This window comes from Phragmites australis, chromosome 22 (assembly GCF_958298935.1).
Source record: "Phragmites australis chromosome 22, lpPhrAust1.1, whole genome shotgun sequence".
NCBI classification, from domain to species: domain Eukaryota; kingdom Viridiplantae; phylum Streptophyta; class Magnoliopsida; order Poales; family Poaceae; genus Phragmites; species Phragmites australis.
In genome coordinates, this window is record NC_084942.1 from 18,089,008 (window position 1) to 18,160,415 (window position 71,408).

At 43.6% G+C, this 71,408-nt stretch overlaps 4 protein-coding genes, 1 long non-coding RNA gene and 1 other non-coding gene across 9 annotated transcripts; 2 read left to right on the top strand and 4 right to left on the bottom strand.

The window, feature by feature from the left end:
- Positions 1–3,027: 3,027 nt before the first annotated feature.
- TRNAP-AGG (transfer RNA proline (anticodon AGG)) lies at positions 3,028–3,099 on the top strand. Its single transcript has one exon. It is a non-coding gene; the product is annotated as a tRNA-Pro (tRNA).
- Positions 3,100–3,217: 118 nt separating this feature from the next.
- Positions 3,218–8,345, bottom strand: LOC133904972 (bifunctional 3-dehydroquinate dehydratase/shikimate dehydrogenase, chloroplastic-like). 4 transcript variants are annotated; one of them, XR_009907540.1, is made up of 11 exons: positions 7,977–8,248; positions 7,617–7,722; positions 7,009–7,227; positions 5,863–6,218; positions 5,678–5,741; positions 5,475–5,580; positions 5,255–5,395; positions 4,603–4,751; positions 4,350–4,512; positions 4,154–4,258; positions 3,218–3,787 (listed from the first exon to the last, which is right to left on the bottom strand). XR_009907540.1 is itself a non-coding variant. In XM_062346646.1 (11 exons), the coding sequence occupies exons 1-10, from the start codon at positions 8,210–8,212 to the stop codon at positions 4,215–4,217; spliced, it is 1,575 nt and encodes a 524-aa protein (XP_062202630.1). In that variant the 5' UTR covers positions 8,213–8,248; the 3' UTR covers positions 3,218–3,787; positions 4,211–4,214. The 4 variants fall into 4 exon arrangements, 3 of the variants coding, with proteins under 3 accessions (XP_062202630.1, XP_062202629.1, XP_062202631.1); XM_062346646.1 differs by having other exon boundaries at positions 4,211–4,258; positions 5,863–6,209; XM_062346645.1 differs by having other exon boundaries at positions 4,211–4,258.
- Positions 8,346–31,595: 23,250 nt separating this feature from the next.
- On the bottom strand, positions 31,596–34,618 carry LOC133905033 (acyl carrier protein 1, chloroplastic-like). Its single transcript, XM_062346724.1, has 4 exons — positions 34,366–34,618; positions 32,610–32,720; positions 32,098–32,220; positions 31,596–32,021 (listed from the first exon to the last, which is right to left on the bottom strand). The coding sequence occupies exons 1-4, from the start codon at positions 34,435–34,437 to the stop codon at positions 31,893–31,895; spliced, it is 435 nt and encodes a 144-aa protein (XP_062202708.1). The 5' UTR covers positions 34,438–34,618; the 3' UTR covers positions 31,596–31,892.
- On the bottom strand, positions 32,992–34,359 carry LOC133905035 (uncharacterized). The gene is made up of 2 exons (XR_009907547.1): positions 34,212–34,359; positions 32,992–34,131 (listed from the first exon to the last, which is right to left on the bottom strand). It is a non-coding gene; the product is annotated as an uncharacterized LOC133905035 (long non-coding RNA).
- A 2,763-nt stretch (positions 34,619–37,381) lies between the features above and the next one.
- On the top strand, positions 37,382–39,883 carry LOC133904889 (protein RTF1 homolog). Its single transcript, XM_062346528.1, has 2 exons — positions 37,382–37,542; positions 37,685–39,883. Exon 2 carries the CDS (start codon positions 37,709–37,711, stop codon positions 39,689–39,691), a length of 1,983 nt encoding a protein of 660 aa, XP_062202512.1. The 5' UTR covers positions 37,382–37,542; positions 37,685–37,708; the 3' UTR covers positions 39,692–39,883.
- Positions 39,884–45,792: 5,909 nt separating this feature from the next.
- On the bottom strand, positions 45,793–48,385 carry LOC133904738 (uncharacterized). Its single transcript, XM_062346253.1, has 5 exons — positions 47,993–48,385; positions 47,330–47,475; positions 46,971–47,247; positions 46,462–46,734; positions 45,793–46,381 (listed from the first exon to the last, which is right to left on the bottom strand). The coding sequence occupies exons 1-5, from the start codon at positions 48,305–48,307 to the stop codon at positions 45,902–45,904; spliced, it is 1,491 nt and encodes a 496-aa protein (XP_062202237.1). The 5' UTR covers positions 48,308–48,385; the 3' UTR covers positions 45,793–45,901.
- Positions 48,386–71,408: the final 23,023 nt, after the last annotated feature.

Here is a 71,408-nt window from a genome sequence, read left to right on the forward strand (position 1 = left end):
CCACGCGCATAAATCGGATAACGAAGTAATGCAGTAGGATGAATTGACATAACTGAAGTATACTTCATCATGAAATTGGCTGGCTTACACATGGCAAATAATCTGAAGTACATCAGCATGCCAACACTCTTAGAGCCTGTTTGGTTAAGCTGCGGCTTTTAGTTGAAAATTTACTTTTCTGTGTTTTGTCTTCTAATTATTTGCTTTTTACTATTAGTTTTTGCTACAAATTTTTAACTTCTTAACATATCAAATGTCAGAAAAACTCCTCTCAACCAGCTTCTCAGTTTTTATTTTATTTTCTTGAAAACCAACTTTTCAAAAACCAATTCAATAGCTAGGTTATTTGGTTCGGCTTTTAGCTTCCGAGAAACAAAAATCAGAATAAATCGAACCAAACACAGCCTTATCACGTTCACAACTTTTTTTGTGTCACTGCAACAACATCGTCTTTCGCTGCAAAGTTCAAACCATGGCATCCGTAGTGCGGCTGCGACGGATAAGTGGTTTTGTAAAACTGCATGATTGTTGACAGGAGGCAGGCAAAGTTAAGCATATCCTTTTTTTTGGGCTATATAGTTTCTTTTCATTCTTGCAGATATCTTGAGATCAAATTCTTATCACTAGATTAACTTTTGCTTAGTTAATACATAAATCTTGTAAATCATTTCAGAATTCAAAAAGATCCATCTTGAATAAAAAATGATAAGTCAGTACACGGCAAAAATAAATGATAATAAGGCAACGATTTTTGGCAAGGTACATTTGCAATGGCCTTCTAGTTATATAATGGTTTTCTTTCTTTCTTCTCATTCTCGATATACAAGCCTACTACTAAATGATGATTAATCATTATTCTTGGTAAATAAAATTAGTAGGAATATCAAAGTATTTGAGTAGACGATGGACACCTAGCTGTCATTGTTTGAGTACCAAACATGGAGTGTTAAATCGGCATGCTATTACACAGATATAACATTAATTGTAAAAAGAACATGTCATCGTTTACAAAGATGTAACAGTTTGTATAAAAATAACCAATTTGAAGACTAAATATGGAAAGAGCTAAATTTAAGAGGAGGCCATTTGCATTGATCAAGCCATAGACCTTGCCAAATCCTTCTTGTGATATGATATTTGAGTCCCTCACAATGTGAGGGAACACAATATCTTGTGAATTACTCTAATCAATGTCTTTCTGTTAAGGTTGTTATCATCTGAATAAGGCTGAAAGTGATACTAATGTAATAAGCCTTCGAAATAATAAATTATTGATTGGTCAAATGAAAAGCAGGGGCATCAGCCCCCGTTACTCAGCTTATCTTGTTGACAACGTCTATATCAGTATTTTTTTTTTCTAAAGTTGTACATAGATAGTATGAAATAGTAAATAATTGGAGGTTGGAGCAATTAGAAATGTCACACCACATATAAACTTTAGATTTTTTTTTCATATAGTGTTATGTCTCTTTCATACTTTTGAACCTGGAACCCACAACTGATAGAAATTACTTGATCTCCCCCCTTCTCGTCCCTTCTCACTTGTCCCTTTTATTTCAACACATATTATCCTTTATAAATGCTCTTTAATCTACATTCAACTATATAGACTTCCCTTGTACTTGCCGGTTGACTCTGTGTCTCCTGGACGAGCGAAAAAAGGAGAGGGAGGAGGAAGAAGAAGTTGAATCCCTTCTAGAATTTGTCTCTGGATTCATCACTGTATCTTAGATGTCTATTTTTTTGCTGCCTTGCTGGTCACCACTTCGGAATAGAAATTCTTACCTTACTTAATCATCCAGTCTCTAGGCATGTCTCACTACGTCAATCAGATCATGAGAGGCAATTACGGTTTCAATTTCTTCCCTGCATGTAGATTCTTCTTCAGAACTCCACGTGCTTGATGGTGACCTCCTCGCCGGTGCGGGGTGCGCCGTGGCAGCAGGGGCGTTGACCTCTCGGCTGTGGATGTCTCATTGCTCGTCCCGGCGGGGTGCGCCGTGGCAGCAGGGGCGTTGACCTCTCGGCTGTGGATGTCTCGTTGCTCGTCGATGCAGCTGTTTAAATCCTTTATCGCAAGATAACTATGTGCGGATTGACTCGTGGAAGAAGATGAATTATCATATGAAAGAATCGTCTAATATAGAAGACAAATAATAGATGATTGATGGTATTTTTGAAAAGAAAACGGGATCTAACTTTGTACGGTGACTATTTAATTAATTCGAATAAATAGTAGAGATTATTCAGATCAGCTATAATTGGTGAATTATATAGGAGTATAGATATTTCTATTTCTTTCTCAATTCTTCTCTCACATAAATGTCTATAGTAGAATGCAATTAATCGTAATTACGGTGACATAAAAGCCCATACGTACAGCAACCCTGGTGAATTATATAGGTCCCATAAGTATATCTTCTCTGTCCTATCTCAGAATTAGGCAGATGATAAATCTGCTTAGATGCTCGACGAGGCCTTCGTCATGATAGTCTCTAACTTAGCATCTGAAATTGCCTGATGTGCTGCATTTTCCATATATTTTCTGCCTGTAGCAGAGAGCACCGTGCCGCGCGTGCTCGTCGCGAGCGCCGACGCCGGCGTCAGCAAGCAAGACGGTGGGGGTCCGCCGCCTCCCTCAGCACGGAGCCCATCGTCGACGTCGAGGGCGTCACGTCTCCCTCCCCAAGGACACACTCGAGTCGCTCTGAAAAAAAAACACACACACACACACACACACACACACACACACACACTCGAGTCCACTACGCAGCAGGTCCATTCGACATGTTCCTCTGCGTTGGAATAATTGATGCCTTTTCCCAGAATCTTTCTTCTTTTCCAAGATTTTCAAAGGACGTGATTCGAGTGGTAGGGAGGAAGAAAAAGACCGGGACTTTGAACCAAGGAAGAGACAACTTTTGTAAGAATACGATTTGAACAAAAAAAAATTCTGAAAATTATGTTATAGTCTAGTGCCCAGCAAGAACTATAGTTACATTGTACATTTTAAAATATGGCAACCAAGGGCATTTGGTCTAGTGGTATGATTCTCGCTTAGGGTGCGAGAGGTCCCGAGTTCAATTCTCGGAATGCCCCTTTTTTTCCATGCTCTTTTTTTTTCTCACAGAAAGTTCTACACTTGGCTCCTCAGCATCAGTTAATGCTTAATTGTCATCTCGGTTTCCATTTTTTCCCAGAGAAAGAGAGGATCCAATTTGACCATCGCTGCAAAGTGTATGTAAACTGATACCTGCATTACAAATTCCTATGATAAATTCTTGAACTGTTCCAAATTGTACAACGTTACAACTGTTCCAATTGCAATTCTTGTGGAAAAAAAGTTGTTCTATCTGAAGAAAACTACAAATTTCATTGAACTGATGCTGAGGTTCCTGCATTTACTTCTGGCGCCACAACATTTCACTCGGATAAATGAGAATAGAACATCTCGTCTGAGATTCTGATGGGACAGTGGAGCATACCACGCTTGATTCCCAGAAACTGGATATTTTCTACTACAAAATCCCATGCAACCTTTCCTTACTGTTCTTTGATGTACACATTTGGGAGAAGAAAATTTTGGGCTGATACAATTAACACACTAAAATGTTTCAGTCAACACCATCTCATTTATAACAGCTGAATGGCAAACTGACCGCTGAATCCAAATCTGAACCAGAAAAAAGGGAAAGCCGCAGGCCTGGATGAATCGCTCACAGACGAGGTTTCATGCTGTCAGGGTTGTCCAACGAATTTGCGATTCCTCGGAATTTGTCATCATCCACTGAAAATAAGGAAACTTGTTCAATTGCTGCCAATGGGGATCAGTATGTACATATTATGACCAAACGAATTTCATATAAACCTATATGGAGTTCAAACTCTAAAAGTAACATCTCTCGCACCCATCCAAAGATTAAACGGGTTCTTCAACCTTGATGACAGGGAAAAAACTCATTGCAATATTGAGCCATAACGGATTCTAAAATTCGTTACTGAACAATAGGCAAATCGGAAATCTAGGAAAAATGCAACTACAGTGAATCTTGGCAAACAATAGAAGAAAAGTAATGAGATGAACCTATATTTGCACCCATGTTCAAGAGAGCGGTTTCTAAAAGTTGAGGAAGAAGCTGGAAGGAGGACATACAACTGGAATCAATTTTGCAGAAATTATGATGGAAGCGAAGGTTGTCTTTGGACGAACCTTACTACGTCCTTGTAAGAACAATATCACGCATCAACCTATCTGGAGCTGTACGGCGAGTCATTGAAGAAATGATGTAATGAGTGCTAATGACTATTGCTTTAGTAACGGAATAAGAAAATGACAATCAAAGTACTACCTGGCATGCCCGTGAAATGCTCAAATTGACCCATTGCTTGTCTTATAAACATCTCCAGACCACTAACAACTGTAGCTCCACATTCTGCAGCTTCTCGGAGAAGTCTAGTCTCTTTTGGTGTGTAGACCGCATCAAAGACAACAGCATAGGATTTAAGTGCTTGCTGCAAGATTATATCTGTCATTAGACAAAACTGCGAAGGAAGAGTAGATTGATTATAATTGGCAGTAAACCAGACAAGCAAGTTTAAGACCTTAGATAAAGGAGTTTCATTAACATTTGGATGCATTCCAATGGCTGTTGTATTTGCAAGAATCATCCCTTCCTCCGGATGGTAGTTTTCCAACTCCGCCAGAGTCAAAGCAGGCCCCGCAATTAAGTTGGCAAGTTCTTGGGCACGTGCTGGAAAATTGAAGAAACTTTTACTTCTAAACTTCTCCAACAAGTCTTTTTTTATCATAACAGCACAATCAGTAGCCAAAAAAGTTTCTGAACAAAGACATTCTATTACAAGAAGTCTAGAACCCGATTCAAAATTTCGAAACCCAATGAGTGACATGTTAAATAAGCATGTAGTAGTCGATAAGCTGGGAGAGATTGCTAAGTTTGGAACCAGAAAGGTTAAAGGCTGAGAGGTTTGACCTACAAGACATAACTCCTCTATTTATTTGTTAAAAAAATGCTGTCATGAAGGAGCTCCAAAAGTGAATGCTGATTTTTGGCATACAAGACAACATACTTTAAATGATTCCAATGCAACAGCACACTGTATATTTTCTTAAAAGGATAAAAAAATGTAAATATTCACAGTGATAACTTAATCGTTTTCTAGCATGTGTAGCATGTAATCTGTGCATGTTAATGGTAAAATCTGTGGAGCAGAAGGGTCCAGAAGAAGTGCATACCAAAAGTACGGTTTGCAATTACAACTCTTGCTCCCTTCTCTTTTGCACCATATGCTAGTGCTTTCCCTGCACCACCAGCCCCAATAACAACGAAAAGCCTTCCAGCCAGTGGGGATGTGGTTGGATCTGTTGGTTGTGATGCTGCAAATTGTTAAAACAGGCAATTAGATTTTAATATTGATCAGCAATAATATATTATAAAGTAGTGGGATGTAGAAACCTCTTATTCCATCCTCAATAGCAGAAATAGCACCAACATAGTCAGTATTGTAGCCTACAAGTTTTCCATCAGGTCTTCTAACGATTGTATTAACAGCTCCAATGTCCTGAAGAAAACATCGTGATTCCAAATGTTACTCTGGGTGCGCTAAAGGGTTCAGCAATCTAATAAATGACAGGCAAAAGAAATGGGAATTAAATTACCCTGGCAATAGGATCGACTTCATCACAGCACCTAACTGCTGCTTCCTTATGGGGAATTGTGCAACTGCAGTCCAATTAATTGGATGGAAAGAATAAAAGTCCGGTCAGATATGGAGGAATAGACAATATAACTGAATAACATCATTGCAACAGATTATTTGGCTCACTACACTAAGATTAACTACCTGAAGCCAGCAAAGTCTAGTGAAGAGTAGGTACTAAGAAATTGAACCAAGTCATCCACCAAAAACGGCACATACACAGCGTTGAAACCCACTGATCTGAAAGCTTCATTATGCAAAATTGGGCTTTTACTGTGTCCAACTGGCTTTCCAATAATACCGAAGACCTTAGTATCTGGGCCTATCTGCCTAATATTGTACAGATTTATTAAGTCTGCAGCTGTTGGCTGTGCAGGAGCAGATTTTTTTCCTTTCTCCAGAGACCCAAAAGTAAGGTATCCACCATATTTTGGGCAAAGAATCCGAGAAATAAAACCTCTGTCATTCATCACCAGCCCAATGATTGGCACCTGCTTTTCCTAATTCATTATTCAAAAACATTACAATGTGATCTAGGAATCATATTAAAGCAACTGAGAATGAAGCATGGACATCAACACATAGCCCTAAATCCTAACAAAGAAATTTTGGATCAACTTGTGTGGTTGTGTTACAGGTTACAAAATCACAGATAATATTACTTATAAGATATATATATATATATATATATATATATATATATATATATTTGGATCCATTTACACCAGAAAGAAAGGACCACACAAACAATCTTGAATTTTAGGTACAATAAATCAGAGCTTTCATACTACAGTGTGGATACTTAACAATTGACCAGAGCAAATCTAAAGCGTGTAATGAAAATCAAGCTATCCAACTATAAATTCCATGTTTAGTCACCAGCAGTACAGTAGTTCTATCCTAGTACAACTTACTTGCCACAGATTGGGAACTTACCCACTTGTTTTCTGATTAGCAAAGTACTAAGAGGGCCATGAATCTTTTGAAAACCAACATTAGAATATGAAGAAAAGGTAACGTCAGCTGCGGATTGCACGCTACGACACAATAAACAACAGTGAGATGAACAAAACTCTTGTGCAGAATTATTTTTTGCGAATTAACTAACTAACTAACTATATATATATATATATATATATATATATATATATGTATGTATGTATGTATGTATGTATGTATGTATATGTGCATGTGTATATGTATATGTATATGTATATGTGCATGTGTATATATATGTATATGTGTATATATGTGTGTGTGTGTGTGTGTATAATCAGACGTTAAACTCACCTGACAATGAACAAGTATTTGAAACATTCTTGCCACATCAACAATTTCAGTAGCAGTTGTTGCAATTTTCACTATGTCAGCCCCTGTTGCTTGTATCTGAGCCACCAAATTTCCAAGCTCCTCTGCTGATGGAGTGTTCTCGAAATTATGGGACGAAACGATGAGCTTACAATTTTCAGGTTTCTTCCCAGAGACAAGTTTCATAAATTTATCAACAACCTGTACAACAACATGATCATAATAACCAACTGCCAACAGATTCACTGGTTCAGAAGACATATTTAATTAACATTACCAACACATGACAATCATTAATCAAGTTATTGATGAATCAACATTAAACAGGGTTTATCTTTGTGGCTGTCACTTAAGTCCGAGAAATCATAGCACGAGAATAAATTGCATCGAACTGTAGTCCAAGTCACAGATATCTAATTCTTCACTTGTATTGCACCACACAGGTACACAAACTTTTATTTGTCATTTCACCAATCATAAAGAAACAAACTGAAATCAAAGAAAGAAAACCGTTTTGCCAAACATTACTGCAAGCAGCGTAGTCTTGTGATTCACTTCCTCAAACGAAAAGAAATGCGGGTAGAACTAACCTTGAGCTCGATATCAACGTACTCGGCTCCCAGCTCCATTGCCAACAGGAGCGCCTCAAACCGTGGCTCATCTTCGCCTTCGTACTCGCCTCCTTCCCACTTCGGTCTGTGCAACCAACATCAAGCAATATACGTAGCTTAGGACGGCCGCAAACATCCTGAAACTTTCATACAAAATTGAACAGACAAATACGAATTTCTGCTCTGATGATACAATACACTCTAAAATAAAAACCCCCATTTTCCCCCTACACAATTGTTCTCTCGGAATGCGCCAAGAAGCTCTCGCACACGAGAATGAAGAACCTAATCCCCGCCCCACCAACCGGGGCGGGGCAGCCAGGCCCAGACGGGACCCACCTGTAGGTGACGAGAGCCGGGAGCGGGCGGGGCTCAGCGAGGAGGACGGGCAGGTCCCTGCGCGGCGCGAAGCCGGCGAGGCAGTCGAGCCGGAGCTCCGCCACGTCGGCGCCGAGAGCGGCGGCGGCGCCCAGCTCCGCCGCCATCTCCCGGGGCGCCCGCGCTGTCGCCGGCACGCAGACAAGCGTCCGCGAAGGCCGCGCCACCGCCGCCGGGACCACCGCCGACACCGACATCGCCGTCGCAGGCGGGGGGGGGGGGGGGTCTACTGCGCTTTTGGTTGGTGGTTGCGTAGTTCGTGCGCTGCTATGTTTGTTCCCTCCGGGCAGCTGGTGGAGTCTGACGTGGCGCGTCGCGATTGGATTGGATCGTGGCCCTCGTGGGTGTATGCAAACGCATGGACACGCCATAGAATAGAAATGCTGAAATCTACTTACTTAAAAAAAAACTCTAAACCATGTATTGTCAGCCTCTTCGTCTACTCACCCACCTCTTTCATCTACCTGCATGCGTTCCGCTCCCGATCCCCACTCAGAGCCTCTCTCCGCTACTACAAAACTGTCATTCGCAAAACCATCACATAAATGGTGCCCCATCCATCCGCCCACACCGACTCATGGGTCACGATCTGTGCGTGCGTTGTCTCCCCCAACTTGCCTCCCCTCCCCTCCCCTCCCTATCCCATCCCAATGTCTTCTTAGTTCGTTCTGATCCCCTCTAGAGCAGCAAGGCGTCGTCACGAGCCCTTTTTGTCATCGTCGAGTCGCCCTGATCACTTCTAGATCCGCACTCGCTTTCGCGCGGCAGCCCACGCCACACCTTCCCGCCGCCGTTCACACAATGCATCGGTGTTGCCCTCACGGCAGGGGCCTTCATCTGCTAATGCTAGAGGAAGATGGGGAGGTTTGGAGGAGGGATGGCAGCACGGATGCCTCCCTTACGATGGATGGAGGGGTAGGCAAAGTCAGGCTTCATCCTCACACTGGAGGTCATGTCGGTATGCTCCTCTCCGTCCTCCTATCGTTTCCAATCCTAATATCCTCGCTGATGTCACTTCCTCATGCCTCCACGGACGCAACCTCCTCACTTCTGTCCCTGACGTCCTCACCGGCTCATCGCAATCGTTGCTGCCAGTGGCCTCTCTTGACCAAGCAGCACCTGCCTGTGTGCACAACAACGCACAATGGCAGCGGTGGAAGGAGATTCCGTCGAGGACGACTCAATGGCGGGGAACTGACGAGGGAGGAGGGTGCCCCTGATGGAGAGGTTCCCTGGTGGTGTGGGCTGCGTAGGTGGTCAACGGCAGTGGAGTAGAGTAGCGTTGTAGATGCAGGGCCAACCTTGAGGGGGGTCGAGCGGGGTGGCCGTCCTAGGCCTCCAAAACCTAGGCCCCTCTTCATGTACCTATGTATAATATACATGTCTACTAATTCGTATGATAACATATAGAATTAGGTTTAAAATAGCAGGTAGGTCTAATAGTTTGCATAGTAGGACGTGGGTGGTCTAGTTCCTTCGATCCATAAAAAATCAAGTGACCTACTTGCATGCTTACCCTATTTGGCTATTTACCTATTTCGTGTTTTCTTCTAGCTAGACAGTCTAGTTTTCTGCGTTCCGCAGAACCACGACTCCAAGGCATTCCATATGCCCACAGCTTCGATCGAGGACAGATATCAGTCATTACTATATGAGTTTTCGTCGCTGGTTTTCCTCATCTATAGTTTCTACTTCACATCAAATGGATTCGACCCTTATTGAGATCGCATATTTGAAATATAAAAAAGTCCCTGCTCGCTATGACGATTGATGGGTCCGGCTCCGTTGCACGGTACGAGGGCAGCTCCCACGTGCGCCTAATCTTTGCCATCATAAACCTGACCATTCACGCTACCAATCATAAAAGCACGCAGCCGGTTGACCATCAACAATTGAACCTAGCCGTTTAGCAGTAAGCAGCTGCCTACCAATGCAGCGTTTGTGCTATGGTGCTGTCACCTGCGAGCATATAGCTCCAAAGCCATACTATGACTGCAAGCTACCTGCTGCATGTATTGGTGAGCAACTAGAGCTGCATGCAGCAAGTTGTATATAGGTATACAGATACAATTGATCGAGTGAGTGTCTCTACCTAGCTAGCATGTATTAACGCAAGCATAAGTATGTGTACTCCGATCCCTCATAATTTTATTCCCATAAGTATTTACGATAATTTTGTTCCCGCAAGCATTTACGATAGACTAGAATAACCTAGAATACATCCGATCGTCAACTGGAATAACCTGGAATACATTCGATTGGACACAATCCATGTTGTTTCAGCTTATCATAACAGATGTATTTCAAGTTGTTTTAACTTATCGTAAATGCTCACGGACTACCTAAATATTATTTTTTACAGTTGATATATAAGTATTTTAATATTTATATTTAATAAGGTCACATTTTTAGTTCACCCTGACCACTAAAATCTTAGGATCTGCCGATGAAGACCGAGCTCAAATTCGCATCTACGACGGACTGTGTGGGCTCGGATTGGAACACTTGAGTGGGGAATCGATTCAGCGCGGTTGCACTCTTGCCGTCAAATGCAGCGGCGTGCAGGGCACGGATGACGGGGATCATTATATGCCATGCACATATAATGATTATGTCGCTGCCACTCCTTGCCACAGCTCCCTCGCCTACGCCTGTGATCCTAGCCACTGTCTCATCTCGTGCTGACGACCTCAAGATCAAGGTAACTAGCATAATCACATTGTACAGGAATAAGCATGGTTCAAACACTGAATTCAACTGATTATTAGGGGTTAAAGCGAGTGCTAGAATCTGATAGTAAATCATAGGATGTTGATGTGATGATCAAGAAGATGCTTGATTACTGATGCTATTGATTTCTTTTTGGATGTTGTGATATGATGATCTGATGGTTAATTATTGAAATCATTTTTTTCCTCTGAGAACAACACGATTTCATATTCTCGGTTGACTAAAAGTTGCAATTTGGCCTTCTCTTGTCAGACTAGATACATGTTGAATTGGGAGATATATACCATATGGAATTGCGGTGATTTAATGAAGCTGATTTGGTAGTATTAAAAAAGAACATTTAAAGCGTGGTATGTTATTCAAGTCATTATTTGGCATTTTAATTGATCTCTGTCTACCGGCTACTGTTGACAAGTTGAGTTTTGATGTTGCAAAGATAGTCCGGTCTATCTTTCGAAATGCATTAAATGTTAATCGACACTACTAATTGTCGTCTCATAACTACCCTAATAACTTCAGCCTGTGGCAAATAGGGGCCAATGTTAAGCATGAATGCAGGCTATCAGTTTGATTTTGTAAGTCAGTGAACGATTTTATAAGCCAGAGAACGCATGCCATGAGTTTGATATTGCATAACTATTGTTAGCACTAATTTGATGTGAAATGAATGCATGTTTGGCGTGAAATATTTGTTGTATGGCTGCTACCACATGTTTGGTGTGAAAGGTTTGCATGCAAACTGGTGTTAGCACTTGTGAAATATTTCCAACTGAAGATGTTAGGTACTGCGAGAGTTTGGTTTGGTTCACTTTGTTTAGTGCAATTCAGTCACGTAACATTTGATTTCATTGACAATTTATCATGCAAGTGCACTGCTTTCATTCATGAGAACTGATAGGCATGCATCTGCAGAAAGTGCTTTCTGACTGCTTACAATTTAGAAATTGTGTTTCTCCTTGAAACCATGTTGCCATGACGTCGACCTCCCCACCTTCCTCCAGCTTCCTCGACCAGGCCCTTGTCGAATTCCATGGTGCATTTTGTACTCATGTGAATTCAGACAAAAAGAACAAGGACATCATTATGCTATTTTGGAATATGTTTCAGTCATATGTATTATCTCGTGAAAATTTTCGATTCCCATTGCAATGCACGAGCATTTAACTATCAAACTTATTTTTGTACTCCTATGAATTCAGACAAAAAGAATAAGGACATCGTTATGTTATTTTGGAATATGTTTCGGTCATCTTTATTATCCCATGAAATTTTTTTATTCTCATTGCAACGCACGAGCATTTAACTAGTGAAAGGAAAAAAGGGAGAGGCCCCATCTCTGTGTCACAAGACAAGATACGGCCACCACTTCATTGACTACGGCCCAAGACACGAACTACATTCGAGCTCAGTGAGACACAGGCTGGGCCCAAAAGCCCAATGTGCTATTCCTGAATGCTATGTGCGCCAAATGAGGTGTTGGCAAGTGGACACATATAGGAGAGATCTTAGTGATAGAGAGGGGCGAGGAAAAAGACATGAACTCTCTCTCCCCATGAACTCTTAAACCCATAACCTCTCCGATGAAACTTGATCTCGTTCTACCTTGGATTCTAATGCTACCCACTCCGAGTTCTACTCAATTGCTTCTCACACTTCTTGGTCGTAACATATGGCATCAGAGCAGTTTCGATCCTAGCAGATCCACTGGAGTAAGTCGCTCGCCCTCAACAGTAAAAGTGAGAACAAAGGAAGACGGCGGAGATCATGAAGGTATTGGCAGAGTTGAAGGCATCCAATACTATGATCCTAAAGACCGTGAAGGATATGAGCCCGACGATGAAGGCTCTCACGTGTTGGAAGCCGGAAATGGAGGCATCGGTGAATGATCTATGGAGCGAGGTCAAGGATCTGCGAGCGCAAGTTCTACAGATCGACATTGGGGTAAAGGGAGGCAGACAAGGTGATGGTCGACCTCCATTGCTTCCGCTGGCCCCGCATTGAATCGATTGGATGATCCCCACTCCTCCGGAGAGCGGTGATCATGGGCCAGGTAGCCACAACATGGAAATTCGAACCAGGGTGAGAAATTGGGGAATTTCACCACCGGTCAAGGGTATGACCTATTTCACAGATCCATCTCCTACTCCTTTTCCTTCGGATTTGGTGTCGCAATCGTTTGGGGGTAACAAACAGCCTTACCACCACATTTGGATTTTCCGCAATTTGATTGGGGAAGGACCAAAATCATGGAAAATTTAGTGTGAGACATATTTTTGCATTTTTCATGTGCAACATGAATTGTGGGTAAACATAGCTACCAGCACTTCACTGGTAGTGCAGCTTTTTTGTTTCAAACCACCAAGTTTTCCACCACAATCATAGATTCGGAGGAATTCACCTCTGTAATCAATAAAATTTTTGGCCAAGATGAGTTTCAACAATCCCTACGCCAATTTACTCGCCTTAGGCAAACCTCTAATGTCTCAAACTACACAGAATGATTCACTATCCTCATGCATAGTTTGATGGCGCATCATGCCTCTTAGGACCCAATGTTTTTCATAGCAAAATTTCTAGAAGGGCTCAGGGACATTATACGTGTGGCTGTGATTTTGCATCGACCCCAAAATATCAATACTGCCATGTCCTTGGCTTGTTTGCAGGAAGAAGTACTGGAGGCCACCAAGTGCCGTGACTGTTGCCCTAATATGCTACCAAGCTCACGTGGTCTGGTTCGATCTGCCTTGTCATTGCCTCCTCCACATGTCAGCAAAGTGTGAACGCATCACCGGACAGACTTGAAGACAAGTGTGGCTTAGAAGCTACCAGGGCGAACGACAGTGATGATCGACTTGCAACGCTTCGTGCTCACTTAGGGCGCAGGGTCTATGCTATCTCTGTTGGGAGAAACGGGCTCCAGATCACAAATGTGCTACCACAATCCAGCTTCATGTGGTAGAAGAGATCTTAGACTATTTGCAATCCGACAATTAGTTGGCGCCCATGATTCCGATTTCTGAAGGAGACAACACCAGTGATATGGACATATTGATGACCATTTCTCAATAAGCAGTGAAGGGGACTAAATCACATAAGACCATTTTCTTATAAGGCCATATTCATAAGACAACAGTTTTAATGCTTGTTGATTCAGGGAGCTCCCATTCAAAAGACATATTGATTTTCAAGAGGCTTGCCGTATCCAATCAGTCATCCACGTCTTGTAGCTGCGCAAGGCGCTTCCTTCGGTGACAATGGCGCAAGATCAATTGCCCACGTAGCTGACAGAAGACGATCCTCCACCTGTGCCCGAGAAGATCCTGCAACGACGCTTGCATCAACGTGGCTCCAAGGCTGCAGTTTCAAATACACCCTCGTGACATCAATGCGGCTGACAGAAGATCGATCAAATGCTGGTGCAGTGGACGAGACAACCTGGCTAACAGAAGATTGATCAACGCTTGCATCAACGTGGCTGACAGAAGATCGATCAAGTGCTGGTGCAGTGGACAGGACAATCGGTAACCCTCGCGACATGGGAGGGGCTATTGTCATGCCCGGTTTTTCAAAAGAACAACCAGGTGTATTCCACATATATGCCATGATCTATTTTATCATACACGCGGTGACATCATCAGTGATATACAGTTCTATATCGAACAAAATAACTTTATTAAAACAAATACCAGAATTTTTAAACCGCAGCGGAAGAACAAGAGGAAAATCCAACGAAGGCTTCAGGGCACACCACAGGCAATCGACTGGGGGCAACGCGACCTATGACGTTCTGTCTTCACTGTAGTCTTCAACTTCCTTGATCTTTGTGTAGCCTTCTCTAACTGAGCAACATTTATTATTGGAAATAACAAGTGTGAGTACATATCGTACTCTGCAAGTGTAGAAAAATATGACATGAGGGCTTAAGTCAAGAAAAGATTAGACACTAGTTTACTGCACTAAGCAACCTTAACCTATAACTCTCTGAATCAGACATCCTATTTACTAAGTGTGAAGACACAACTTAAACAAGAGGAACAGCTATCCAAACTCACCACATATTCCATATCTGGCTACCATAACTCACCAGATAATCCCATTACCTGGTTACCCGACCATCCATACCAGAACCTTGATCCCAACTAATCAAAAAGAAGTTCAAGCCGCTCTTGACCTTGACCACGGCTGATCGATCAATTTATACTCTGCAGAGTTTGCACACTTTACCACGAGTCATGATCCTAACCACTCCCTGCCACAGCTCCCTGCCTACGCCCGTGATCCTAGCCACTGTCTCATCTCGTGCTGACGGCCTCAAGATCAAGGTAACTAGCATAATCACTTTGTACAAGAATAAGCATGGTTCAAACACTGGATTCGACCAATTATTAGGGGTTAAAGCGAGTGCTAGAATATGATAGTAAATCATAGGATGTTTATGTGATGATTAAGAAGATGCTTGATTACTGATGCTGTTGATTTCTTTTTGGATGTTGTGATATGATGATCTGATGGTTAATTATTGAAATCGTTTTTTGTTTCCTCTAAGAACCAGCACGACTTCATATTCTCGGTTGACTAAAGTTGCAATTTGGCCTTCTCTTGTCAGACTAGATACATGTTGAATTGGGAGATATATGTCATATGGAATTGCGGTGATTTAATGAAGCTGATTTGGTAGTATTAAAAAAGAACATTTAAAGCGTGGTATGTTACTCAAGTCATTATTTGGCATTTTAATTTATCTCTGTCTACTGGCTATTGTTGACAAGTTGAGTTTTGATGTTGCGAAGAAGGTTTGGTCTATCTTATAAAATGCATCAGAAATAGGTAATCGACACTACTAATTGTCGTCTCATAACTACCCTAATAACTTCAGCCAGTGGCAAATAGGGGCCAATGTTAAGCATGAATGTAGGCCATCAATTTGATTTTGTAAGCTAGTGAACAATTTTGTAAGCCAGTGAATGCATGCCATGAGTTTGATATTGCATGACTGTTGTTAGCATTAATTTGATGTGAAATGAATGCATGTTTGGCGTGAAATATTTGTTGTACAGGTGCTACCACATGTTTGGTGTGAAAGGTTTGCATGCAAACTGGTGTTAGCACTTATGAAATATTTCCAACTGAAGTGGTTAGGTATTGCAAGAGTTTGGTTTGGTTCATTTTGTTTAGTACAATTCAGTTACGTTTTAACATTTGATTTCATTGACATTTTTTCATGCAAGTGCACACTGCTTTCATTCATGAGAACTGATAGGCATGCATCCCACAGAAAGTGCTTTCTAACTGCTTACAATTTAGAAACTGTGTTTCTCCTTGAAACCATGTTGCAACGCTTCGTGCTCACTTAGGGTGCAGGGTCTATGCTATCTCGGTTGGGAGAAATGGGCTCTAGATCACAAATGCGCTACCACAATCCAGCTTCATGTGGTAGAAGAGATCTTAGACTATTTGCAATCCGACAATTAGTTGGTGCCCATGATTCCGATTTCTGAAGGAGACAACACCAATGATATTGACATATTGATGACCATTTCTCAATAAGCAGTGAAGGGGACTAAATCACATAAGACCATTTTCTTATAAGGCCATATTCAAAAGACAACGGTTTTAATGCTTGTTGATTCAGGGAGCTCCCATTGTTTTGTCAGTGAAGCATTAGCGGCTCAGATATCTAGGGTTGTTATAGCAGCAGTCCTAGTGAGGGTGTAGATAGCAGATGGTGGCATTTTGTTGTGTTACAAAGAAATTGGTGATTGGCAATGGTGGATCCAGGGACATTCCTATTGTTGTACAATGAAGGTACTGCCCTAGGGATGTTATGATGTTATTTTGGGGATTGATTGGCTAGATCCTCTAAGCCCAATGAGTATACACTAGGGTCTCAAGACTATGTCCTTCAATAACCAAAATCACTAGGTTACCTTACAAGGAGTGGTACCTCACTTATTTGAGTGTGCAAGGATCTCAGCCACCCATCTTAAGAGCTTAGTAAACCGAGGTCCCATCCAGGCAATGGTCCAATTATGCCAAATAGCCGGTAGGACTGAAGAAGACATCTTACCAATGGATATTCAGAGGCTGTTGCAAGAGTTCGATAGCTTGTTTGTTGAGCCAAAAGGATTGCCACCGACCAGAGCATTTGATCACTCTATACCTCTTGTACCAGGAGCTAAACCAATGAACATAAGACCTTATCGATACAATCCAGCATAGAAAAATGAAATTGAGAAGCAAGTGCAAGAGATGCTAGTGCATGGAGTGATCAAACACAAAAACAACCCTTTTTTCTTCCCCGGTCTTACTAGTCTGGAAGAAGGATGGTACGCGATTGATTTGCGTGGATTATCGCCTTTTGAATGCGATTACAGTCAAGAATTGGTGCCTACTTCCAATCATCGATGAACTCCTCGATGAATTATCAGGTGCTTGTTGGTTTCCCAGCTTGGACCTTCGAGCCGGATATCACCAAATACGAATGATGCATGCGGATGAACTAAAAACGACGCTCAAGACACACAACGGCCACTACGAATTTCGTGTGATGGCATATGGACTCACTGGGGGAACGACGACCTTTCAGGTTGTTATAAACACTATCCTTGGTCCTCTACTCAAGAAGGGGGTGTTGGTCTTCATCAATGATATTCTTATCTACAGCCTCACACTGGCGGAGCACACTTAGACACTACGGCAGGTGTTCACCATCCTGATAGAGAACAAGCTGAAGATCAAGATACCCGAGTGTGCATTTGCGCTGTAGTAACTCACATACTTAGGACATGTTATTAGTGTAGAGGGAGTTGCCAGTGACACAAAGAACATCGAAGCTATCCAGAATTGGCCACCGCCCTAATCGGTCAAGGAAGTGAGGGGATTTCTTGAATTCGCCAGCTACTACCACAAACGTGTGTGCAACTTTGGTATATTGAGCCACACATTGACCGATTTGCTCAAAAAACAAGCCACATTTCGATGGACCAGTCTGGAAGCAGAGGCTTTCCACGCGCTCAAGCACACTCTGATCTCAGTGCCTATCTTAGCATTGCCGGATTTTGGTAAACACTTCATGGTTGAAATGGACGCATCCGACAACGGGATCAGAGCAGTGTTGATGCAGGATTATCACCCAGTGGGGTATCTAAGTAATTCCTTGGGGCAAAAGCATAGATAACTATCCACTTACGAGAAATAATGCTTGGTGATCTTGATGGATGTTGATCACTGACGTGCTTACCTGCAGAGCGACAAGTTCCTCATTCATACTGATCAGCGCAGCTTGAGCCACCTGCACGATCAATGATTGACAACTCCGTGGCAGCAGAAGGCCATGGCGAAGCTCCTAGGATTCCAATATCGAATCACATATAAGAAAAGGTGGGACAACACAGCGGCGAGCGCATTATCACACTATGAGCCAAACAGAGCAGTGGTTCTGATGGTGACATCTTCTTACGTCCCAGTGTGGGTGTCAGACATTGTGAAGGGATATGAACAGGATCCGCACACAAATGAGTTAATCGCCAAAATCACCCTCAACCCCACCATGGTGCCACACTATCAATTGAAGGAGGGCGTCATTAGGTACAAGGCATGCATCTGGGTCGACAGAAACACAGCGACACAACTGGCATTTTGCGCGCGCTCCACTCCAATGTCGTGGGTGGCCACTCAAGCATACATGCAACTTATAGTAGAGTCCGGAAACTATTCGCATGGCCAAGACTCAAATAACATGTGAAGGGATTTGTCACCAATTGCACGATTTGTCAGCAGGCCAAGCCTGAGCACGTGAAGTATCCAGGTATGCTCTAGCCGCTGCCAGTACCAGAGCAAGCTTGGCAAATTGTCTTGTTATACTTCATAGAGGGCCTTCCTCGATCTGTCGGCTTCAACATCATCATAGTTGTGGTGAACAAACTCACAAGGTACACCCTTTTTCATTCCTTTCGCTCATACTTATATAGCTTGGGATGTGGCACATGCTTATCTGAAAAATATGTATAAGTTGCATGGGTTACCTTAGTCACTCATGTCAGACCATGATTGTATATTCATCGGTGTGTTGTGGAAGGAATTCTTCAAATTGGCAAGCATGCAATTGAACATGAGCTCAACGTATCATCCACAAACGGACAGGCAAACCGAGGGGGTTAATTAGTGCCTCGAAGCCTATCTCCGGTGCTTTGTCCATTCGCGCCCCAACAATTGTAATTCATGGTTAGCGCTTGCCGAATTTTGGTACAACACTTCCCCTCACTCTGCTTTGGAATGTTCACCTTTTGAAGCTTTGTATGGTCATGCTCTCCGGCAGTTTGGACTCTCTGATCCTTCAGTAAGCATGGTGTCAGACTTGGCAGAGTGGGCGAAAGAGAGGCAATTACACTTGGCTCTACTGCGTCAACACTTGACCGGAGCTCGTCAGCGCATGAAAGACCAAGCTAATTGGAAGCACTCTGAGCGCACATTCCAGGAGGGCGACTGGGTGTATTTGAAACTGCAGCCATACATGCAATCATTGGTGGCAATTAGATCTAACAACAATCTTGCATTCCGCTATTATGGTTCTTTTTCACATGCTCAAGCGCATCGGTGCTGTGACGTAAAGCTTGATTTTCGAGAGGCTTGCCGTATCCAATCAGTCATCCACGTCTTGTAGCTGCGGAAGGCGCTTCCTCCAATGATAATGGTGCAAGATCAATTGCCCACACAGCTGACAAAAGATGATACTCCACCTATGCCTGAGAAGATCATGCAATGACGCTTGCATCAACATGGCTCCAAGGCTACAGTTTCAAATACACCCTCGTGACATCAATGTGGCTGACAGAAGATCGATCAAATGCTGGTGCAGTGGACGAGACAACGTGACTGGCAAAAGATTGATCAACGCTTGCATCAATGTGGCTGACAGAAGATCGATCAAGTGCTGATGCAGTGGACGGGACAACCGGCAACCCTCGCGACATGGGAGCAGCTATCCAAGCTCCACCACCGCTTTTAGTTGGCACCGCACCGACTTGCGGTTGAGCTGGTTCTGAAGGAGGAGAGGATGTCACAAGACAAGATACGACCACCACTTCATCGACTAAGGCCCAAGAAAGAAACAACCATCAAAGCATCTCATGGCATCACACTAGCACAAATTTAATTAACTTACAAATACGAATTTAACAACTACCATACCACACATAGTTCATCACAAATAGATATATATGTTTTACATGTCCAACGGAAAGAAAGAAACTCAAAGAGATAAACACGAGAAGATGAACAGCCTAAGAGATTACATTCTCTCCCCCTTTGGCATCAAGCACCAAAAAGAAAGAGAAGCATCGAATATAAAACTAATCACTGTCCGCTGCGAAGTCCTCATCGCCATCATCATCGAAGCCGTCATTGTTGTCTAGAGAGCTGTCCTCGACTCCGTGCACATGTTCTTCTTCTGTCTCATCATCATCATCATCTTGGACATGAGAGGTCCCGGCTGCAGCTGATTGTGCCTCATCATACCAAGCCCAAGGGTTTTCAAATATTGCTAGTTTACTCACTTCTTCTTCTGAGGCAAGTAGAGAGCAGGGAGGCTCAATCCTCAAGTGGGCATAAATAGCTTTCTGCCTCTCTTCTATCTTCCTCAATCTCAGGTTTGTTTTGTCCTTGTGCTCTTTGATCTTGACGGCGTTGTGAGTGCACACTTTAAAAATTGCCTTGAGAGCTCTCTTTATGAAAGATGGAGAGCTATGCGTGGAAGACATACATTGTGAAGTTTGCCTGTGAGCGCTTGGAGCTGTAGGAGGAGGTGAAGGAGGAAGTGTGGCTAATCTATTGCTCACCAGCCTCATTCTGTAAGGCTCGTGCTTCACTTCCTTGAAGAAGCTTTTCTGGGAGATTCTCTCAATCATGAACATGATGTAGGGAGCATATGGGCAGCTTCTGCTGGGAGTGTGAGATGATGTGTGAATTTCTTCCCAAATAAAATCAATCACACTAAAGGGATCTCCCTCATTGGACATCCTGGCAAGAAGATTTCTTGAAATCCCTTGTACAACGGTGGCATCTCCACTTTTTGGAGCCAATGTGACCCTAAACAATGAGTTCATGCATTTACAGAAAGGCCTCAAGCCGATGACCATGCCATGAACTACTCTTCCATGATCTGAATACATAAAATCCATGTCTTCTGCTAAGAGCTGATTTTCAATATGGATCTTAGTTTTCTGAGTGTCACGGATGTCAAAGCCAAAAATATGAGTGAAGGCTCGATATGAGATTTCATACTTTTCACCTTCTATAGTCCAGGACATGGATTGGTTTTCTTCCCGGTCATACCAGATTGTAGCATAGAATTGAGCAATTATTTCTTCACTCCAGTCATATCTCAAACCCATGATGGACTTGATTCTTTTGTGATCACAAGCTAAAATCACCTCATTAAAAGTTGGATCATTTTTGTTGGTCATGTAGTCCCAATCAATCCATTGCATAGGAGTGATTGGCTTCTTCTTTGTAAGAATCACCATTTCATAAAAATCTGCTTGAAAGTCACTCTAGAAACGATGATCAGATATATTCTTCACATACTAAAAATGGTCCTCATATCTCTCTTTTTTGACTCTACTTGCCCTCTTCATGTAATTAACCACTTGCTTTGGAATTTCATTGGTTGTGTGAAGTTGAATGGGTCGATGAAGCTTCAAAGGACTCAACATTGGAGCTTCTTCTTCTTCAATTTCCTTCATGATGTTGACTCCAAGAGTCAGAAGCAGTAGTTTTCCCTTTTCCTCTATCTTCCTCTGCACCTCTTTCTCTACCTCTCATAGCTCGTATCTTTGATCTCCTGCGAGTTGAAGTTGTTGTGGGAACAGGCTCATTAATATGAATCCCTATAGATGAGTGAGGTACTTTCCGAACAATTGATCGAGATCAACTAAGACTGCCTCCATGGCCACTGCCATTGCTACTCTCATTTCCTTCTGTTTGATGTGGAGAAGATTGGGTAAGCGGATCAAACCTCGCTTTAGTTCTTCTTTGATAAGAGTTACCCTTGTCTCGTACCATCTTTACAAATCCTGAGACACACCAGAGGATGAACATATGAAGATACTAGAAAGATTGCTCACGAAGGAATCCATGAAATAGGCTTTTGCAGAAAAATTCACTAACCTGGAGTATCCAGGTGAACCCGGATACTCCAGGTAACCCGACTTCGTAGCAAGAATTTAGGGTTTGAGAGATTGGAGCATGGCATTGTGATATCCTTTGAGTATGTAACACTATGATGTAAATGAAGCATATCTACCAAAGGAATCGAACTCTAGATCGAGGATTTGAGAGATCGGGTGAAAGAGTTCTTGAAGTACCTTTTTAGGGAAAAAAAATACCACCAACGATCGATCCGGAGGAACCCCGGAGAATCTGTCCTAGAGTTGAGGTTGATTTGAAGAAAGACTTGCAAAATCCTTGGAGGATGCTTGAAATCGCCAAAGGAGGCTTTTCACGGTGAGAGAGATGAAAGAGGTGTTTTTGGGGATGAATAGGAGGTGTGCTGCTCGGGGAAGGATAAAGAGCCTAGATGACCCAGAGTATCCGGCCTGACCCGAAGACTCCGGGTTGGAGTTAGGCACGAGATAGAGACTCCTTCCCGGAGGCTGAACCAGACCCTCCGGGTTGAGTGACAGGACCCGGAGTATCCGGGTGAACCCAGAGACTCTAGGTTCTATCAACTCAACAGAAAAAGAATTAGTCGTCTAGAATCTGGATACTCCAGGTTCTGGAACTTGAAAGGATTGAATTTTTGAGCTGAGATTTTATGGAGAATTTTGAGAGAAGGATTGTTGGACATATAAGAATTTCTTACCACTTATGATCAGCCAACAAACAATAGTACATAACAATGATCACAAGTAGCAAGCTATGATCAAAAGATCAAGAATCAAATGATTTTTGAAAATAGCAAACAAGGAGATTTTTGCAAAAGTCTAGCTACCAAAACTATAAAGCTAGAACAGTCAATTGCATGTATCATATCAAGCCACGTTAAAAGAATCGAGGATATTTAGCTCATTTCTCAACTCGCAAAACCTTTGCTCATCAAGTAGCTTTGTGAGGATATCGGCTAGTTGTTTTTCGGTTCTCACATGGTGAATATCGATATCCCCTTTTATTGAGTGATCTCGTAGGAAGTGGTGACGGATGTCTATGTTTTTGGTTCTTGAGTGTTGCACGAGATTATTGGTTATTTTGATGGTACTCTCATTATCACACAAAAGTAGGACTTTAGACATGTTGTAGCCATAATCTTTCAATGTTTGCCTCATCCAAAGAAGTTGAGCACAACAAGCACCCGCGGCAACATATTTGGCTTCAGCGGTGGATAGGGCTATGAAATTTTGTTTCTTTAGAGACCAAGACACCAAGAACCTACCCAAGAAGTGGCAAGTCCTTGAGGTGCTCTTCCTATCCACCTTGCAACCGGCATAATCGGAATCCGAATAGCCATAAAGATCAAAGGATGAACCTTTAGGATACTATAAGCCAAGGTAAGGGGTTTGAACCAAATATGTAAGAATCCTCTTAACGGCCACTAAATGACACTCTTTTGGAGCGTCTTGAAATCTTGCACATATGCACACACTAAGCATAATATCGGGCCTAGATGCACAAAGGTAAAGTAAAGAATCAATCATGGAGCGATATACCTTTTGATCCACGGCCTTCCATCTTCATTTAAGTCAAGATGTCTATTTGCTTGCATAGGAGTCTTGATGGGTTTGGCATTCTCCATGTCAAACTTCTTGAGCATATCTTTGATGTACTTTGTTTGACATATGAAGGTTCCTTCCTTAAATTGTTTAATTTAAAATCCTAGGAAGTATTTCAACTCTCCCATCATTGACATCTCAAATCTCTTTGTCATGATCCTACTAAATTTTTCACAAAATCTTTTATTAGTAGAACCAAATATAATGTCATTGACATATATTTGGCAAACAAATAAATCATTATCTACATTTTTAGTAAAAAGAGTAGAATCGGCTTTGCCTATTTCAAAGCCCTTTTTGACAAGAAAATCCTTAAGACATTCATACCATGCTCTAGGTGCTTGCTTAAGCCCGTAGAGCGTCTTATGGAGTTTAAACACATGATGAGGATGTGAGGAATCTTCAAACCCGAGTGGTTGCTCCACATACACTAATTTAGAGATTGGTCCATTAAGAAAGGCACTCTTCACATCCATTTGATACAACTTGAAATCATGGTGAGTAGCATAAGTAAGTAATATTCGAATAGATTCAAGCCTAGCTACGGGAGCATAAGTCTCACCAAAATCCAAACCTTCTATTTGTGTGAAGCCTTGAGCAACCAACCTTGCCTTGTTTCTTGTTACAATCCCATTATCATCTTGCTTATTACGAAAGACCCATTTTGTTCTAATCACATTTTGATTAGGTCTTTCCACCAATGACCATACTTCATTTCTTTTGAAGTTGTTAAGTTCTTTTTACATGGTCATCACCCAATCTGGATCACCAAGCGCATCTTCCACCTTCAATGGTTCCAAAAAGAAAACAAAAGAGTAGTATTCACAAAAATTTGTAATTCTACAATGAGTAGTTACCCCCTTTTGTATATCACCAAGGATATCATCTACTGGGTGATCTCTTTGGATGTTTTGATGAACTCTTGGATGTGGCACTTGGGATTACGGTTGAATCGCTTCCACTTCATCATCATCAAGGAACTTGTTAGAGTCATCATCAATTTGATCTTGATCTTGAATAGATGTTGATGGCTCTACTCGAGTTGATGAAGATGGTTGAGCTTGATCATTGTGATCCATTTGTTGCTCTTGGTGTTCTTGAGGCTTGATTTCATCGATTGCCATCTTCTTAATTGCTTCGCTTGGAATTTTTTCATCACCTAAAATATTAGAATCAACTTGCTCCACTTGGAAGCCGTTAGATTCATCAAATGTCACGTCACGCGCGATTTCAATACAACCGGAGATTTTATTGAATACACAGTAGGCGTAGGCATTTGATCCATAACCAAGTATAAAACCTTCATCTACTTTAGGAGCAAATTTAGAACTTTTAGCCTTTTATTTAGAATAAAGCATTTGCTACCGAAGACTCGAAAGTAAGATACATTTGGTTTGTTACCGGTTAGAAGCTTGTAGGCGGTTTTCTTCAAAATCTTGTGAAGGTATAAATGGTTGATGGTATGGCATGATGTGTTGACGGCCTCCGCCCAAAATTAATCCGAGATCTTGTATTCATCAAGTATTGTCCTCGCCGACTCTATGATAGTCCTATTCTTCCTCTCAATAACCCCATTTTGTTGAGGGGAGTAGGGTGCCGAGAACTCATGCTTGATCCCTTCTTCATCAAGAAATTCTTCAATTTGTGTGTTCTTGAATTCACTTTCGTTGTCGCTTCTCACTCTTTTTATCTTCATGTCAAACTCGTTTTCAGCCCTTCTCACGAATTTCTTGAATATGGCTTGTGTTTCACTTTTATCATACAAAAAGAATACTCAAGTGAAATGAGAATAATAGTAAACAATAACTAAGCCATATTTGTTACCACCAATACTTATATAGGTGATTGGTCCAAATAAATCCATGTATAGAAGTTCCAATATCCTTGTGGTTGTCATTAAATTCTTGGCGGGGTGAGGAGCTCTAATTTGCTTTCCCGCTTAACAAGCGCTGTAAATTCTATCTTTCTCAAAAGAAATATTTGTTAGTCCTAGGATGTGCTCTCCCTTTAGAAGTTTAGACAAATTCCTCATGCTAACATGTGCTAGTCGGCGATGCCAAAGCCAACCCATGCTAGACTTAGCAATCAAGCAAGTTTTAGGCCTCACTTTATCCGTTGAAAAATCAACAAGATAAAGTTTACCATTCAACCTATCGGTGAAAGCTATTGAGGCGTTATCCCTTTTAGAGACGGTCACACCCTCATTAGTAAAAAGATAATTATATCCCATTTCACAAAGTTGTGAAACAGACAACAAATTATAACTAAGAGATTTAACTAGCAAGACATTTAAAATGGAATGATCATTTGAGATGGTAATTTTACCTAAACCAATTATCTCTCCTTTTCCATCATCACCAAATATGATATTTTCATGTGGTCCTCAACTTCTTCAAATGATGAGAACATACTCTTTTCTCCAGTCATATAATTTGTGCAACCGCTATCAAGCACCCAACTTGATCCACCGGATGAGTATGCCTACAAAACAATTTTAAGCTCTTGCTTTATATACCCAAATTTGTTTGGGTCCTTTCATGTTAGTGTTAAGTACTTTTGGTACCCACATACTCCTTTTCACAACTCTATCTTTTGTGCGAGCACCAACATATAGATCAACCATTTTACCACGGTGGTTCCTCTTGAGCATATAAGAAACAAGAAAGTATATTGTGGAGCATGGGTCTTCTATTGCTTCTCTTGAGAGATATGATCAACTTGCTTGCCTCCCTTGATAAATTTGAGGTACTCCTTGTCATTGATCACTATACGCTCATTTATCTTGCTTGTATGCGTGTTAAATCCAATGCCTCTATTTTGTTTATATCCTTGGTCTCAATGGTCTTGTATAATGCATCTTTGGATTTGTAAGTTTTGATGCATCCATACTTAACCAAAATATTTAGTCTCTCATTTTCCTTTTGTAATGCTTGCAAAGATTCGACATTAGTAATACAAGTATTTAAATCAATATTATAGCACCGAGAGCAACCATTACTAGTGGAGGCACTAGAGAGTAATTTTGCATCATTAGAGATGGATGTGCTATTCTTAAGAGTATCAATTTGTATTTCAAGAGTCTTATGAGTTTCATCCAAACATGATAATTTCTGTTGAAGTATAGAATTTTTACTCTCAAGACTAGTAATAGAGACATTGGCTAAATCAAGATATTTGGTCAATTTCTCAATCTTCTCCTTCTCTTTAGCAAGGATCTCCTCAAGTTCAAGATTTCTCTCTTTTTCAAGGATGAGCAAGTCTTCTTGCTTCTCGAGAATCTACTCTTGACTCTCTATTGTTTCCTTAAGCACTTTTAATTTAGATATGGTATTTTTGCTAAGACCTTTAAACATGTTTTTACTATCACTATCACTATCACTATCTAGAAGCTTAGGTTATGATTTTACCTTGCGTCCTTGTAGGAGGTTAGGCTCTGACACCAATTGAAATGAACTAGACGTCGCCTAGAGGGGGGGTGAATAGGCAATTCCTGCAATTTAAAAAACTTGACAGCGGATAACTGGATCCGGATACTCTGGGTTATACAGAACCCAGATACTCTGGCCTTATCCGGATACTCCGGATTATGCAAGAAATCAAAACTGAATAACTGTAGAGAAAATCTAAGTGATTCCAAGGGTTACCACAGGTTCTAGAGGAGGTTTAAGTACCTTATCATGAACACCCTGTAGTCACAAGCACACTAACGAGTAGATCGGGAAAATCCCAAAATATTAACTAAAGCAAGTTAATGTGCAACAAAATAAAATGGACAAGAATTTGTTCCCGGAGTTCGGCCAATTCACAAAGAGGTGCCTACGTCTCCGTTGAGGAGCTCACAAAGAGCCGGGTCTTTTCTAACCATTTCCTCTCCCAAGCGACCACAAAGATCAAGCGAGGGTTCTTACTCAATTCAACGAGGGTAACACAAACTTCCTGCAGCACTCCACAAATTTGGGTGCTCTTCGGGTGTTGCATTGTCGTCTACGAGCTCACAGCTTCAAGAGAAAAAGATTGCGAATCAAAAGCTCGTTGATGACTTCAAGTGCTCAAAAATGGAAATTTTGCTTTCTACCACCAATCTCACTTTCCAAACCCTAATCTCCAAATCTTGCACAAATTTGAGCTCTAGAGGAGTTGGGGAGGCTATTGGATGGCTTTGGAAGTATGTGTGCACGAGTTCATTCAGCAACACCCCAACAAAGGGGTGAGGGGTATATATAGCCCACTTCAAAAAACTAGCTGTTATAGTCTATTTGAACTGACCCGGAGTATCCAGGTTCACCCGGAGACTCCAAATAACATACGAAGACTTAGGAAGAATACACTGTCCAGAGCCTCTCCGGAGGGTCCGGAGACATCAGGACCGGAGTATCCGGGCCAACCAGGTGACTCTGGGTAACACACTTAAGGTCTACCCGAGACTCTCTAGCGGAGTCTCACTCGGAGACTCCGGCCACGAACAAAACACCAGAGTATTTGGGCTAACCTGGAGACTCCGGGTTAAGCACACAAGGCTTTACCCGAGACTCACTGACGAAGTCTCACTCGGAGGGCAGTAACCAGAACACCGGAGCATCCAGGCCAACCCGGAGACTCCAGGTTGAACACACATGGCTTTACCCGAGACTCGCTAGCGGAGTCTCACTCAGAGGCTCCAGTCACTAACAGAACCCCGGAGTATCTGGGCCAACCCGGAGACTCCGGGTTGAGTTTCTTCGACTCAAACCGAGACTCTCTGGCAGAGTCTCACTCGGAGACTCTGACCAACTGGACAGAGTTCGGAGTATCCGGGCTAACCCGAAGACTCCGGGCTCAGACAACAAAAACTATTTCCGGTGTCCGTGAGTGATTGTGTCTCTCATCTTTTGGTCCTAAAAGAATATTTTGAGCACCGAGACATCTTCAAGACTATCAACATGCATTTCTCTTGATAGTACGGCTATCCTTAACTCAAATTCAAAAATAAAATAAATTTAAACCTATTGAGTAACTATGCCACTTCTCTTTTATTTTTGAGGGACGCCAACAACTCTTATCTTAACTAATGGGATTTAAAACCTGTTCATAAACTCAGCAAACCATTAGTCCCTTAATCATTTGTCATCAATAAGCCAAAATCCACTTAGGGGGGGGGGGGCTAGATGCACTTTCAATAATCATCAACAAAAGAGACATAATATTTGGAATTGTTCGCATATGCAATAGCAGGACCCCACACATCAGTGTTGATTATTTCTTGGGGAGCAGTGGATACATGTGAAGAAGAAACAAAAGGAAGTTGATGAGCTTTCCCTTGCTAACAGGCATCACAAACGATCGGAGTAGTTTTAGTGGTGGCTACAATAAGACGATTATTCTGTAAGACTCGATGGGTGAGAGGAAGAGTTGGATGGCCCAGTCGTCGGTGCCACTGTTCTTGAGAGATCCTCGGAGTGAGCAGAGCTTGACTGGGTATTTTATTAGGAAGGAAGTAGAGACCATTCCTACATCCTCCTCTGAGCAGTGTTGTCCTCATGGCTTGATCCTTAACAAGGAATGGTGCGGATGACATTCAGTAAGCATTGTTGTCAGTGGCTAGTTTACTGATTGAAAGCAAATGTCGATTAATTATGGGTGCATGCAAAATATGATTCAGATATAGAAGACGAGTTGAACCAGGAATAAATGAATTTCCAACATGGGTAATGGACAAACCTACACCATTTGCAACTTGTACTTGATCACCGCCTTGGTAGCGCTCTCGTGTTGTCATACACTCTAGATAATGTGTTATGTGGTCGATTGCGCCGGTGTCCATGTACCAGTTCGGGTCAATCGAGTATCCGCCCGTGGCGACGGCGGCGACCTTGGTAGCATCATTGGCTTGATAGCAGTGATCAAAATAGTACCAACAACGAAGTGCGTCATGCTCTGTCTTACGACATACCTGACACATGATGCTTCTCTGCCCATCTTGGCCGCCGGACTAGTTTGAGCGACCGCCCCGACCGCCAGGGGAGCGACCGTTGTTGCGGCCACGTCTGCGGCCACCATTACGTCCATCGCCGCGTCCTTGAGATCTGCTGGCATTGTTGGTAGAGATCTAGATGTCAGTGTTGTTCTGCTCAAGATGCATCTCGAAGCCCAGCATATGCACATAGACATCGTTGATGGTGTAGGTGTTGACGTGGGTGGTGTGCTGGTCACCAGAGCATCGTATTTTCTGCCGAGACCACACATCATGTAGGCGATGAGCTCTTCATCTTCGATCGGCTTGCCAATGGTGGCGAGGGTGTCGACGAAGTGCTTCATTTTGTGGCAATAGTCGACGACATTCATGTCCTTCTTTTGTGTCGTGGCAAGTTGCATGCGCATCTGCATGATGGGCGCACACGAACTCGCCGCGTACATCTTCTCCAGCTCGCACCAAGCTTTGCAGGCTATCATTGCGCCGATGACATTGCCGAGTACCTCCTCGGTGAGGGAGGAAAGGATGGCGCTGAGAACAAACTGGTCTTGTTGATACCAATTTGTGAATTCGGGATTGGGAATGATCCATCGGGATCCGCCTTCTTCAGCAGGGAGCCCGATGGTCTGACTTGGGTGTACCGTCATGCCATCGATGTAGCCAATGAGCCCTTGGCTCCTCATATAAGGGAGCAGTTGTGTCTTCCGTAGCAAGTAGTTGTCTTGATTCAACTTCACATGGATCATGTGGTTGAATGACATGCCGGCATCACAGCAGACTGAGAGCCGCCGGAAGTGGTGGTGCCAGAAGCAGAGGCGCCGGAGTTGGCAGAGGGTGGCGTTGTAGACATGGCACATTAGAGTTTAGATTGTAGCTCTGATATCATGAAAGAATGTATGCTAGAAGAGGCTTTGCCAAAACGCGCAAGCCATCGGTACTCATCGAGTCATATATATATCGCTGGTTTACAGAGTTGACGCTAACAATACAGGCCGAAATGGCCGCACGCCCATGGCGTGCACTCACGCGCTAGACGTGTTCAACACAACACACACAACTACACAGCGATAGACTCGGTACACAACGTTACAATTCTAACAGGGCTGAGCAGTTTTGCTGTCTGGGATGATCCCTTGGGCATCCAGCATAGCCAAAGGCACCCATGGCCCTCTCTCTCCTGTAAGGATGCGAGGCTGATGCTCGACCGTGTCGACATCACGAGCTGGTCGGATTGCTCCAAAGAGGTGGCTTTTTTGGAGACCGGACTGCTCGAGCGCTTGTAGACCACCGGCGAGAACGACAACGACCTCATTCTCATCAGCGGCTTCATGGCACTCCTGGTGTACTGCCTAAGAGAAAATAGATTAGCGGCACAACTTGCCTTGGTATAAATACATGTATAAGAGCTGTACACGAGATCACTATATATACAAATCAATCTCAGCTTTAGCATACAATCCAAGGCGGCTCCTCAAATCAATCAATCGAGTAGTGATCTACACAGAAGCGCTGTAACATTCGATCATGTTGGAGCTGATGGATGACTCGGTGATCATGGCCATCAGCAAGACGTATGACCACTGGTCCATCAAGCGGTGGATGAAGACCGGATGGAGAAGCCCCATCACCGGCGACAGGCTCCGCAGTGCGCGAGATCATCGAGCAATTGGTGCTCAGAAAGGGCGATTCGCTCCACAAGATGAGTAGCAAAACGTGGTGCACCGTGCGCGTTTGACAAGGCCACCGCAGCCGCTGCCGGCGGCGTGCAGCTCGCCGTCACGTTCCTTGTTGCAAACTGTCCAGGGTCGCAACTTTTTTTTATCCCTATTTCGGTGGGAGTGGACGGGATATTCCCTTCGCTTGGTGCCTCTGGCGACATTGGATGACCAAGTGGACATCCCAATCAGCAAAGCTGCTCAATCATGCGTCCACGTATGCAAAACCGGAATTCATTAGCAAGCAAAGGTGAAGAGTGATCCATTTTTAAGAAGCTAGGGGATTAAGTAAACCAAAGCAAAGTTTAGGTGGTTAAGTGTACTCCGAGGACTTCTCCCTTCATAATATATCTGCATCATAATCTACAAGTACAACATCTGATTCAGACTATCATGAAACACCTGTATGGCTTCTCAGATATCCAAAAGACACAAGTGCAGTAATTCTTCATAAGCTCATCAGTCTCTCTACAACAATAGTACAACAATGTAAATTGGAAGTGGAATACATGGTCTTAATTCGCTTCATGTAGCCTCTGGAGAAGGTAATAACCTCAGCAACATGAATACAAAATCTTATCTAGAATGATCAAGAAAGAACGAATGGGTAACATGAATAATTGAACATACAACAGAGATTGGATGCAAAGTTGTCCATCACAAGGTCCAAATATCCAGATCCGTCGACTTACAACGGACCATCGAATTATTAAGGTGCTTATGCAGTCTTCTCCACCACAAGCTTCTCAATAAGGTCTGCTGCATCCTGCACAGTTGCGATGTCCTGTGCGCTCGTTTCGTCGACAGTGATGCTGAATTCTTCCTCAAGGCCCATCACAATCTCGACCTGCAGGGGAAGATTGGTGTTGTTATAACGGTGTCGTATGTTTGAAATTATGTCATGTTCATTAGACAAGCATTACCGTATCCAGTGAATCCGCGCCAAGTTCAGCGAATTTCGATTCTCCTGTGACAGCAGTCTCATCAGGGAGAGCCAGCTGCCTTTTCACTATCTCACAAACCTTGTCTACTGTCTCTCTCTTAGCCTGCTCAATAAACCAATGAATGATGTTACTTCAGATCAACACAGCTAGCACTGTGTGGACAACCTCAGAATCCAAGGAAAAAGCAATATTTCTTTAAAGAATCAGATGGCACTCCTCAGGTAATCAGTTTGAACTTTCTACAGGAAATACTTAAATACTTCCGTCATTATTTGACTAACCACAGGCCATTGTCCAAGTAAATTTTGCTTAACTTATGATGCCTGGTATGATGTTTCAGACTAAAGATAGCCTTGATGAGTATAGAAAGAGTTTACTATCAATAGGTGGCTTCTTCATTCATCGATGGTAGAATATTGCAAAAACGTGGCAACAGACTCTTTAGAACTGTAACAATCATTGTTAGAGACAGAGAATAAAGCAATGCATACCGAACAGCAAATCTTAAACCGAAGAGAACTTGGCGTTGAACGGATGGACACAAAGTTCATCCTCTGGCTTTGGAAGGAAACCAAGCTCTGATTCGAAATTACATTTGTCACCTGAAATGGGCCAAGAAATTGTTCCCATAACTGGATTGTATAAATGCACTGAACAACATAGAGTACTATAATGAGAGTATGAATGACACCAAAACAAGATTGCCATAGTACATATACTGCAAAACCCCTTTTCTCAATTAGAGTTCAAGTTGCTCATACTGGATGTTCAATCGAAGTATCAAACAACAGATATGGCATGGAAACTCATTCTAAAATAAATACTAATAATGTGTACATTTTCAACACAACATAGTGAAGTTTTTTTTTTAAAAAAAAAACGATATAGTGAAGCTAACAGAGCTCAAATATAAACAGCATGATAGGAGTTCGCTAAGTCTATCAAGTATGTTCACATGAAAGCCAAATTCTAGTAGTAACTGGGACTTGGGACTTTAGAGCCAGCAGGCTGCTGGTTTGGGAATTCAAATAGTAGGTTTGTTTACATTTATTTGTGCCACCCCGTACAAGATCTAAAATTTTTCTGATAAGATGTAGAAAAAAATAATTAACCAATTGCCTTGCTTCCTGGCCAGCAACCAGCACTGGAAAATTTTCAAGAATTGATATGTTGCAGCGATTTGAAATACCTAAACCAAGAAATCAGTGCAATACACAAGGATAAACATGCAACTAATATATCAACGGAGCTTTTCAAACCAGACCTGATACCAAATCAAGTGTGTGACCCAAGTACACATTTGGAATCCAATGATGCTGGAGACTCCAGGTCAGGCAAGAAGCACATGGCAGTGTACACTTGTAACAAGAAAGTTGGCATTTTCTATTCGCTTAACACATGACATTGATGTGGAGAAGCAAAGCATTGGTAAAGAAATGCTCCTTGACTTCAGCGAGATCTGAATCATGTGCTGTCATTTGTTGTGCTTGGGTGACCCCTAGAGCTTTTCTGTTTTCTTCTGGACCGGACTACATTGATTAAGGTACTTAAGCATTGCTTTAAATAAGCTATATGAACCATCCGATCCAGTGCAATGCCACCGATTTCCTTTAATTATAACAACTTTGGAATTTTTGCAATTTGCATTAAAATATGCAAAATTGCCAACATCTGTTCATCATGACAGATGACAACAGACTCTCAGTGTTTCCTCATAATATCAACATTTGCAAGTTCTCCCAGTAATCTAACGTCAATTTTACCTCATAAATTACTAGTATAATTCAAAGTTTTCACACCAATTCAAAGGCAAGTCAAATTATACTGGTAGCAGCTCAAAGTAACTGTATGCCTTCTTCACCTGAACATATAAAACTCTATGCACTGATCCAAGTCATTCTGTGCTCAGTAAGTACTAATCTTAGGCAGATTTCTCAGAAGAGATTACGTAAGCCACAGAAACAAGATCCCCTCTATCACGCGGAGAAGAAATATCACCAAGAAATCCTTATGCTGTTCAGTGAAGTAAAATATAATCAAACCAAGCCACCGAATCAAACCCAAGAAGGCAAGAAAGCATCCCAAAGCCTCACCAGTAACCAAGGCATCCATCCATCCAACCAAACCAAACCACCCAAGAACCTCATGGATCACAAATCCAAGAGCCACGAATCTGTAACGAAGCTCTCTCCTCACATCAAGAAACAGTCACAGGGCAAGCTACGTACGAAGACAAGAAGTGAGCACCTGGCTGGAGGGCCGCCGCCGGGCGGCGAGCGGCGAGAAGGAGGCGGAAGCGGCGGCGAGGGAGTGAGCCATGAGCTGCTCGCTCGAGTGAGAGGCGGTGGGCAAGGCTGGTGGGTGACAGGGTGAGCGATTAGCTTGATGGGAGGCGGTGAGGTAGCTACCACGCAGCTGTGGCAGTCTAGTGCGGGCGAGCAGATAAATAGATAGGCTTGGGATAAAGCGTCCGAAACATCAGCAGCAGCCTAGGTTGTTGGTGACACTCGGTGCTCGGTGAGGTTTTGTACGTCTGTACGATAGATATATCTCAACTGTTTTTAAGCCTTGCTATTTAAGATTTTCAGTGACATAAGGGAGTGAGAGAGAGAGGAGAAGAGAGGAGAATTGAGAGAGAGAAAGGAGAGGAGAATTGAGTCGTTTTTTTATCGGCAGGTAGCTTGGGTTGTGAGAACACGTGGAAGAAAAGTGAAATTGAATCGTAATGGAATTTACGTGTAACAAATATGCAGATGAGAAGATAATCTAAGATGATAGAAATTATGATATAGAACGTACAGGGTAACCGATAAACGTTAGAAGACATAATAGAGACAACATATGAGATTGTAAATGATATGGATGCAGACAGTTATACATGCTCTTTCAGAAAACATGAACAAATTGTTTAAATTAGTGTCGAATGTAGTATAAATGTATGGTGTATAGCTCATGCACCCTCAAAAGTTTATGAATGTACTTGGTATATACATGGTGAGATAAGGTCAAAAAAGAAAGAACAAATGTCATTCTAAGAGCATGTACAATACAGAGGCTCTTATTACAGACTCTTAAAGAGAGAGAAAAATTCTACAACTGAATAAGAGCCTAAACCTACAATGAAAACCACTATTTTGAAGATGCTTAAATAGTTAGATAAAATTAAGATCCTATTTAAGCGTCCATTTACCACAACGTACACGCCAACTCTAGGCTCTAGCACTTTTTTACCGACCTACTCAGTCTCTGCATTTCACTTCATCAGTACTTCCCCTGTTATCCAAAGTTTCCAACCCGAGCTCCAAGCACCCGCGATGACCACCGGCTGCTCCGCCGATTCGCGCGCCCATGCAGAGGGGAGGTCGCGTAGCAAGATCTTGGGCGAGGAAGAGCTCACGCCAGAGCATGCCACCTGCATCCGCGGAGAACACGAAGTCCCTGGGGCAGCGGCGTGCAGCCGTCGCTATCGCAACCCTGCGGGGGCATACCTCAAAATCGAGTGTGCAAGCATCGTTTGGTATAGAATCCATTTGGATAGTAAAGCAAGCACACAATACAATTTTCTGCACTAGTACGAGAATATATAGAGCAAGGAAAGCTCTCTGGGTTGAACGGATCCCAACGAACATTAGTTAGTAGTTAAAGTGATACGTACGTGTTCTCGAGTGCCCGGCTGCCAACACTCGCGTGAGAATAGCTCCAGGCGTTGACCGCCTCATCGAGCAGTGACGCATTCCGCGAGCACCTGCGATCGCATGTTCTGGCCTCCACCGTGGCACACTTTCCTATAACTGCTCTTAAGCGCTCCGTCACATCACTGCGTTGTACACGCCCTAAATAAGCCACCAATACCCAACCAACTAGCACACCACACCAAGCGATATTTTATTTCCAGATTTCAACCTTTAGTACTTGCACAATAACGCCTTCATCATGGCATTAGTGCATTGCTCCCGTGGCGTCCTTGGCCCTCATTGTTTAGGGACGAAGATAGGGAGGCATGCATCAAAGATCTAGTGGATGAAGAAAAGAGAAAGTGACAAAAAGGGGTGGAAGGCAAGGGAACAAAATAGTTTATGTTCCCTTGCTTTGTGTCTCCTTGCCTTGAGATCTCAAGGCAAGTTGAGCGAGGCAAAACGGACTTCTAGGCGCATCAAAACGTGTCCTCTCTAGCAACCCAACAAATAACCCACCACATCAAGTGACCTTCTATTTCCATGTTCCAACCTCCGCTGCACCATAACACCTGCATTGTGAATCAACCCATTGACCATATGGTGCCCTTGCCCAAAAAATCTCATGAATTTATGAGAGCCCGTTGCGACCGTTGTTTTCCAACAATCCAAAAACAAGTGGACCTGTATTCCAACAGATCATGTGCCCTTTCCTTATTTGCTCTCACTCTATTCCCTTTTCCCATTTGCTATATCCCCTTACCTCTTTCCTTATTTGCTCTCACTCTATTCCCTTTTCCCATTTGCTATATCCCCTTACCTCTCTTCCCTTCCCAATCTCTTCTCCTTTAACATCCACCGAGTGCCTCCCATTGCCCACTGTGTTGAAGGAAGTCGCACCTCCCCACGTGTCCACCGCACCGGAGGGAACATATTTTTATCTAATCTCTCATTCCTATTTCCTGTTTCCTTTGTTCCGCCGACTAGCACCATCCGTTGTCCTTTGCGGGCAAAGGAGACGTTGCCTTGAGCCGGAGGGAGGAGGCACCACACTATGTATGTGGAGTACGCCTGCTGATGGTGGCGGAGAAGAACGGTACTAAAGCATTTTTTTTTCAGTTTTACTTTTTTTTTATCTCGAGGAAGAAATCCTTAAAATCAAGATAAATATTTCCTTTAACCGAGATTAAAAATTTCAGAGGAATTTCCTGAATTGACTTAAAAAAATTCGAGTCCCGATAGAAATCCTTGATTGAGTTGAAACTTTTTCAAATCCATATGAAAATTTCCCAAATTGGTTGCAACCTTTTCGAATCGAGTTCGAAATTGTTCTGATTGTTCTCAGAGAGGAGAAAAAGGAATTAGGAATCGACCGCGACTTAGCCGCTCTATAGGAGTTCCCCTTTGCCCTCACCATAGGCATCACTGATCTGATTTGTACTGATTCTTTTGGTGATTTTTCTAGTGAAATGGGGATTCTTAGGAAACAATTTTTTGAGAAGATTTTCTGGGAACAAATGAATTTCCCTATGGTGCAAGATGGGCTCGGATTCAAATGGCCTTTTGTCCGGCCCAGCATTGCAGCCTTACGGCCCACCTCTATCTCCTCTTCTTCTTCCTACACTTGATCCGGTTAGGGCCGGCGCACACTCCTCCACCGGCGCCTCCCGACCAATCGCCTCCGCCGCCGGTGCCCGTCGATCACCAGCGCTCAGCCGTCATCCTCTCCTGCGCCAACCGAATTCTGCAGGTGCGTATCCTCTTCTTCCTGCTCTCCGTTGTTTCGGACTGGTTGTTCTCCCCAGATCCGTGACGGACCGGCGTTTCTTGACTTCCTGATCGATCAGGACACTGCGAAAATAGGTTTCTTGACGCGGTTGTTGTTTGCTTAGGGGTCTTGAAGAGCAGTCTTCGCCATGTCGAACCTGGACGATCTGCTTCTGCAGGCCGCCGGGCGGACGGGGAAGAACCAGTCCCGGTCGAGTAACCCGCGGTGGCAGCAGCAGCAGCGGGGGCGGCGGGGTTCGTCGTACTCCGGCGGGAGCGGCTCCGATGACGACGACTCCTCGGACGCCGCGCCGACCTACTCGCGGAAGAAGAAGCCGCCGTCGGGGTTGCAGGTGCCGCTCAAGAAGAGGCACCAGCCGGAGAAGGGCAAGCGGGGCGGCGTGTGGCGGGAGGATGATGATGACGACGACAACGACGATGGGAGGCGGAGCGACGGCGACGACTCCGACAGTGCGCCGTCGGTCGGGAGCGACCTGTACAAGGACGAGGATGACAAGGAGCAGCTGGAGAAGATGTCGGAGCTCGACAGGGAAATGATCCTGGCGGAGCGGAGCACTCGGATCGACGACTACAAGCTCAAGCAGCTGGCAAGGGCGTCGTCTTCATCCAAGACAGAGAAGGCGTCGGCGCGGAAGGACAGCAGCCCTCCCCCGCCTCCGAGCCGGATGCGGTCGTCGACCAGGACGGACAGAGGGTCTGCCACGAAGAGCGCCCTGGATGAGCTGAGGGCCAAGCGGATGAGCAAGCAGGATCCAGAGGCATACCGCAACAGGTTCAAGGATCTGCTCCCGCAGAGCGGCTCGCCGACTAGGCGCAGGGCTGGAAGCCCCCCTAGCGACGGAAGCAACGATGGCGATAACAGGGGGAGGATGAATGACCATGGGAGGATTGCTGATGATAGCAGGGATGATGAGTTTGATGAGTCGCCAAGTAGGCTTGACCCGCTGAAGTTTGATGATGTGAAGAGTATAACCCTCAGGAGGTCAAAGCTTGTGAAATGGTTCATGGAGCCCTTCTTTGAGGAGCTCATATCTGGGTGCTTTGTGCGGCTTGGGATTGGCAAGACAAAGTCTGGGGTCCCGAAATACAGGCTGTGCATAGTGCGGAACGTGGATGCTAGCGACCCTGATCGGCAGTACAAGCTGGAGAGCTACACCACGTGCAAGTATCTCAATGTTGTGTGGGATAGTGAGGCTAATGCTGCTCGGTGGCAGATGACTCAGGTATCCGACTCCCCACCACTGGAAGAAGAGTTCAAGGAGTGGCTGCAAGAGGCTGAGAAGAATGGTGTGCGCATACCGTCTCGGCAGGAAGTGCTGGAGAAGAAAGAAGCCATTCAGAAGGCCTACACCTTTGTGTATTCAGCAGCTACTGTAAAGCGGATGCTGCGAGAGAAGAAATCAGCTGTGAGACGTCCTATCAATGTTGCTGCTGAAAAGGATCGGTTGAGGAGTGAATTGGATATGGCCCTGAGCCGGAGGGATGAAGCTCAAGCAGAAAGGATCCGTGCAAAGCTGAGTCAGCTGCAGGAGATGTCGCAGCCAATGTCAAACAATGAGAAGGCTGCCAGGTTGGAGGCGATGAACCGGAAGAACCGTGCTGATAATTTCAAAAATGCATCGGAAATGAAACCTGTTAATACAAGTCTGAAGGCTGGAGAGGCTGGTTATGACCCTTTCTCAAGGAGGTGGACAAGATCAAGAAATTATTATGCTGCAAAGCCAGCAGGAGATAACACTGAAGAAGTTGCCAACGAGTCCGGTGGTAATAATTCTGTGTCTGGCAATGAAGATGTGAAGAACAGGGTGCAAGCTGGTACGGCGGCCACAGCAGCAGCTCAAGTTGCAGCTGCTGATGCCGGGAAGCTAGTCGATACCAATGCACCTGTAGATCTGGGAACAGAATTGAATGTGATGCATACATTTGAACTCCCTATATCATTGTCTGTTCTCAACGAATACGGTGGACCCAAGGGTCTGTTTGATGGCTACATGGCGAGGAAGCAGAAGATAGAAGCAACAATGGGGTACAAGGTTCCTGACAACGACGGAAGGAGGCATGCTTTGACTCTGTCCGTGAGCGATTACAAACGGCGACGTGGTCTCCTTTGAAGGATATCTGCACTTCTGCAGGCCTCTCTATGGATTCATATATCCGCCCGTCTGCAGTGCTTCTGCATTGTTGTGAAAATTGTCCAGACCCTCTGCATTTTAGACTTATTTTCTTAGAAGTAATGTGTGAACGCACAGACTATACCTTTTTTTTTTCATAAATAATACCTGTGTGATTGATCATTTTGCTGACATTGCATGTTTATATCTGTGGGGTGCGTTATTCTCTTATTAGTTTGTTATATTGTGTTGTTGCTCTGATGAAAACAGGGGAGGGGGGGGGGGGTGTTGGGTAGTGACGAGTAGGAATATTTTATATTGTATACTTGCCATAAAAAAGGCGTGGTTTAACTTATCATTGTTCTTTGATCATATGCTAGTTGCAACAGCTTTGATTCCTTAAATTTGTACAATTGAATCCTGTGCAGTTTTTCCTTCCGTGTTTTACAAGGTCAAATGTGTGCAAATGCTATTTGCTTGGTTCATTCTTTCAACGTCATGGATAGAAGGGATTGGGTATTCAGAGTGTCCATGCTGAAGTTATGCTAGTATCTTGCTGAATGCCATAAGCTCAAACAAATGCAGTTCAATGGCAACAATTTCTGTTGTGTAATTCTTCACCAGATTGGTTTGCATCACTTTTTCAAGTATGAGCAGAACGGTAAAACCAAAAATCATGCATAATCTTATAGTTTGTGATGAATGTGGCTGGTCATTTAATTAGTCACATCCAAAGCGCAGATTTTTTTTCTGCCTTCCCACAAAATCTGTCATATAAGGATGCTTTTTACAGCGATAATTGCCGCACCATTTGATCCGGAAGAACTCAAAATCAGCATAAAAATGTTTTCAAATATTCTGCATGATACGCCTAAGCATCTCAAGAAGCTTCATAAGCTGGACTTCTTACAAAAAGCATCGAGAAAAAGGGTGAAGTTAACCATACGAAAGAGAGCTAAGCTTATCCAAGAACCACTGCATCAAAATTCCCATATATGTGCCGTGGAAGAGACCGAGCATGTCAGACCCCTCCTTTGGGGTCACCTCGTATAGCTCATATCAGTTCCTGGATCAATAGCTGGTACGCACGAACTCCAACAGAAGTAGACATTACAGACATACATCGAATAATTACGATAATAGGGTACAACACAGAGTTCATTACAACAGAAACCCGAAGGCATAAATTAACAAACCCTTAAAGTACAGCGAAAACACATATAAACGACCCAAGCCCTACAAGCAGCTTGAGTGCAGACGAAACCGACTTCTCTAATCTTCATCTTTTCTTTCGACGAAGTCAGCCTCTGGATCATTTGGATCCACAATTAGCAAGTGTGAGTACATAAGTGTCGGAGGATTAACTCCTGTCGCAGGGATCCCGAGAGACCCCTTTTTAGAGATTCGGCCGGGGGATGATCCTGAATAAGCTCGTCGGAGAAATAAATGGACGTGGAAATAAATGCAACGGCCGGTGGTGGGGATGATCGACCTAGTGCAAAGGGAAGTAAATGCACCGGAGTTTAGACAGGTTCGGGCCGCACGGGGGCATAATACCCTACTCCTGTATGGATGCAATAACCTTCCCTGAGGAGGATCCCTCAGGGATATGTCTGGTTATAAGAATATATTGTCTAACTAAGAGCTTGAGGCTCCTTATTCTAGCTCTGCTCAGGCTTGCTTGCAGTGTTCTTTGTCTAAGTGTGGCACGGTCGATCGCTTGGGCTGGTTCTCTCCTCCGATGTCTCGAGTCGATCTTTTTCCGATGTTGTCTGATTTTCTCGATCTCCTCCTCTTTCTGTATGCCCATCCTTTTATGCACTCGCCGGCCACGACATACCCCGAACGGGAAAGAAGGGGCACAAGTTCCCAAATGCCACGACTGAGAAAGGCGTCATCATTTCCTCTAGGCGAAGTGACAGGGGCGGTGGAAAAACGCGGCGCGCGTCCGGTTACTCGTTACTATGGACGCCCTGGCGCCGGGCGCCGTTGAGAGGGCCCACCGAGCAGCCACAGAGGCACCCGACGTGCCCACCCTGTCTTGTTCCTCTGCCACGGCAGGGTGGCAGGCGGAACGTCTTGATCCTGGCAACGTTATCCCGAGATACACCGGATGATACGGGACGGGACCCGTGCAATTAATGGCCCCACGTCTCTCTGCCAAAGCATGGCAGGGACTGACACTGCGGCGGGAGCAGTTGGGGATGTCAGGATGTCAGGCTGCGCACGCCCATTAAATGCGGCCTCGGACCTCTGACTGGTTAACACCTCGTCGGCGGGCCCCTCGGGAGCCCTTCTGGGTCATCGGGGCACCGAGTGCTCGGGGGTACTGTTCACCTCCCCGAGCACTCTCTCCCGGGCACTCTCGCACGAACCTTCGGGGAACCGAGTGCTCGGGGGCTGCCACGTGCAACCCCGAGCGCTCTCTCCCGAGCACTTTTGCGCTAACCCTCGGGGAACCGAGCGCTCGGGGGCTGCCGCACGCAGCCCCCCGAGCGCTCTCTCCCGGAACTTAGCTCTTCTGATCATCGGGGGACTAGGGTGCTCGGGGGCGACCGGGCACCCCCCGAGCACTTTCTTCCCGGCGCTTGGACTCTGCGGGTCATCGGGGAAATAGGGTGCTCGGGGACCAGAGGCTGTGGCCCAAAGCACCTTCTCCCGGAACTTAGATTTTCCTCATCCCGCAGGAGGGACCTCGCAGGATGGTGACACGTGGCGGACGGCTGGCCTGGCCTCGGGACTCAGGGATCCCCGGTTCCTGATACACCGACAATAAGGTACTCAGCAAGTCCTACCTCAAGGGGGAAAAATTTTAGATGCTTAAGGGTAGATCAAGGATAAGGCTATAGAGTCTTTTAGGTTTTGTGGAAAGCTAGTTTTATTGATGCAAGGTTCATTTTGCAAAGACTAACTTTAATAAAAACATTTCCGAAGAGAACACATAAGTTGAGCTTATGGGGGTTGACGGGCCTGAGGGAGATACATCCGTCCCGCCAGTTTTCACAAGTCATTTGCCAGCGGACACACAGTCCAGGAGGCGTAGGGCACAAAGCCAAAACCCTTCTTTTCGAAAACACGGACACACAGCCCACTCACACACCAAGGAGATACTCACACCAAAAAGCTAATCATTGTGATCAAACCATAGCATGTCCTTTACCGAGAACATGGCTATCTGGATAGGTTTAACACTCTGCAGAGGTTGTACACTTTACCCACAAGATATGTACAGGCTCCCACCTTAGCAACTGGTGAAGCTGTCATAACGAGACGCAATGACCTCACAACGAAGCCACAATATCCACCCATGGGGCACTAAGATACCAGGGGCCTTAGAAGATTCACGGGAAGGATCACTTAGCAATCTCATGGCTTTGACATAGCCTTAATCAATATCACCAGCCGGACCTTGGGCTACACACTACCCAAGTCTTCTCCTGGTCCCCATTGCCACTACCGGCCTCCGGGTGGGTACCGCACTAAGTCAGAGGGGTTAGGTCAAGTCCTGCCCATACAAGCCATGTGGTTGTACGAGTGGATACTAGGTGAGATGTCACAGCGAACTGATCCTTATATGATCGAGGCAAGAGTCTCCCAGTAAAAACACCTCAAAGGCGAATCTTGCTCCAAGGTAGTTCCCACCTTTGTGGGGCACCTTACTCACCCTCGTCAATACTACTCTAGAGTTTTCTCAAGAACACAAGTTTTACACGCACACGCACATAGCACACATCACTCCACATTGTAAAGTATGATTATCACATGTAAATAATCTAGTTCTTTCTTTTGAGCAAAGCAATCCTAAGCATACTAGTAAACAAGCATTCTTCCAAGCAATCATTATAGTTGATGTTGGGAATCTTCTAGGGTTTCAACGGAATAAAAATAATAATGACAAGGCATGGGATAAACAAGCTGGGTCATAACTATTCTAGCATTTCTTAAAAATCACAACTATTAATCTAATCATGCATACTCCTATTGTTTGAAACAATGGCTCTACGGGTTGTATCTAAAAACATAGGATCAACATGATCAATGGTTGTAGGACTTGCCTTCGTTGAAATCCTCGTATGCTCCTTCTTCAAACTCCGGGTCCTCGGGGTCTTCCTCGAATGCTCCTTCCTCTAATAATCGCAACAACGACAAAAGCACACAATCAATCAAACGATTAAAACAAGGACTAAACAATTTACAAAAATTATGAAATTGACATGATTGGGTAGACCTTGAATTTAGATGAATATCGGTGGAAGAATCGATGAAAACGGAGTTAGGACGAAGAAGAAACGGGCTTCGAAAGTTTTGCCGAGAGAGAAATTCAGAAAAAAGAAAAGGGGAGAATATTCCCGGAATATTCTGTTGAGTCGGCTCGGGCTCATGGCTCGGCTCGCGGCTCAGGCTCGGCTCGTTTTTGTCAGTGGGCTCAGCGGCTTGGTTTCCACGGCTCGGCTCAGCTCGGCTTCTATGGCTCGGCTCGGCTTGGGGGATAAAAATAGAGAGAGGAGAGGAGATCGGCGGCTCGACTGCGGAGAGCGCGAGAGGGAGGGAGAGAAGGGGCGACGGGCGGTGGGCGGCGGCAGGCCTTGCCGGCTGGAGGGCTGCGGCGGGTTTTGCCGGCCGGAGGGCGGCGGCGGGCCGAGGAAAAGGCTTCGGCCCGGCGCGGAGAAGCGGCGGCGGCCAAGCGACGGAGAGCGGCGGCGCCGGTGACGGGAAGGTGGCCCAGGTATGTCTACAGGGAAGGGAAAGGAGGGAGAGCGAGAGAGAGAAAGGGGGCCGGGGGGATGCTCACCGGCGGCGACGCGCTCGGAGTGAGGCGGCGAGGTGCGGAGGGGGGGCTCGGGGAGAGAGAGAGTGGGAGTGAGGTGGGGGGAAGAAGGCACTATTCACCTTCTTATATAGCCCGGCGACGGAGCGGGCGCGCGGAACGAGGGCTGCGCGGCGCAAGGCGCGAGGCGGCTGCACGGGGCACGAGGCGAGGCGCGGGGCGCGAGGTCTGCCGGCGCGGCGCGCGGCGACGGGACGGCAGGCGCGGTGCGGCAGGCGGGTCACGGGGAGGGAATGGAGGAGAGAGGAAGAGAGAGGAAGGAGAGAGAGAGGGGGATAAATTTAGGGATTTGATAGAGCATTGGGTACCGATTCATGTGTTTGGTTTTTTGATGAGGTTTTCTGGAGCTGTATCGTATAGTCTGATTGAGCGGAGTTATATTTATTAAAAAGAAGAGGATTTGTTTGATTGTATTTGTCTAGAAATGCTGAATTGAACTTCTATTTGGTTGACCGAATATGAGGTTATATGAGCGGTTGCAAGAGTTAAGATTGTAATTAGTTGCTCATGTGAAGATGATTTTATGACACTGACAATGATCTCGCATGAATAAGCGAATGTAGGAAGCTACATCAGTCATTCCAGGCTGTGGAGTCAAGCTCAAGTCGAGCTTCACTCCTGGACCAGGCTAAATGCGTATATTTGCATCCGCTGAGTCAAGTTGAAACAATTGATGCAGACAATCAAACGTGCTTTTCCTTAACATTATACGCATCCATCGAGCTAGGCTGGGGCAAATTCGGGCCACCAAACATACCCAATGTACACAAGGGGTGTGATTAGTTACCTGCATAGACTGTATATGTAGACTGAGGGGAAGCAAACTGAGCTGACTAATTTGTTGAAACAAGAATGTTTAATTGGTCGTATCTGGTTAAACTGGTTGAGCTGAATTTCTGTTTGATTAATCGAATCTGAAACCGTATGAACGGATGTAAGAGTTAATATTATAATTGTTTACTCGTATAAAAATGATTTTATAACACTGATAAGTGAACATGCCTGTATGAACAGATATAAAAGCCTGCATCCACTAGACCAAGCTACGAAGTGAAGCTCGAATTGAGTTTCACTCTCGGACTAGGATAGGATGATACCATATATTTACACCCGCTAAGCTATGCTATAACAGTGAATACAAACAATCAAACAGATATTTTTTTAAGATTATACGCATTTACCAAAATAGATTGGGGGCAAATTCAGGCAACCGAACACACCCAAACAGATCAGATCATTATATGTTTTTTCATGCAAGATTAAGGAACCATGGTAGGCTTAATTCATCTCAGATTAAGATGGTTTTACGATGTTCCGTTTGTCATTATTAGTTTATTACAGAGCAATGGAAGCTAAGCAAAAGGTTAGCACTTGAACCAGCATTAGTCATTCTTCGCTTTGATAAACTTCTTGATGATGCTCATCATCTCACTTCCAGGGAATCGTCCAAGGCAGCCCCTTGCAGCAGCGATCTCATTGAATTCACACACAGAATCACCATTAAAAGCTTTAAGCTGATAAGACTTGCGCTCGGTTAATCCTATATTCTCCGCTAAATCTTCTTCGGATTTCACTGAAGGGAGCGGGAAATCATCAAGAGGGGTGTTCATCACATCATCCTCCCCAATGGCTCCCACATAATCTCTCAGTCGGCATATTGCAAATGGGACTGGTTCGAAGCTATGGTCACCATACTCAACAGGAGTAGAATGGTCTCCAGTGACACAAAGAAAGTACTGGTAGTGTCCGGCCTTTTCAGCTTCCCATAGGAGCCTTGCAAGCTGACCAATAGCCCGATCAACAGCTTCTAGACCCCGCACCTTTAAATTGACAGCCTTATCATGACCAGCATCATCAATGGCCTGCAGTGCCATTATGAGAGGAGCTATCAGAATCAGAGAGTCAATATTAGTATGAAAGAGCTTGAAATGTGCATTTTTACCTTTATGTGCAAGAACCCAAAGTCATATCCATGTTCTCTTCCAGCTTTATATTCATCCTCTCCAGGCACAAAAACGCGAGGTGGTGTATCCATAGGAGCAGAGAGTGCCTTGGCTATAGCTTTAGCTTTAGAAGTTAAGAGAGTACGATAATCTCCAGTTGCTCCAGGTGCTTCAAGGATATCAATGCCCAATGACAACCCCAGGCCAGCTATGATCTTAGTAGGAGCCACCATGCATGGTGCAAGTCCATGCTTGGTTTCAAAGGCAGGTACCTAATATAGCCACATGAACCTTCATTAGAAAGGAAAAGCAGAAGTATCAAGTTCCAGAAGGGCAAAAACATGGCAAATGTTAAGGAAAATCTTGGGCAAAAACATGTGAAGTCCACAGAATGCCAATAAACAGTGCACTACAAAAGTCTATCTAAAATCTCTGTCATATTGCTACTCCTGAGTTGCAAAAATGAGTTATTTCCAGATGGGACTAATATTAGGTCCTTTACACTAACCTCAATCCGGATACCACAGCCTCGCAACAGCACAACATTTGCAATGTTCTTTCCCTCAGCTGCACGCTTCACATTGATGGGGTGAGAAACCAGTATGCGTGTGATCTCCTTAGAAAGCTCGTTGACCACAGCTGCAGTGTTTTTAGCTTCTTCTGAGTCATCTAATGGTTCAGCCTTCAGATGCAAGCGGTTGTCCTTCAATGGATCGGTTCCAGAAATGTTCCCACTAAGCCTTGGTCCTTTGACAACCACACCACATCTGTGCTCAGTAGCATACCTGCAGAGAAGGGGGGCAAATTAGAATACTAATAACTAAACAACACACACGCTCAAATGCTAATGAGGAATAAGCACTGCACCTGACTCTCACTTCGTATTCAGGAAAGGAAGGAAGCTTCATCCCATCCAATGCAGCGCAGAGGATAGGACCTTCCTCCTCAAAATGCCGATCCGCCCTTCTGCTGACAACAACTCCTGTGCTCTCATCCAATGTAGCAAAGTTTGACTGCATGCGAATTGTGCAGACAATTCAATGACGGGAAAACAATACATTCATCAGTTGATACACTGCTACATAAGAAAACATATGACATTCTCCCCCCAAGAAAAAAGGAAGAAAAAAAACATAGGATGAAACATGCTTTTTTCCACACTATATTTTTTGACGGGAAACCTCTTTCCACACTATAAGATGAAAAGTGCTACTCAATGATCCAATCAATTGCTAACTAAGTAGAACTACAAAATCAGTTATTGCATGAGCACTCTTGAATGATCGCTAACTAACTAGAATTACAGCCTAAGATCTATCAAAACTCAGCTCCAATTTAACTCTGCAAGACGAAGAACACTCTATGACCTGAACAATTACAACAGGCTATACAAGTGACATTGCAGAAGGAATCAGGATTAGAAAACGCCAGAGCAAGAGCCCACTATCACTAATTACTTTAGAAGAGAAAGAATCTGAACAAATCAAGCTCCTTCAGCTGCAATTTAGTGCTCCAAGAACGGAGGGGGACCTTGAAGGCGATGTCGCCGGGTGCCATGGCGAGCCCGGCGCCCATGGACTCGAACGCGCCGCGGCCGCGGTAGTACACGCGCGGGTCGTACCCCAGGAGGGAGAGGTGCGCGGTGTCGCTTCCGCAGGCGAGCCCTGGCTCCACGGGGTCCATGAGCCCCACCACCCCGGCCGCCGCCACCGCGTCCAGCCGCGGCGCCGCCGCCGCCTCTAGCGGCGTGCGCCCACCCAGTGACGGCAAGGTCACGTCCCCGATCCCGTCCACCAGCACGAACGCCACACGGCTCCTCCTCGGCCCACTCTCCGCCCCAGCCATCGCCGCCGCCGCCGCTGGAAAGGCCTCGCCTTTCCTCCCCTCCCCTTCCCTCTCCTCGCTGCTGCCTCCGAAGCTGCGATGTCGCGCGCTGGTTCAGCGGCGGGCCAAGCGGGTTGGGTCGGACCGGGAAGCGGGTTCCGACCCGGTCGGTTCGCTCGCTACAAGAACCGACCGGCACCTGGGCTCCCCCAAATCGGCAACGCTTGGCGCTCGCTTCGCTTCGCTTCGCCTCGCCTCCGCCCCACGCCGATCGCCGCATCCCCCTCGCCGCCGGCGATCGCCGGGGCTCCGCCGCGGCCACACGCCGTTGATTTCCGCTCCCTGCTCCGTTTGGAAGCCCGCGTCCCGCCGGTGTCGGTGTCCTCCGTCCGGGCCCCCTCTCCCCTCCCCGCGGAATTTGGCATGTGACGTGGGGCGAGGGGGAGGAGGCGCCGCCGGCGGAGGCGGCGGAGGCGCGGAACGGATTGATTTGTCCAGATTTTTTTTCTGGCGAGTTTTTGAGGGAACCGCGTCCTCCAGGAATTCGGTTGCTCCAGGTGAGACACTTGTAAAGATAATTTTCCTGTGGTTTTTGTGGTTTTTTACTCGGTTATTTCGTTGATATCTGTCGTTGTTCGATCTAAATTTTTGGGCTGGTGGGAATCTGCTGGAGAGGCGCTGACTTGGGGAATTTTTGTAACGATCCTAGAAACCTTTTGGTCGTGAATGTGATCTCTTAATTCATTAATGTTGTGCATGTAGTGGAAATATCGTATCTTCGCCTAATGGTAGACGGTGGCGTTTGTGATGGTGCATTGCTGGTTGGTAATGTTTTCTTTTAAACTTTAAAAATGTAGTTTGATTTGAATTTAGGGACACTCCTGAGTGTAGTGGTAATATCACAACTTGCAGTACCAATGCTATTGTAGATTTGTGCTGTCTAATTTGTGGTGATGTCAAATTCTAGAGTGTAGATGTGGTAGTGGAACGACCATTGTTTCAGCACTTGTTTAGGGATTTTGGGGGTTTCACATTCTTGGCATGAATTTCAAAAGGTGTGAAGAGACCGAGGGCCTTAGCACATGCATGCAAATTAAACATTTACAAACACTGGCTGACAAGTGGGCCCAGCACACAGGTGTTTCTTTGGGACCGGCTGCATTGTGATGTTATTGAGGTACTACAGGGTTATGGAGTGTCGAAATGTAACATAGGTGTGCGGTTATGCTTGTTATTTAAGTTTTGAGCTTAGAATTACATTTAAAATTTGGAGGGAATATTTTAATTTTGCAATTTGTGTGCATATTCAAATTGTAGGTATTGGATCTAATATTGATCCCATTTTTTGCGCATATCAGTTGGTTTGTAGTTTTTAAGTGAACATAGAAGCATGTGAAAGTGAAACTAATGCTTTAAAAATATCTCATTCTGTACCAGTTGCCTTACTGAAATTCCTGAAATTACCAAATGAACGCTCTTTATTGGCAAATGTACGGTTTTGTATTTCCTTGCATTTTAAAGTTCAAACCTCTCTAGTTAAAAACCTTCTTTCATGGTTCAGTTCATGTGTTACTGATCCACTGTATTTTAGCCTCAGAGAAAATGCAAGACTTGTGCAACAGAGTTATTCTTACATGGTGCTATGGCCACTATGGAGGGATTTGCAAACACAGAAAGCTAAACACAATAGGATAGATAGGGTGAAGCTAGGCCAGGGAACAATATACCCAAGTTAAGCCTACTTTTTTATATAGATGGCTAATATGCAATTAAGAAACTTGAGCAGGTGACTAGGTGAGTAGGACTTGTATCACATAATCTATTAACTTTCTTCAACCTGCAGCTAATATTAACATCTTATTATCTTTATAATTGTTTGGATGAGGTAAGCAAGCAGGGTAACCTCTGATCCTTATTCTGCCATTAACATGTAATAAGTGTTGCAGCTGCATGAATTGCTTGTTTGTGTGGATGGTTGCTGCTGATGAATGATAGCAAACAATATTGCTGTATGGTGTCCCCAAAACCTCACAGTAGGGTATTATCAGGAACCATTTAAACCTTAATGGGCATAGATAATGATGTTCGTGCAGGCTGTTCTTTAGTGATTCCCTTTATATGGTATCATTAGACCGTGTGAAAAAATTCAAAAGCTATCTTTCTTTCCGCAGAACATAAGGTTCTATTAGTTTTGGTTTAGAGGTATTTGCTTTCAGCAGTCAAAATGAGAGGGTCCTCTCAATAAAGGACCAAAAAAAGAGATGCAGTTGACTTGGTTGTAATAATAAGACCATATGGATGGTGATTTCTGTTGATATTCCTGCAATTGCACCTTTCGAAAGTAGTTTGGTGGTCACCATTTTCATTTTTATTATGTGATAACAATTATGCTTGATAATGTGCTCTGCTATATCACTTAGTTCCAACTACTTCAGATGTTTGAATGATATATTACTTCTGGCATGTAACACATGTGGCTGCATTGTAGGCTGCTTTTCCAAAATGGTTTGCATGCCGGGAAATTTTAAAATGGCTTCAGTGCTGAAGCTTGTAATGACGGAAAATCACACAGCACCAGGTAAAGTAAATTTAATATTTTAGCTTATTTTGACTTTTCATTTAGCTTGTCGACTTCATTCACAATACTTCGATAGAGAGGCTTTGAAACCTGAGTCTAGAGTAAAACAAAGAGCTATTTATATTGCAGTTGAGGTTGGGTAAATCCATTCTACAGTGAAGTTCTATTTAGTATCTATGCAATGTGCAGTTCCTATGTTCTCGCTTGATTTGATTAGATTTGTGCAGTCTATTAATCCATTAACAAAATTATATTCATGATTAATTCAGATAGAATGATTTTTTGCACCTTGTCTTTATTTTACCAGAATTTTGTGCAACTTCTATAATTTTTTCGTATTTGCAACTTGGATAGATCCCAAATAATTTCAACTTGCCTAGTTCCTTCCAAAGAAAAGGGGGAATCTCTCAAACTGTAGAAAAAAGTCACTAATACAAGAGACCTTTGAAAATGAAAACAACGGTATTCATATGTAAAATCTTCTATGGAGTGTAAGGACAGTTTAATTTGTTACTGGACTTCATTATGTTTGAATTGATGGCTCGATGCAGGGATGCACTTGCTTCAATCATGCTTATTTTATGTTCTGGAGCAGAAAAGGCATTTTGTAGGTCAATAAGTTTTTTACTCAGTTCAGGATTATCGGTTTATTTTTGCAAAATTTCGACAATGTGGCTTTGATAGTGCAATATCAATTTCCTTATTGACCAACTCTTAAAACTTGTATAACTATTATGTGTGCATTATCTATGTTTAGTGGTAGTATAATAACCTTCAGATATTTCACCATATGCATGCAAAGAAAAAATGTCGTGGTTTTTGTCATGTGTGCAACTAAGTTATGATTGATCATTTGATTGTTATCCATCTTTTATACCTTGATTTCTTTTTTGTCTCTCTCGAGAGAATAAACAAAAGGACTTTGGTACTGAAATGATGCAATCCATGTGTGCTGGGTATTTGAGAATGAAAATAATCTCTGTCACTTTTGGCAGATGACGTGATCCATGAGATGACAGCTGCACAGGTCCTACAAAAGCAACTTTTTGATGCACACGAATCAAATTTACTGGATGAAAATGGTAAGTTCCCCTTGCTGAACCGATAGATTTCAGTTACTTTCTCTACAACTTTGGGTTGTTTTTAACAGGTGGCACAAGTAGACTTTTTTAATGCCACCAGCTCTGCCTCGTATGTGTTTATTTGTTAGATTGTGATTTCACTTTTTCTTTGAACTTGTTTCTTGGCATCTTGCACTTTCCTGCTATGTATACTATGTTATGTTTTACTTTGTGTTTGTGACACATGGTTCTATTAGATCAGATTATTGTAGTTCATTTGTAAAACTTATCTGTTGATGTCACAACTTAGCGTTTTAACTTATTCAATAACTTCGTGCAGATATGCATATATTTGGATCAAAACCAATGGCCGATCCATTGGACCTGGTAACTTTGATGAATTTACTTGTATGATTTCCCTTTTTCGCCTATGGCTGATCCACTGGATCAAAAACTTATCTATTCTTGAAGGTCTGCTGTAATACTTGCAAGAAGCCAGTCAAGGCTAGCCAATATGCAGTTCATGCAGGTGCTATTCAACATTTTTGCTTTAAACATTATTTAGGTTTAACTACTTAAGTTAAATCTGTTCATGTTTTACGTTTAACCACTTCAGTTCAATCTGGTCATGTTTTTGTATTTCGTCGCTGATCTTGCTGGGAACAAGGCTGTGAACATTAATCCACAAATTCAAACTAATTTAGCATGAATCCAAACTTGTTAACACATAAACTACATATTTTGCAATTTATACATGCAAAAAGCCCCAATTTGTTACTATTTACATAATTTAACTTAATCAATGACTGGTGTATCTTGCTCTTCTTAGAACATCAATAAATTGCTTACTATTTGATACACTTGCTTAGAAAAGCTGGTGGCATTGCCATCCAAAGCATCAATTGCAGAACTGGTCAATAATCTTAATCAACATGGGATTGTAGTCAAATCCCTTAATTTGATTTTATTTTTTAATACAAACCTATATTTGTGTTACTTGTTTTATTACTACCCAGAGTGTAATATGAATATCGTCCTAGAATGTGTAGCCAACCTTCAGAAACTTCGATGATAAATGGTATCAGTATATTTATCATCAGAAGTATTCAGTTTTTTTTTTTTTGGTTTTTCATTGAAGCATTGTTTTCATTTGTGCAGAGCGATGTAGTTCAGGCAAGTTAAACACAAATGATTCAAAGGTTGTAGATCATGCCGGTCCTACGAAGCCCCCAAAGAAGGGCAGAAAAATAAAGTTGATAAGTAATGGAAGTATCCTATTGTTTATGAGGCAGCCTGTTTGTTCTTTGTTAACTGTTAATACCTACCTGCTGCTATTTGTGTTCTCCATGTGGAATATTCTCCATCTTTAGCTTCCTTTCTTAATTGGACTCTAAATGTCGTGGAACTCCGAAAATTTTGCTGCCTTGACATCTGATAGATCAAAAAATACACATAAAAGTGAAAGCAAAATCTCAACATGAAAGCAAGAATGATGCCAATAGTTTCGAGTTGGACAATGGGCATGTCAGTAAAGTACAACCTATGGATTCCACAGGTGATCAAAGTTTGTGCTACTTCGTTACTACATATTGCTATGAATCTGGTGACTTTTTTATTCTACTATTGTTTTCGCTGAATTTTCTCTAGGAACATTTGATCTCTATATCTAGTGCTTGAATGATACTGTTAGTGTAGCTACTATGACCACCGAGAAGTTTTGTGTGTTCATATTAGCTTGTGATCGTCTACTCTAACGATATAAGTTTGTGGGCCCATTTTCATTTGCATATAATAATTGGAGTCTATTATATGCGAGCAGGGATAATACATAGGAAACCAATGCATTGACTCTTGGATATGTTTTTATTGAAACAATATAGTCTGGCTATTCTCTGACAGAATTGGGTGTTTCAGTTGATAACAGTATATTTTGATTTCTGCAGGAACCAAATTACCATTAGGTTTGTTTTGTTATGGTAGGGTTTATTTACATGCTGCTTTGTTTTGCAGGGATGAAAACTTCTGTTGATAATGCAGCTACTATCAATGCACCTGAAAGTTGCCTTAGAGGTATGAATTGCTTCTCAATTGTCAGTATGCTTGCTTCCTCCCAGAGATTGTGAGACTGCAGATTATCCTCTGCTTATGTTTTGTCATGCACAGACAAGTAGCCATGTTATGGAATAATGGACTCTTCTTTCTTGGACCAAAGCTAAGCAACAAGCATTTGATTTAAATGTGGAATGCCATATCATTCTAATGATCTAGACTCCTATATTAATGAATATCCAACAGACTTTGGTCCCTCTACTCTTCTGGTAGGACTCCAGCTGCATGATTAACACATGGAATTATGGTATCTCTTTTTTCCAAAAGCAATTTATGAGTTGCAATCATCAGAAAGTAGATTGTTGCTGTCTATATTCATTGAGATGTAGGAGCTATGATAATTAATTTTTTTTGAGGGGTGGGGGGTGGGGGCTATGAGTTGTAATCAAGGGTGGGTGCCCTATCTTGATGGAAGCAACAAGAGAAATGAGAAGGAAAAATGTTTACATAATGAAACTTCCCTGCATAGCTATGCAGCAGTAACCAAAAGGCTTACCTTTAATGATCTCCTTTTTCTACCTGAGACTCTAATTAGGATGTTCTCCCAAATGTTGCTTTCACTTGAGAATAATGTCTTACTCAGTTTTCCTTGCACTGTAACCTCTGATCAGATAGTGTTTTGATTTTCTCATTTAATTTATATTAGATGCGCCAGTTCCTCTTGCAACAAAAATGTATCATTCACAAGGCAACTACCGGCTTCGATTGGAACTTGGCCAGCTTTACCGCGAATCATGTGCAGAGCATTTGGGCAGCTTCACAACTCCGAACTTCTCACAGGAGAATGGATTGATGGTGTCACGGTTTTCTCCATGCGACAATTCAGCATTGCATGGCTCTCAGAGGAGTCTTGTTCCTCAAACCAAGGTTTGATGCCACCCTGTGAACATCCACAGTATATCTTATCATGTTCTCTTACTGATGATGCATTCTCCAATGGTGCTTCTCAGTATCAGGATCAGCTTCTTGCAAGCACATCTGAATCGTTCTCAGGAATCCCTCAGCAATTGTCAGCAAGCGGGCCTAACCATTCACAAGAAAACAAAACTGAAGGAGCAGATACACAAACATCTACGGTTAAAAATGAAGTTTCACGATCCAGATGCAGCAGAGTTGCCATTCCCCATTCGAAAACCAAAGGTTGGAACATGATCTTTTAATCTTCTCCTTCCTGTAGTAAACGACTCGGTTCTTTAAAACTTTTTTAAATGATAAATCTGTTACCATGTTAGTCATCTATACCCGTCAAAAAGAATCGCAAGCAGTAACTGAGGGCTGGGCACTTACGTAACTTTCTATTTCTGTTGTTTAAAATAACAGAATTTGCAATTTGTTGGACAAAGAATGTTCCAATGGAACTATTTTAGGCTTATCAACTGTACCTCAACAAAATAACAGGTCCCCTATGAGGAAAACAAAATTACAGCTCATACTTGAGTTCTGGTCTAAGCTAAGTCCTCAGCTCCGCAAAAATGTCTGGTTTACCCTGTAATTTACAAGGCTTCAGGTCTAAACCTTTAGTTTACTGAAAGGCTCCTGCACCACTACCTTACGTTATCAATAGAAACCTTCTGACATAAAAAGAATGTATTGTAATATTATCTAACTAGTAACTTATTTGTGATCTAGGCAACAAGAAGACGCAGCAGCAACCTAATGGACGTGTTCATGTGACCAAGTCCTCAGTAGAGTAGCCCATTGATAGGTGTTCCAGCATTGGCTTTACCCACCTTGAATTTCAATCTTGGCACGCAGTTCGCCACTCAACGTAATGAGCCTATGCTGATTGATTTCACAGGTAGTTTATTGGTCAAGTGGTCGTGTCTCCACCGGTGAACAGTCTCTATCTTGCTCTTTCACATGAAATTGGTTCTTGTCAGGATGTTTTTGGATTGGGCGGTCCAGATTCAAGGTCATTTTGGTAAGTCAAATCTCTGGAATTTAAGGTGAAGACAATACCCTCTTGCACATTAAGGCTCTTAACCTTGTTTTATCTGTTTTCGCGCAGGTTGGTTGACTCTTGGTACAATCTAACAGCTCTAGTTCTAGCACTGACAATGGAATTACCTGTAAATATGGCCGCAAAGGTTGTGACCTGACGAACTTTTTCAATATAGGTCTCATCATCTTTTCGGAATCGAGTTCGTGTTTGCTCTCTCGTGTTCGATTCGTCCCCTAAGCCTACCTTGCTTGTGGGCAATGAAATCCTTACTGGTGAATGAGAGCCACGGCAAGTTTGTCGCTAATGTGTTTGATCTGGTGGTGCGCCTGCAAGTTTTTTAGGCCATGTTTTGCAGTCCTTGATGGTAGAAAACTGCACGGTGCACCGAAGCTAGAAAAACCGGATCTCTCTCAAATTTCTTCATTCTCTAGGGGTGTAATTAGTTGTCCATATAAATCTTGTCCGTATGTACCGTACATACAGGCTAAGGAGAAGCATGTTGAGTGAAGTTATATTTGTTGAAAGGAATAGTGTTTGGTTGATTGTATCTGTTTAGATAGGCTGAGCTGAGTTTCTGTTTAGTTGACTGAATCCGAGGTCGCATGAGCGCATGCAAGAGTTGTGATTGTGATTGATTGCTTGTTCATACGGGTTCACCTGCATGATTGATCAGGCTGTGGATGTACATTTGCATCTGTCGAGTCAGGCTAGAATAGTGGATGTAGGTAAACAAACATGTTTTTCCTTAAGATTATACGCATTCGTCGAGTCAAGTTGCTCTTATACGGGTAACCAATCAGACCTTAGAATTTTCATACAGGAAACAAAATCTTCTTTGAGCTATTCTTGAATGTAAAAATGGTATTCGTTAAATTAATCAAATAATCCAAACAACATGTATCTGCTGCTATCGATACCTACCGTAAATCCGGTAACTGGCTGCTTGACCGGTTTTTCTAACCCTGACCTTCATCTTTGGCATGTCTGCTTGAAGAAGGTCCTTGTTCATCTAGAGCATGGCTGTCTAAAGGTCTATTCTTGCGGTAGGAATGTAGGTTCTTGATAACTTGATTACATCAATAAGAAATACCGCAAAAATTGATAAGTTTCAAATGCAAATGAAGATCTCAGTTGATAAGAGCTGGGAGACAATGTTCTTAAGGCTGCACGGATTGAAATTACTTCCGAACCAGAAATGTCACTGATCATTTATTACATCAAATTTCGTGCTAAAAGAGACCTAGTTTTGTGCTCCAAAAACAGGAGGAGACCTATCGGTGAATAAGTAAGGGGGTGCCGCACCTAGTGGGCCCCACGCTATCACATGTCAACCGGCGGGTGAACACCCTCAAGACTACGACATCACCTTGTGACTATGACAGGGCACCTGCGACTGGTTCTTTGGTCGTAGAGCAAAACCCTGTGACCAGCCTCTATTGGTCGCAGAGCATGTACTCATCTAACCAGTCGAATCACATTTAATGCGATGAAGACTACGGCATCACCTTGTGACTATGACAAGGCACTTGCGACCGGTTCCCTGGTCGCAGAGCAAAACCCTATGACCAGCTCCTGCTAGTTGCAGAGCAGGTATTCATCTAACCAGTCGAATCATATTTAATGCCATCCACTCGAGTGTTTTTCTTCCCTAGGCACTCCCTTTTGGCGATCAAGGTCGTGGACATGCATGTTGTGCAGTGATCCGTCCTGCAGCGTTTAATGCTACAGGATGGCCTCATAGACAAGCGTGACAGCGTTCGGTTGATGGGACAGGGCATGCCGAACGACCAGAGCGAGACAGGCGTGACTATCTGTCGCCATGATGGGTTAAGGGTATTTGGATTCGTTAGGTATAGATCTGCCAAAGAGTTTGGTACGGTCCGTTTGTATGTGCACCTTTTCCCCTTGTATAGAAAGGGGGAGGACCCGGTTTGTAAAGACAGAGAACACATTCTCTAACAAGTTAATCCAATCCATAAGAAAATACACATGACGTAGGATATTATCCCACAAGAGGCCTAAACTTGGATAAAATCCTCGTGTTCTTGAGTCCATTAGATCCAACCCCAAGAAATGCAAATCAACAAACCCATCGTCTGGTACACCCTGGATTCATTGTCAGAGATCATCCTCGATAGTTAGCGCGCTAGGTAGGAGTCAACTGGTCGAGTCTCACTTGCTAGCCTAGGACTATACGTGACTAAGTTGTCGTAGGGCCGATGCACCTCGAAGATCGCTCTGCAGGATCTCTCACTTGACCGCAAACCTAAGCTTGCACTCGGTCACTGCTTCCCAACTACGTTGGTCATTGGTGTTGTCGATAGATGTGATCGGGGGCTCGGAGCGAGTAGGAGGGTCAGTCAATTTAGAGACTCTACAACCACAGCAGCGACACAAGCCCATCAAAGAAATGAAAAACTTCATTCAGGTATGATACAAGCCTAAGTTGCAGTCTGATGTTTACTCTTCGGTGGTCTCCACCCGGAAGAGAGACCCAACGTACTCCACCGACCCTTGGCACTCCGCTTGCAGCCTCGCCTCCGCTTCGGGACCGACAGTCACGATCCCTCCTGGATGACCTTGATATTGAAGTTGGGGTCGTGATAGCAGTAGCACTAGAGAACATACCCCACCACGGCTTTCACCGCCTTCGCCACGTCCTCTGCCGTCCTCACCGCCAGGATGCCCGGTAGCTAGGTAAACTTCTCCACCATGACATTGATGGCATAGGTCCAGTCCTACGCGGACTCTTCCTTTTGCTCAGTGGCTTCTAGCCCGACTCTCCTCAAGGGCTCTCGCATGACCATGAAGGCACCCCGAAGAAAGCCGCAGGTCGTTCGCTCATCCTCCATCAGTTTGGAATGTCTAGTGAGAAACCAAGTTAAAATGTGTATTAGTTTATATGTGATGATTGATTGATAATATTGTTATTTTGGTTCGTTGATTTGTGGATTGCACAAGCAGGTATACGTGTTGCAATTATGATCATGGCTAACCAAAGTTGCAGAGAGAAATGGAGTTGACATGTTTGTCTTTGAGTCCAGGAAAATTGTACACGTCGGATGATCCGGTGCTTGGGATTTTGTACACGCCGGAAGGTCCGGTGTTCAGATGAAGTATACGCTGGAGCTTTTCATCCTAGAGGAAGAAACTAAAGTACACGCCGTATGTTTCGATGATAGGTAACAATATACACTGGAGCATTTCATACAGAGAGGTTGCAAGTCGGCTCTGGTGGACTTAAACTTGCCGGATGGTCCGACGATGGAGAGGAATGCATGCCAGACTATTTCTTGCAGAAAGGTTGTAGAACGGTGGTCTGGTGAAAGTGAACTCGTCGGATGGTCCGACGATGTAATAAATTTTATGCTGGAGCATTTCTTGCAGAAGGGTTGCAATATGGGCGGTCTGCTGGATTGAACACGCTGGATGATCCGGCGCTGAGGAGGTGACAATGCCGGAACATCCGGCATTCATGATTTTTCTGAGATGTACATTGACTGAGGTTTTTGATTATGGACTAATCTATAATGGAGTTGAAGATATACGTGTGCTTGTCTCACGCTGTGCACATGATGGATACGACTTGGCGGCCGACGCCGGGATGATCGGGGCCAAGCGGGGTGCTTGGTGCCGGACAATCGAGGAGGCCAGGTGGAGTCAAGGGTAATCCTAGCTGTGCATGTGGATATCAAGCAAAGTATGGAAGAAAGGATGAAGATGACATGTTGATGAAGTCAAGCGAAGGGGATACCGGTGCAAGTGACAAGACAGTCCGAGGGATCGGGTGCGGAAGAGACTTGCCGGTAGTAAATATCGCAAGACAGAGTACACGCGTCGACATTGAGACATTTGCTTAAGGTGTAAGCAAGTGGCGATGAGTCACACTTTGATAAGCGTGCAAGACGGTTTCGCGGTTTGGCCTCAAAACCGTGGAAGGATGGAGTGCACGTGACATCATCACGAAATTTGTGTTGAGGCGAACCTAAGTAGTGAAGGTGTCACAGGCATTCGATGGATGGAGCAAAAAATAGACTAAAATGCTCCGGTGGTAGGTAGGAGGCCATTGAAAGAGAGAGATATTTTGGTAATAAGGAAGCTTAAGGGTTAAACAACCTCCCAAGGCCTATAAATAGAGGGGTAGGGCTGTGTGGGAAGGCAGAGCCAATCATTTGAGTTTGTATGCTAGGGTTTTAGAGGAAAGAAGAGAGAAGTGCTTAGTCTATGTGTAGGTGAAAGCTTTTGTGAGTGAAACTACTTTATAATCTGCCTACAAGAGGGTTAACCTTTGCAAGAAATGAAGTGCATGTTTCCTTCGATGCTTATGTTCATCTTCTTCTAGTTTCTTTCTATTGGCTCACTTGCTTTGTTGCAAGTTTTTCTTTTTGTTTGTGATTTTCATTTTGGTTGATGAGATGAGATTTTCCCACCTTGGTAACTTATTCTTCTTGTTGCTTGAGGCATAAAATTCACACATATACAATTGGGTCTTGAATTCCCTTGCCTCTAGACCATCAACTTGAAGAATTTCTTCTACCGTTGATCTTTTCTTTGTTTTGAAGGTTTCTTTTCTAAAGTTGCTATTCTTATGTGGCAATGACTCGTGGTATGAGTGTCAATGGAACATGGTGTTCATCTACATCCACGAAAGCCAAGATTTCCTTTGTTGCTGCAAGTCTTTCTTAAATTTTTGCTTCCATTTTTGGTTTTGAGGTGCGTTGGGTGAAAAAATAGTAGAAGACCATCAAAGAAATTTGTGAGGCGCCTATTCACCCCCTCTAGTCGCCATTCTCGATCCTACAATTGGTATCAAAGCCGGTTTGATCACTTGTTGACTCTAGCTGGTTTTGTGATCCGTATGCGACAATAGAGAGACATGTGAAGACTCCTCTCTTTGAAGGTCGAGACTTTTCATACTGTAAGGTGTGTTGAAGGCTTATCTTTTGAGCCAAGAAAGTGCAGTATGACAGATTATAGACTCCAACTATGAGATCCCTGTTGCTCGTACTACTTACGTCCAAATCGAATAATATGAAGCCAACAACAAGGCTAGAAATATATTATTCATAAGCTTGAGTCGTAATGTAACACCCCAAGGGCCACAAAACCTGGAATGCTACTAAACTACACGACCTACAACTGAACTTACATAAAAAAAACAGCAGTATGACCCCTGTATTCTAAGTAATGCGGAAGCAATAACATAGATAAGCATGATATAAAGCATAACACACTAGCATTTAAAAACATCATAACAAGGACCAAGAGTAAACCATTAAGTTCAACATCACAACCACACTGTAAACCTCAAACACACGACTCTAACGACTAAACATAATTTATTATTACAACTCAGTGATATTAAGTGAATACATGAAGTGCAACACGTGCTTCTAATCCCTTCCCTCCATGCTAGCTTCAAGTAGAACAACCTGGGGAGGAATATTGCAAGAGTGAGATTGGGTAATCTCAGCAAGCAAACCACTTTAACAAGCTATTTAAACCACAGTATTTAAAGCATCACTTTAAAACTTAAGCATGTATAAAAGACATGGCATTATTCATCATGTTCATTTTTAAGCAAGTTAAATAGTTACTTCTAAAAGAAGATCAATAAAAACATGTTTATAGCAAACATAACTATAACATAAGCAAGATAGAAAAAAAACTATCTATCCCATATGGCATGATTTCAACATCAATAAATGATTTCAACTTCTAAGAGTTAAATAGAACTTGTAAGATAATATCATCATCCAAGACATCATGAATATAGTTCAAGCCATATTAATAATAAATGACAGTTTTAAGGATAACTCACTCGCAACCACATACCTTGTACAATTAGTAAAATTACTCAAACATCTGCATACCATTCATCACATCCAAATTGAATATGGAAGATTACTGTTACACAATATGATGCATATGGATACTATGCAATGCAAATCCACGTAGGACTTCAATACCTTCATAAATTCACAAGTCATACCACAATGAACATATTCACGGAGAAGCGTCACTTCTCATAATGACCTCCAATGCAACTTCAATATATCCAACAATCAATTCCATATGACATGCATATGAATGCAATGACATGTCTTCTTTTACATCGCACCCCTCCTCGGGCAACATACGATGTGTACCGGTATGGTCATGATCTTTACGATATAACTTCCAATGCATATGAAATGCAATGCACATGATATACTTCAAATGCCAAAATATAAACCGCATAGTACACAACCGTGAACATACATCAACATAAAAGCATTTTCTACATAATTAATATAAGCCACTTCCATCCACATATATCCACAATTACTTCTTCATGTTAAAGTGCAGATGACAAGGACATACACATGTAGCAACATTAAACTTGCTTTGAAAGAGCAAGGCCTACCCCATTTCATAACCACATATTACAAGTTTAATTCTATGTAGGGCACAGAAATATAACAAATATGCTTCTGCTAGCTCATCATTTAACATGCATAAGGTTTCAAAAGGTTATATTCTAACTAGTTATAGACATATGAAATAGCCCTCCAAAAAGAATTAAATGCCCACCTACAAGTCAAAGCATGTCCTCTTCTATAAGCTTCTACATAACCGACATCATTATCCTCAAGTAAACTAACCATTAGACATAATATGAGGTTGTGCTAGAAATGACTAAACCGACAAGGCATCATCACTATTGCATAAGACTCCATCAACTATAACCAAAAGATTAAGCCAAATTCACATATCTAGAGCAAGTAGGTATAATCATCCAAATTAATGAGTATAATCTTGTGTGCTACATTATTATAAGTGGAGGTAGCAAAAATAACAAGTTAAAGTTATGGCAACAACTGCCACGCTCACTTGCCTTTACCGACGATGAAGACAAGATATACATGCATCGGTGCAACACCACCTGCTCAAGAGCCCATATATCAGCACCACAACATATCACATGAAATACAAACAGCAAGGAATATAGTCCTACACCCTGCAACCCATCCAACGAACAAACCGACACTCGTCACATTCGTTTAACTGCAGCAATGTTGCTTCACTTTTTCGTATCTTTTTATTTACAACAGAAATGATAGGAAACAAATACATTTTTGAAAACTACAGAACAATACCTACAACTTTCGTGCAAATACCATATTTTTGTACTGCCATTAAGGTGGCCTAAACTGCAACTAAAAGCAGACTTCAGAATCGATCTGAAATTTCAGGCAGCAACCTTCACATTTTTATATCTACCACACCATAGATCCAAAAAATCTAAAACTTTGTGGACATGTGTATCACAACATAAGATTCAACTTTGGTATAACTTTAATCTACATAAAACATCATTATCATGGCCTAATCAAGCTCTGTACATTCGACACTGAAATCTATCAACAATCGACAGCAGAAAATGCAGAATAGCATAACCGGAGTTATATCCAACGAAAAATTGCATACTACACACAATTGGAAAGATTAACAAATCATCTACAACTTCCTAGTTATTTTGAAAAACTGGTTCGGCCTCTAAGATGCCCAAAAACTGAATAGATCTATTACTGTTCAGGGTGGGGGAGGTGCCCAAGGCCATTGGGGGCGAGTGGAGAGGGCTGTTGGTTGGGGGATGGTTGGGGTGTGGGGAGGGGCTGTTTTAGGGTTTGGGGGGGGGGGGGGGGGGATGGGCTTTAGGACCAGCCTGCAAGTGGCCCAGTCTACTCCCAAACTGGGTATTTATTTATTTTTCTTCTTTTCACTGTGACTTGAAGGAAAAACAAAGTCAACAAGTATACCTGGTATTACACGTAATGAGTTTGACGGAGTCCAATACCTCCGTACTGCCCATGTGATTTGGACTACTCTTAGTGTCGTCCATGAGGGCACTAACCAAATCAAGGCATGACGTCAGAGCACATACAATTAAAAATATCAAATGTTTGTGCAAGGATTTGGAGAATCTTTGGATGCTATGTTTGCTAGATTTGATGGAATTTTTAGCAACCTTAGATCCACTGGTATTTTGTCCTACTATGATCATGAGAGGGCGATCAAGCTTCTCTATGCTCTTGACCGTAGCATATGGAAAGTGAAGATCTCGAGTATTGAAGAGTCATCCAATTATAACACATTGACTTGTGATGAACTCTTCAGCAAGCTAAAATCCACCGAGATAGTCAAAACAGCTATAATAGGCCTAGGAAACCCCTATCTCAAAACATAGCGTTGGTTTCAGGACGTAGTGGTGGTAGTCCTGCTGGAGTTGGTTTTTCTTGTGCTAACCCTTCACCCAGTGGCTTTACTTTGTCTTCTTTGGTTTCTATCACAGAGGAGCAGATGGACACACTTGTTGATGAGGATCTTGCTTTAATCGTGAAGAAGTTCACCCGCTTTTACAGCAACAGAAGAGACCGGAGGAGAAGTAGCTCTCAGGCTTGTTATGAGTGTGGTGATACCACTCATTTCAAGGCTGATTGTCCGAAGCTCAAGAAGAAGGAAGATCGTGGTCACGACCACGACAAGCACAAGAAGAACAAGAAACCCTTCTTTAAGAACCGCGACAAGCTGGCCAAGAAGGTAGCCAAGGTGGTATCTCAAGCTTCCGTGGGGCACTTAGTGACGTCGACACTTCCTCAAGCGAGGAGGAGAGCTCGAAGGAGGAGCTGCCCATAAAGAACAAGAAGAACAAGAACAAGAACTTCACTGGCCTTTGCCTCATGACGGACGATAACGACAGCGACCCCGAGCTTGATTCTTCTGAGGTATCACCTTCCTACGGTTAACTTTCTGTTCAAGTCGATACATTGAATGATGCGCTTATTAGCCAGGATAGATTGCTCAAGAGAGCGGTTCGAGAAGTAAAGGAACTCAAGTCTAGGCTAGAATGTTCATCTTCTGAGCTTGAGTTGCTTAAGTCTAGGGCAAATGATGAAGAGTGTGATAGTTTCCTTGTGGTCATAAGTAAGCTTGCAGCACTTCAAACTTTGCATGCTCAAGTAGCCAGTCGACTTGAGACTGCCGAGAATAAGCTCCTTGAGGAGGAGTCTAGACCTACTCTCTTAGACGCTTGCAAGAATTGTCCTTTTCTCTCAAAGGATGTTGATGTGAAAGCTAAGCGCATAAAAGAGCTAGAATCTAGATTAAAGATTGCCGAGAGTTCTAAGGATGTGTAGCCAAATTATCTCACTTGCATAATCCTTAAGGACAAGCCCAGCTAGGTTAGAGGGCAAGTTCAGAAGCTCATGACCGAGAATGAATATTTCCTTTATCTTGTGGAGAAGTGCTCAGAAGGCAAGGGCAAAATGGATTTGATCTTGGCCATGACCAAGATGTGTGCCGATAAGGCAGGTTTAGCCTTAGGGTTAGGTTTTGAGAGCGTGGCTTACAATGGGGTTGGCAAGATTGTTTTCTCCTCACCTACTACCCTAGAAACCGAGAAGTCCAAAATCAATGCCACACCATAACCAATTAAGAAACCCACTCCATAACCCACGAAAAAGAAAGCCACACCACAACCCAAGAGAGCTCCACATACCAAAATGAGAGCCCCTTGTGAGAGAGCCTAGAGTGATCGGCAGTTGAGTTCCTGAGAATGCTACCATTGCATCTACTGCCAGAGAGAGGGTCACCTTGTTGGGTTTTGCTTTTACCATAGGAGAGATGAGCGGCATGAGTGGGAGTGGAGTACTCGGGAAATGTACCGTCCCTCTGTTGGTGTATATGAGCCTTTTTCTCGTTCTCACCCACGAGTTTCTGATGTTCTTCAATTTCCTCCTAGAGGTGCAGCGTGGATCTTACCATGATTTATATGGTTTTGGTTCACATGTAAGAGGTTTTGAGTTGCAATACTTTGGCGGACCACGTTTTCCCTATCATGGCAATCGCCCTCAGTGCACTAGTGTTTATTTGCATGCACATGCTTTTATTGCTTCAGGGCAGATGACCCAGTACTGGATTCCTAAGAGGTTTTTGTCTAACCCCAGTTGTCGGTGAACCAGGAACCAGGGGTCCCCGAATCCCGAGGCCAGGCCAGCAATCCACCACATGGCGCCATCCCGCGGAGTCTCCTTCGCAAGGTAAAAAAGATCAAGTCCCGGGAGAGGGCGCGATGATCTACGAAGTCCAAGTTCTCCGATGATCTACGAAGTCCAAGTACCGGGAAGAAAGTGCTCGCGAAGGTATACGGTGGCCCCCGAGCACCCGAGTCCCCCGACGGTCAAGAAAGCTGAGTACCGGGAGAAACGTGCCCGGGGCTGCGAGCGGTGTTCCCCTGGGCACCCAAGTACCCCGAGGACCCACTGAAGGAAGTTCCGGGAGAGAGTGCTCAGGGTTGCATGCAACAGCCCCCAGAGCACTCGGTCCCCCGAGGAGCCATACAAGTGTGCCCGGGAGAGAGTGCTCGGGGAGGTGAACAGTACCCCCGAGCACTCGGTTCCCCGAGGATCAAGAAATGGCATTCTCAGGAGAGAGTGCTTGGGGAAGTGAACAGTGACCCCCGAGCACTCGGTTCCCCGACGACCCAGAGAGCCCCTTGACAGTGGCCTCCGAGGGGCCCACCGATGAGGTGTTAGCCAGTCAAAGGCCCAAGGCTGCATTTAAGGAGCGCGCGTGGCCTGTCACCTCCAATTGCTCCCGCCACGCTCGGTGTCAGTTCCTGCCAACTTCTGGCAGAAGGGCGTGGGGTCATTGAATGCACGGGTCCCATCCTGTGCCATCCGGCCCGTTTCGGGATAACATCGTGGGGGCCGAGGTGTTCCGTCTGCCGCGCTGCTGTGGTAGGAGACCAAGACCGGGCGGGCACGCCGGACCGCTCCGTGGCTGCCCGGTGGGCCCTCTCCACGGCGTCTGTTGCTAGTGCATTTATGGTGACGAATGACCAGGCGTGGGATGCATTTTCCATCCCCGGTCACTTCACCTAGAGGTAATGATGACGCCCTTTCCATTTATGGTGTCTCGGAACTCGTGCCCCCCCCTTCCCGTTCGGGGCATGCTACTGCCGGCGAGTATTTAAAGCCGCCGGCAGGACAAGGGAAGAGAGGGCAGACGGAAAGATAGGCAGAAAAGCAGACAGGCAGAGAAGAAGAAAGAACAATTGCCCACAAGCAGAGAAGAGAAGATCGAGAGCACCCAAAAGTCGGCGGCTACACACCGACCGAAGAACGAGGAGCCCCAGGCTCTAAGATAGATAAACACTCTTGTAACTAGCAACATCCTTGAGGGACTTTCTCAAGGCTTTTATAGTATCCATACAGGAGTAGGGTGTTACGCCTCCGCACGGCCCGAACCTGTCTAAACACCAGCGCATTCACTCCGTTCCGCATTAGATCATTCCACCCCACTGGCCATCGCATTCATACCCATTTATTTCTCCGGCGAACATATTCAGGATCATCCCCCCTGCCGAATCTCTAAAAAGGGGTCCCTCAGGATCCCTGCGACAGGAGTTAATCCTCCGACACCAGTACTGAGTCATCCACATATTATTATTCTCATATGTAAGTGGCAAGCGGAGGCCTGGAGAACAAGTGGCTCATCGACTCTGGTTGTTCGCGCTATATGACTGGAGATACATGGTTCTCCAGCCTCACCCCGACGAAGTGACACGAGTTGAAGGATCTAATGGCCCTAGAGGGGGGGGGGTGAATAGGGCACTAATCAAAAACTAAACCAACTACCGATTTCTAGAACAAAGAGCAACCTTAACCCATAATGAATAAAAACAACTAGACGACCTAGCAAGCTAGAATGATAAGCACAAATATGCAAGCATATAGAACATAAGTAAAGTGCGGAATTGAAACTTGCATGAAGGAAATGCTAGAAGTAAAATACGGAATGTAACAAGAGTAAGGAAAGGGGACACCAAGTTTTTCCCAAGGTATCGAAGAGTTGGCACTCTTCACTAATCCTCGTTGGAGCATCCACACAAGGATGTCGCTCCCCCTTGAGTCACCAAGACTCAAGTGCTCACTAGTGATTGCCACTTTTCCATCTCCGGATTGGCGGGCATCAAACCAAGTACACGAGCTTCCCGAGGCTCCCACAAGACCCCCAAGAGCTCACTGAGAACACCTCCAATCTTCACGACCGGCTAGGTGTTGCCAACCACCAAGAGTAACAAGCTAATTGGTTCACTTGATCCCTATCAAGCCAAAACAACAGCTAGATGCACACTCACTACTCTTGAAGCACTAATGGAGTTCTTAATCTTCAATTAAGAACTTGCAAATCACCTCAAGTGCCCTCCCTTACCTCTAGATGATACACACTTTGTATGAATGCTTGTGGGTTGCAAGAGAGACGAATGAAACTAAGTGAGCGGTATATATAGGCTAGAGGTCCAAATCTAGCGGTTGCCCAACCACTCACTTTTTCTGTGAACACCGGATGGTCCGGTGCACATGCCTCTATTAGCACTGAACAATCCGGTGACTTTACTTTTTCCACACGCTGATTTGACAGTTGTCAGTAGCCGATGCAAAATGCTCTGGTGTTCTTCCACATAGAATCACCGGATAGTCTGGTGAGTTATAATTCATTTTCTCCAAAAATACCAAGCTTCTGTTAAATAGTCCGGTGATAACTCCTTTAAGTCACCGGACAATCCGGTCAGTTCAACTCTGATTTTCTTCAGAGAAATAGTCCTTCAGTTAAATAGTCTGGTGTATGCGTCCTCAGATCACCGAACACTCCGGTGCATGTAACTTCAAATTTCTTTGAAAAATGACTCTTCTGTCAAATGCTCCGGTGCAAAATTCCTTCCATCACCGGACTATCCGGTGAGTTCATTTGAAATCTTCACAGAGAAGAAAAATAGTCCGATGAGTATAATCCTTCTCACACCGGACAATCCGGTGAGAACAAACTTCCTGAAACTCATCCAATTCAATAGACTTTGAGTTCTAACTTCTCAACTTCTCACCCATGGACTTCTTTGAGCTACCTAGTGCTAGAATTTCGCAAGCGTGCATCCAACTAAGTCTAGACTCAACTAGGTCAAACTACAACACTTAGCCCCCCTTTATAGTATGGTCAAAAGACGAAAATAGAACTATGTCTACTCTAAGTGTTCTTCATTACCTTGTGACACTTAGAACTAGAAGATCCTTAATCTTGACGCAAATGTCCTTTGATCGACCAATAGAATTGCATGAGGGACCAAGAAAACCCATTCAATCATTGTGAACTATAGAATTTTGATTCCCTTCAAAACATACGCATTAGTCACAATGATACGATTGTCATTAATCACAGAAACACTTACCACTTACTAAGGGGCCTAGATTCTACAATGAGTACATCACTTTCGGAGATGATCGAAAAGGTAGAGTGAAAACCAAAGGCATAAAGAAGATAAATGAGGGTTTCACTATAAAAGATGTGGCTTTGGTGGAGTGCATGGGATACAATTTGCTTTTTGTATCTCAGTTGCTGGATGATGACTTGGAAGTGCGCTTCAAGCGTGATGCTTCTCGAGTTCTTGATTCTACAAGCGCTTTGATTTGCCGGATTTCTCGAGTAGGGAGTGTCTTTGGAGCTGATTTTTTTGAGTCTTTTGGTTCTTCTCGATGCTTAATTGTTCAACCTTCTTCTGAGCTTTGGATGTGGCATAAGAGACTAGGGCACATGAGTTTTAATTTGCTTTCTCGTTTGAGTGCCCTAGGCTTGATCCGAGAATTATCCAAGCTCAAGTTTGAGAAGAACCTTGTTTGTGCTCCTTGTCAGCATGGGAAGATGGTTGCCGCTTTTCACCCACCAGCCAATCTGGTGATGACTGAATGACCAGGAGAACTTCTCCATATAGACATTGTTGATCCTTCCCAGGTTCGTTCGGTAGGTGGAAAGTAGTATGTACTTGTCATTATTGATGACTACTCTCGCTACCCTTGGGTGTTCTTTCTTGTGAGCAAGGATGAAGTGTTCTCACACTATCAGAGCTTAGCTTTGAGATTGTTCAAGGAACTCTCCGGAGTATTGAAAGCAATTCACAGTGATCATGGCACTGAGTTTAAGAACTATCTGTTTGATGCTTTCTGCCTTGAACATGGCATTAAGCATCAATTTTCTGCCACATGCGTTCCTCCATAGAATGGCATGGTTGAAAGGAAGAATCACACTTTGATGAAGATGGTTAGGACAATGCTCGATGAGCATAGGAATCCTAGAAAGTTTTGGACTGAGGCTATTAGCACCGCTTGCTATATCTTCAATCAGATTTTCTTGCACTGGATCTTGAATTTGACTTCTTATGAGTTGCGCTTTGGGAGGAAGCCGAAAGTGTCTCATTTGAGAGTTTTTGGATGTCGTTGTTTCATCCTAAAGTGTTGCAATCTTGACAAATTCAAGTCGCATTCTTCCGATGAGATTTTCTTGGGGTATTCTTTTCATGGCCATTCTTACAAGGTTTATAATCTTAACACTAACATTATCATGGAATCATGTGATGTGACTTTTGATGAATCAACTTCGTGTGCTAATTCTGCTTTCAAGTGTGCAGGTGACAAAGAGATTGGCGAAAGCAAATTCACAGATGACGACCTTCCAGCTCTCGGTGATGATGAGGATGATCCACTATTTCCTTCTATCACACATGTTCTCGAGCTGGTTCCTACTTCTCTACACTGGCAGAGGGTCCTGCAGCCTCTACTTCCACTTCAGCTGCTTTTGAGCCTGCACCGGCTACGATTGAAGGGGAGGTGGTCTCAAAACGCGAGACTCCTCGACACATTCAGCGGATACATCCCCCTCAATAGATGATCGATGACCTTGGTGAGAGGGTAACAAGATCCAAATCTACTCATCATGCTAATTTTACTAATTCTGCATTCAATGCTTCTTTTGAGCCCCATGATGTTGGACACGCTCTTTCTGATTCAAATTGGATTAATGCCATGCATGAAGAACTAAAAAACTTTGAGAGGAACCAAGTTTGTGTCCTTGTAGAGCCATCCCAGTTCACACCATAGCCACCAAATGAGTTTTCAAAAACAAAAAGGGGGAGGATGGGTCTGTAGTGAGAAACAAGGAGAGACTTGTGGCTCAAGGTTTCATTCAAATAGAGGGGATAGACTTTGGAGAGACCTTTGCACTGATACGGATCTTTCTTGCTTTTGTGGCATCTCAAGGTTTCAAGTTGTACCAAATTGATGTCAAAAATGATTTTCTAAATGGGTTCATAGAGGAAGAGGTCTATGGAAAACAATCCCCTGGTTTTGAGCACCTCAAATACCCACATAGAGTATACAAGCTTTAGAAAGCTTTGTATGGGCATAAACAGGCACCTAGGATTTGGTATGATAGGCTTAAGTCATTCTTGCTAGAGAATGAGTATATGATGTGGTCGGTTGATAAAACTTTATTCACCTTTAGGTATGTCAATGACCTCCTACTTGTTCAGATATACGTGGATGATATTATTTTTTGTGG

Bases quoted from the DNA above. Each gene is read 5' to 3' on its own strand.
- LOC133904972 (XM_062346647.1), bottom strand. From the start codon at position 8,212: ATGTCGGTGTCGGCGGTGGTCCCGGCGGCGGTGGCGCGGCCTTCGCGG. The intron at 6,219-7,008 runs GTGAGTTTAACG...ATAATGAATTAG, and splicing joins AAATACTTGTTCATTGTCAG to GAAAAGCAGGTGCCAATCAT. The intron at 3,788-4,349 runs GTAGTACTTTGA...CCTTATTTTCAG, and splicing joins GCATTTCACGGGCATGCCAG to TGGATGATGACAAATTCCGA.
- LOC133905033 (XM_062346724.1), bottom strand. From the start codon at position 34,437: ATGGCTCACTCCCTCGCCGCCGCTTCCGCCTCCTTCTCGCCGCTCGCC. The intron at 32,721-34,365 runs GTGCTCACTTCT...GGCCCATTTCAG, and splicing joins GGCGGCGGCCCTCCAGCCAG to GTGACAAATGTAATTTCGAA. The intron at 32,022-32,097 runs GTAATGCTTGTC...CTTCCCCTGCAG, and splicing joins GCGCGGATTCACTGGATACG to GTCGAGATTGTGATGGGCCT.
- LOC133904889 (XM_062346528.1), top strand. From the start codon at position 37,709: ATGTCGAACCTGGACGATCTGCTTCTGCAGGCCGCCGGGCGGACGGGG.
- LOC133904738 (XM_062346253.1), bottom strand. From the start codon at position 48,307: ATGGCTGGGGCGGAGAGTGGGCCGAGGAGGAGCCGTGTGGCGTTCGTG. The intron at 46,735-46,970 runs GTTAGTGTAAAG...TGGCTATATTAG, and splicing joins GCTGTGGTATCCGGATTGAG to GTACCTGCCTTTGAAACCAA. The intron at 46,382-46,461 runs GTAAAAATGCAC...ATGGCACTGCAG, and splicing joins TTGGGTTCTTGCACATAAAG to GCCATTGATGATGCTGGTCA.